This window comes from Peromyscus californicus, unplaced genomic scaffold (genome assembly GCF_007827085.1).
Source record: "Peromyscus californicus insignis strain IS unplaced genomic scaffold, ASM782708v3 Scaffold_8__1_contigs__length_139910024, whole genome shotgun sequence".
Classification (NCBI taxonomy): Eukaryota; Metazoa; Chordata; class Mammalia; order Rodentia; family Cricetidae; genus Peromyscus; species Peromyscus californicus.
Window position 1 is genome coordinate 55082828 of NW_026294606.1, and position 72089 is coordinate 55154916.

Here is a 72089-nt window from a genome sequence, read left to right on the forward strand (position 1 = left end):
CAAATCTTCCCCTCCTCTGTTCACTATCTTGAAGTCTAGACTGTTCAGCTAACAGGCAGATGATCAGATAAGTGTTGGACAATGTGGGACTAGGAGTGTCACGCAACTCAGAGATAATTGAAGTTTAAGGAATTTTATAAGACATGCAGACTATGGTTATTCTGTGATAGTAGCCAGAATATACAAAACAAATGAAACACCAGAGAAGAATCTAAGTGCCAGTGGCACTCAGAGTCTAGAGATTAAAACAATGGTCAATCAGCAGTGAGTAGCTAAGGGGCACCACCAGCTGACCAGCTCAAACCCAACATGTACGTACATGGAAGCCTCTTTTGCTGTGAACCACTATGTTTTGTTGGCTCTAAGTATTCTGTTCTGAAACTGGAGGCCACCCTGCTAGGTCTCTTTTCTCCATGGCACTCCAGCACAGACCCCTCTATTCATTTTAAATTCTTTAGAATTTTCCCATTGCATGTTAAAAACAAACAAACAAACAAACAAAAAATGAAGCTCTGCAAGGTGTCGAAGTTATTCAGGGTTGGGATTCATTCAAATAGCTGGCCCTTTGTCCATTTTGCTGTCCCCTTTGATCTTGTACCTTAGGGCCACTGGAAGCCCATACTATACTTGGTCCTCTCTTCCCACCTCTTCACTCTATGCCTGCATTCCTTCACCTGTTTCTCATGCTACAGTGTTTGTTTCTAGTCAATCTTGAACCACAGGCAGGATGAAGAAGTAAATCAGTGTTACTTAGACTGCAGTGTCAGGATTTTTTTCTAGTTAGGAGTTCCCCGAGGATGCTACATGGTGTGTTCAAAGAATGTACATGTTTCCTTTAAATCAGATATACTTCTGTGTGATTCTGAGATAAGGATTCTGCCTCATTGAAGAGTAGTTCTTTAAAATACATGGGCTTTTTAGCTATCCCTAAGATACTTGATATGTTTATAACCCAGGGCATATTATGACAAGAATGGCATGTACATGACATTTACAAGGAGATGTTTTCAAATTCAATGAAAGGCCTCGACATAATGCTACCTCAGGACTGATGATCACTGCTGTGTTCAGGTGGTCATGAGGAGATTTGCTTTTTCTAACACACTTTTCTGGGTCCCTTGTTACACAGCTCATGAAACTGCCTTTATGCAATCCTGCTCTGGTGGGGCTGCCTTGGGCAGTGGGCATGACAGAAGCTAGATGGTCCTCCAGAAAGGAAACTCCTAAGGCAGATGTCACATCACTTTTCTAAGGAAAACTCAGTGATAAAACAAAGGATTCAGCTCTTGAAAACAGTTTGGATGTTTTAAAGATATGATTTTTCCCAGTGGAAGAAACCAGCCATGGTTACCCACTTGAAACTCCGAGATTCTATAGCAGAGAAACTAGCACACATAAATGTAGTTTCTGTGGATGGTTGGTTAGTATGCATGTACACTAAATATATACTTATGGAAAGAGCCACAGATCATAAACAGTAGACTCATAAATAAGGCTGCTCACTGCAGTTCTGCCCTCAGAAAATACACATGCTGTATTTCAAAAGAATAGTCTCTTTCAGGTAGGCTGGATGGTCCATCTAGTAAGAACACTTAATGCCAAGCCTGATGACCTGAGTTTAATCCCAGGGACCCATGTGATAGAAGAAGAGAACACAAAAACCCGTAAATTGTCTTCTGACCTCCACATGCTCACTGTGGCAAGTACATATTTCCTCCAGCACAAAATAAATAAAACTTAAATAAGAATAGCATTTCTTGCCAGGCAGTGGTGGCACACGCCTTTAATCCCGGCACTCAGGAGGCAGAGCCCGGCAGATTTCAGTGATTTTGAGGCCAACCAGGTCTACAGAGCAAGATCCAGGACAGGCACCAAAATTACACAGGGAAAACTTGTCTTGAAAGAAAAAAAAAAAGAATAACAATTCTTGCAAAACAAGAGGGAAACACTAATATTCTAACAATTACTTTATGTAATTAAAATATACAGATAAAATAGTTTTATAATGGCCCTTTTTACATTTTTAAACTTTCATGGAATATTTTGTTTACACTGTCTATGGTGATTGAGAGTTTTGCTGGGTATAATAGCCTGGGTTGTCAACCATGGTCTCTTAGTGTCTGCATAACATCTGTCCAGGACCATCTGGCTTTCAGAGTCTCCACTGAGAAGTCGGTGTTATTCTGATGGGTCTGCCTTTATATGTCACTTGACCTTTTTCCTTTGCAGCTCTTAATGTTTTCTTTATTCTGTATGTTTAGTGGTTTGATTATTATGTGGCAAGGAGACTTTTTTTTTGGTGTCCAGTCTATTTGGTGTTCTGTAAACTTCTTGTATCTTCATAGTCATTTCTTTCATTATGTTGGGAAAATTTTCTTCTATGATTTTGTTGAATATATTCTCTGTGTCTTTGAGTTGGTATTCTTCTCCTTCTTCTATCCCTATTATTCTTAGGTTTGGTTTTTTCATGGTGTCCCAGATTTCCTGGATGCTTTGTGTTATGACTTTGTTAATGTTAGTGTTTTCTTTGACTGATGAATCTATTTCCTCTATCATATCTTTAACATCAGAGATTCTCTCTTCCATCTCTTGCATCTGTTGGTTATGCTTGCATCTGTAGGTCCTGTTCATTTACTCATATTTTCCATTTCCAGCATTCCCTCAGTTTGTGTCTTCTTTATTGACTCTATTTCAGTTTCCAAGTCTTGAACTGTTTCCTTCACCTATTTGATTGCTTTTTCTTGGTTTTCTTTAGGGGATTTATTGATTTTTTCCATTTTTTTTGTTTGTCTTTTCCTCAATTTCTTTAAAGTTTTTTTTTTTTTCATGTGCTCTTTAAAGATCTCTATCATCTTCTTAAAGTCATTTTTAAGGTCAATTTCTTCTGCTTCTTCTGTGTTGGGATTTTCAGGTTTTGCTAATGTAGAACTCCTAGGTTCTGGTTGTGCCATACTTTTTTTTATGTTGTTGAATGTATTTTTGGACTGGCATCTACCTATCTCTTCCTCCAATTTGTGCAAACCCTGTCTGTGTCTGAGGGAGCCTCTCTTTGGGTCCAATTGGCACTCTTGTTCCAATGGGAATTCTTGTTCCAATCGGAGCTGGTGGAGTCTGTGTCTCAGGGAACAGCTATGATCTTGGAAGATGGGTGGGTTTGGGGGATGGGGTGGGGCTTGTAGGTTACAGGGTCTGGTGGGGGATGGTGGTAGTCAGGCCTGCCTGCAGGTGTCCTGTCTGCTGGCCTGCAACTGAGAGTGTAACGGGTGGGGGTAGGGGGGCATGGGTTGTGCCCCTGGGCCTAAAGCCTAAAGGCTGCGGTGATTGGCTAGGAGAACAAAGACTCACCTCTTGGTCCACTTATTGCTGAAGGAGTCTGTGTCTTAGGATGCAGCTGTGATCTTAGAGGATTACATTTTTAAACTCTCTAAAGAAATTTTTATAATTTGCTAATTCTTGCTTATTAATAATATTTATTATTATTTCTTTTGGCTTTTTAAGACAGAGTCTCATATGGACTAGGAAGGTCTTGAACTCACTATGTAGCTAAGGTTGAGTCCTGATCATTCTGCCTCTACATCTCACAGGCTGGGATGACAGTCATGCATCACCACACTTCATGTGCTACTACATTTTTGGTTATTTTTTAGAGTCACTTATTATTTATGTATGATAATTTTTTTCTGCATATAAGTATGTGCACCACACAAGCCTGCAGAGGTCAGAAGAGGGGGCCAGATCCCCTGTAAGTGAAGTTACAAGTGGTTGTAAGCCATCATGTGGGTGCTGGGATCAGTACCTAGGTCCTCAGAGAGAGTAGCAAGTGCTCTTAACTGCTGAGCCATATCTCCAGCACAGATGTACAAATTCTCAATTCATAAGGCTTCTTTCTACTTCCTCTGTGATATTACTACTGAGTCAAACTTTTCTTAAATTTTGGTTAATAGAAGTCTTCAAAAAAAAATCTGCTTTGCAATAGGAATTTTTCTTTTTAATGACATACCTAGGTTCATTTGAAACAAGCTTCTTGTTTTGCAAATGGGCTTGAGCAGACAACCACATAACCCCTTGCCAAAACAGGGGCCACAGATGCACATGCTGGGCAGCCTGAAGGAAAAGTGGCTCTGTTTGGCAGGTTTGTCAGGCGTGTTAAAGGAACAGTGAGCCCAGATGACAGGTTCTGGTTCAGGAGGCAAATCCAGCCTTGGGGCAGCTGTGACTGAGTCCCAAAGTGTGTTGGAGGAAAGCTTAGCTCCCTTGGGAGCATCACTTTCTCCCTGGGTTTGCCTTCCTGTAGCTGTAAGGCTTTCAGTTTGCCAAACCCTCCACCCCCGACACAACATTTTCATTTATCCTGAAACTAAATCAGTTTGGGGCTAAACATATTTTAAAATGTCAGCCTACCTATTTTGTCGACAGAATGAGAAATGCAAGATTCTCAGAAAATGCCATGTTTGGTTTGGATTTTGTCCTGGAATGTGAAATGGAACAAATGTTAAATCCTCCCGGGGTGCCTGGGAGATTAAATGAGGAAGTGAGTAAAAGAGATTGGTGAGAGTGATCTGATGTATTTCACCACATTTCACGATAGTTATTAACTATCATCACCAACATTATTACAATTGTCAGATTGTATGCTAACATATATAAAATTTAGATCATGTGGAATCAGGAAGAATATGAAAAAAAATGAATGTTTCCCAAAATACCCAGAGTGAGGACCGTGTTGAAATACTCCTATTAGAAAAAGAAAGATAAAAATAGAAAAAAAGTATCAATAATTTCTCAATATTGTGGAACTTCTTGTTCCATGTAACTATCAAGTAAAAAGTCTCCCTGCCCTCTCAGTACCAGCTTTGATGTAAGGTATAGGTCAGGGAAATTGGTTGTTAGATTTTATAGGTTTAACATCATGATTTATATACTTCTTGTGGTGATATTTTATCTGTGTCTCCCAATAAAGTTTATCTGAAGATCAGAGGAAAAAGCCAGCCACTATAGTAAACATAGAAGTCAGGAAATGGTAGCACAAGCCTTTAATCCTATCACTTGGAAGGCAGAGATCTCTCTGGATCTCTGTGAGTTCAAAGCCACATTGGGAACAGAGCCAGGCATGGTGGTACATATCTTTAATCCCAGCACTAACCATAAAGGTCTGGAGGTCTGTACAGACAGACAGGAAATGACAGAGCTGGTCAGGAAGAGGAAGTGATGTAGCTGGGTGGAGAGAGGAAATGAGTTGGCAGAACAGAAAGGTCTATAGGCGTGGGTATACAGGAAGTAGGTCTCTTTGGAAGCTGCAGAGTTGGTGAGGTGAGGTTAGCTGTGGCTTTCCTATTCCTGTAATCTCTCAGGTTTTAACCCCGATAATCTGGCTCTGGGTTTTTTTATTTAATAAGACCTTTTAAGATTTGTGTTACAACTTCTCTGTTCTGTTCTTGTTTGAGACAATCCATGGAAGAGTAATCTCAACATATATCCATGTGTGCACTTGACATTGCTTGAGTTTAATGAAGATGGTACACTACACAAGTCCCTGATATCTGGTTGAACCCATTGAAATAAACTGATCAATTAACCCCCCCCAAAATACCATTTTATATTTATGATGGTGGGCATCACAGTTTGAATGTTAAATGTTCCTGTTGGCTTATATGCCAGAGATCTTTGTCCCTGGCTGGTGGCCTTGTTTTGGGACCTTGTGGAAACTTTGGAGTAAGAGTCATGGCTAGTGGAGATAGATCACTGGGGTGGGCCTCTGAAAGTTAAACCCAACCTGTTTTTCAGACTCAGCTGTCTGGTTTTTGTTTGACAAGATACAAATAAGCAAGCCACAAGCTCCTCCCACCACAGACGGAATCCCTCCAGTCTCTACACCTTCCCCACCAGGAAACTGTGACCCAAAATAAACCCCTCCTCCAGCAAGTTCTGTTGAGTTCTTTGTCACAGTGATGAGAGAAGTCACACATTTGTGGGATTTCTCTCTTCTAGTATCATGAATACAGTGTATTTTATATCTAGTCTCCCTAATATTTCCCAATGAACATTTTAAAAAATGTTTTTCTGGGGTAAGTGTGGAGCTGAATTGGTTTCCATGCCTTGTGACCCCAAGGAACTGCCATTATCAAATGTAACTCTCTTAAGCTTAGCAAAAAAGAAAAAAAAAATGGTAACCTCCTTATAGTTAATATGTGATTTCCCTTACTCAGCAATTCAGCTAGAAGAGAATCTTTTTAACGGGAAAGGAAGGACAACATGAAGCAATTTGGAACTCCATTGGTGTGGCTGAAAAATCCTCCATACAAACAGGTGCTCGCAATGTTTGTTACAATTACACTGTCCTTTGACCAGATGGGCTAGACTCAGGGTTTTGCTGCCACACAGCTCGTAAAATGGCTCATGATCACCACTGGAGAGAAGAAGTTGCCAGCGGAAGGAAGTGACTGGAAGTCAGGAGAACTGTGTAGCTTGTGGACTTTATGAGACATTGAGCAGAGTACTAGATGAAGCAAGCAGGGTTAATCAGAAGGTGGGTTTGTGAAGCATATATTGACTTAGAAATGATTTATTTTCTCATTGTTTTTTCTTAATTGACAAGTGAAAATTATATATATTTATGATGTACAATGTGATGTTTTGATAATATGTGTTTTCCGTAGAAGGGCTAAATCATGACTTCACATAATTATTATTTGTTAACTTTTTAGAGCAATTTTCAATAATAAAGCATATGACTATTACCTTTCTAGAATCATATTTTTCCTCATCTACAAACTTAGAATGACAAATTTTCATTACCTCACCCTACTTCATGAAGATTAAACAAAATCATGTGCCTTATGAACTCCATAAAGTCATCAATCTCTAGTTTCTATTAATTGTGAGTAGAGAAATAAGAGAATCCACTATAACTTTTGTGGCAACTTGATGGCTTCTAAAGGCACGTGACTTGATTAGTCAATCCAGAACCTAGGAGAAGAAGCTACAAATGAGGGGGAAATGCTACACCTAAGACTGAGCTGTGTAAGAATAACTCTGGTTTTATGGATTCCACAGTCCCCATTTCTACACCTTTGGGACTTTGAACATGTGGTGTTTTCCTATTTTTCATTCATGTCTGTATAGAGGAATAAGCTCTTGTCTTTCAGTTGTTATAATTTCAACAGGGAAATTCCAACCATCAGGATATCACAGGAACCTAAAAATGTTTCATTGTTCCCAAGAGAAAAAAATTCAAGAAAGTAGCAGTTCCAGAAAGGTGCTTTTCAGGTGGCATACATAACCTCTTTAAACTTCCTAATACTTAAAACAGTAATAACTCAGGTCATAGAAGTGATCTATACTTACATTTTTTTTTTTTTTTTTTTTGCACAGTACCGAGTAGAATTTTACCATTGTAACCGTAAGGACATAGAGAAACCACATTCAGTCAGGCTCCATCCTAAGCACAATTTTCAAGAACCTTTTCTCTTAGAAATGTCTCTTGTCTGTCATGTCCCAGGGTCTACCAGAATTTATCCCCTTCCCTACATAGGTTACTTTTGTGTCAAATTATGATATGTGGGGAACTTCCACTTCATTCTAGGGATTTTACAGACTGGAGAAACATATACAATGCACCATTCTGCAAATCTCTCAGAGTCTTGCCAGGGAGGGAGCCTGTGATCCATGCAAACACAGCACAGAAGGTTCCTAACTAGGTTGAGGTGATTACAGCCAGAAGTAAACAGAGCTGCAGGAACATCAGCAGCCAGGCTGCCTGCCATCTTCTAGTGGGTTTATGAATAAACTTAACTCTTTGTACCTTGCAGCTGTACACTGGAATCTATGTACAAGGACATCGATTGCTATAAATCCCTGTTCATTTACTGTTTCTTAAATGCAGAAGGGAATTAATTGGATTTTCTGGTGTTTTGACCAAAGTATCTAACACACAACTTAAAGGAACAATGGTTCATGGCTTCAGAGGGTTCAATACATCATGGGAAAAGTAGTAAGACATCTCAATTCACACTATGGCAAGCCAGGAAGCAAAGTAATATAGCAGTAGCCATTGATACTGTACCCTCTAGGACCCACTCCAATGACCTACTTCTCCTAGCCAAGTCCAACTTCCCAAAGTTTCTAGGACCTCCCAAAACAGTGCCACCAGCTAGAGATTCTAGTGGTTAATTTTCTTGTTGCTGTGGCCAAATATCTGATAAAATGCAAGGCGCATATGAGTTACATTTCTGTTGTGGTGATAAAATATCCTGACCAAAGTCACTAAAGAAGACAGGGTTTGCTCTGGTTCACAGTTCAAGGGTACAGTTTATCATGATGGGGAAGTCAGAGCAGTGGAACTTGAGGTAGCTAGTCACATTGCATCTGCAATGAAGAAATAGAGAACAATGGGTAAATTCACACCTGCAAGTGCTTGACCCACATTCTCTAACTTATACAGTCCTGGATCGCCTACCAGGGAATGGATCCAAGCATGATTAAGATGGGTCTTGCCATATGGGTTAACATAATCACAATAACCCTCATCTCATCTCTCAAGTGATTGTAGATCCTGTTAAATCGACAACACCAGCAAACACAAACACAGGTATGTAGGATTTCTTTTGGCATACTGTTTGGTGATACAGTCTATCACTGTGGGGTAGGCATGGCAGTAGGAAAGTTGCTTGCTCACATCTCAGTGGACCAAGAATCAGAGAGGGAAGAATTGTAGTGCTCAGTTGGCTTCTTCCTCTTTATCATATAATATAGCCCAAGCTTCAAGTCATGAGATGATGCTGCCTACTCCTCATTTTACACAGGTGTTCCCTAGTCATTTAAACCTCTCTAGAAATGCTTTTTCATGTTGATTGAAAGATCTGACTCACTTGTACGCTCTGGGGATTTCTTAATCAAATCAAATGTCAGTCAAAATAATATTTCATATGGTCCAAGAGTTCAAACATGAGTCCACAGTAGACATTTCTTACTCGAAATTGTAACAAGATAGAACATTATAGGGTAGAACTAGATGCTATATGCTCCACTTTCATCTGGAAAGGTCTCAGGCCCTGAGCAGACAAGGATAGCACAAGAAATCTGGTGAGTAAAGCCTTGTGGGCACCTAGAATCTGAGATGCAGTTGCAGGTTCAGAAGAGAAGGTTCCAGAAATTGACATGGTCCCCAGTCATTTTGCTCCCACCATGAACCTGCATTTAGCTGTTGTTTGGGTAGTGTATCAGGGAATCTTCTTTGTATGACCTCCAGCATAGAGCCACAGAAAACTTAACTGAGTTCCAAAGGCAGTGTATTGACTGACACAACAGAACCACAGAGGCATTCACCCCTGGGTGCCAAGGACTAGTTGTCTCAGGAACTGGGTTCTTGCCCAACCCTTTCTTAGGTAGATTACTACTCCACTCTCTCTGGCCTATGACTTCAAATGGGTTGCCTGCTGAATGGCTCTATGATGGATCATACATCGTTTATAAGAGATTTTCTACCTCCTGCTTATAAAAAAAAAAAAAGCTCTTTGTTTTTACATGAACCCTTGGGTCTGGTTGAATAAAGCCAATTCAGCTGATTCCTTAGAACATGCAAGGTGCTATGGCTGGCTCAAGCCAACACAGATTCATCTTATTGCATTTTTTCCCACAGAAGTGGAACACCCATTTTCAGCATGTAAGATTGGCTTTAAAATAAATTGTGATTCACAAACAAAATGGTCCAATTTGGGGTCATTTTGAAAAAAAACTCTCTTTCATTAGCCAGCCATAGTATTGGTGTAGCAGAATATTAAAAGTAGCATTTTAAGCTAAATCTTGTTATTAGCCATTGTGACCTATTTTGAATTAGTTTTATAGGTTGACTCTTTAATTGATAAAGACTCAGAACATGCCTTGAAAGGAGAAAGGGAGTGAAGCCATCTCTGAGACAAACAGCTTGCAGTGGGGGCCATCTCTGTGGTTAGCAGATTATCTGCTATGTGATGTGTGTTTGATGAGCTCCCATCCTCTGAGGGATAGTGGAGTTCTGGGGATGAAGTGACTTGTAACTGTCCATAAGTGATGCAGCCAGAGCAAAAACACATTAGATCTCTAATCTATGAGTCAGTGTCTTTCAGCTTTTCAAATGCAAATAATGCTCTTGGGAACACAGAAAGGTGAGATTTCAAAAATGCAAATAGACACATGCCCCAATTTTTCTCCTCCAGGACCACACCGCTGAGGTCGATCTAGGGTGAGTCCTGCTGTGTTTTCCAACTTCCATGTCTCTCTTCCACATTCTGGAGACCAGGCAAGAGACTCAAGACAGGCTCATTAATGGAGAGACAGTTTTCCTTGAAAAATCTTATGCCTGGGGTGTTTTGTATTACACACTGTAATATTTAATTTATTTATAGAAATCCTTCTAGGGCCTAAGTGTAAAATCTTCACAAAGCGTCTCTATATGACAACTGCTTATAGCTTACGTTTTATGCTCCGATTTATGTTGGGAGTTGTTCATAGTTTTTACAAGAAATATGCTACTGGTGTCTTATTCTGGCAACTAAGAAAGTTTAGCCATAAAAACTTGTTTGTGAAAAGGCATCTATTTCACTCAGTTGAAAGGAACATCTTTTTGTTTGAATCAATGTCAGCAGCCAGCCCATAAAAAGCAACAATATATAAAAACTGTCATAGATTTGGCTCCAGGAAGTTAATTAATTTAGTCCATTTGGGAACACATGACAAGGCTTTTTTTCTTCCCAAACCTTCATTGATCCTCTTAAAATAGTGCTGACACAAGAGGAAGTGACTCAAGTTGATAGCAGATAGAGTTGTGGCACAGGTCAAGCCTTCCGAACCAATACAGGCCATCAGCAGCACTAAACTGCTTCAATTCAATGATGCCCGTATGTATTAACAGTAAACAAATCTAGGTATTGCCTTTTGCTGGGAGAATTAACTCTGAGTACAAACTTTTCAAAACACTTCTTTATTCTGTTTGGTATAAGCCACTATCAACCTCAGGTTTCCTTTGCTGAGCTCAGCAAAGACTCACTAGAGAAGTGGCAGCTGACATCTTTGTAAAATAAAGTAATAAATCAGAAAAACACAGGCATTGAGCCTGACACATGACGAGGGTTGTTCAGCAACAGCCAGTGAGCAGGAGTCATCGTTCTGTGGTCTCAGCCTTGCTGAACTGCATGGAATGAGCCTGTGATGAGCTTGCTCTCTTTCCTTGACTCTCACTGCTAGCAATGTCTAAATGTTTAGGTGTTGAATCTGTGTACCCGTTGCTGAGGGACGCCTCGAGCCAGATCCAGTGGGCAGACAAGCATTGCGCTTCATGTACCAGCTAATAAATGCCCCCATTGTATCTCTCCCAACTTCCACATCACTCAGGTAATTTTCTTCTGGAGTAGTTTAATCAAAATCTAAGGCTCCTCAGGAATGATTGACAACCTTTAAAAATATGATTGCATACCATTATAATGCTTGAGTAAATGGACAAAAATGTGTGTATTATGCATTGTCAGCTTTATAGTCACCTCGCCACGTACCTACCCATCACTGAGTTTCCACAATTACAAACCCAAGCCAATTTGTTTCATCAGAAATCCCACATAGCCTCCTATTTGCATCCCACAGTTATTTTGAAGAAGATCTGAGATTCAATATTTCATGTATAGATATTTCAGGCTCTGTGTCTATTGACAGAAGTATTAAAATTATTTGACTGTAAAGATGCATATATTCACCTGGTTTATACATATATGCAAAAATGCATGTGACCCCAGATTGTTTCTTTAAAATCCAGTGTATTTGAAATACTACATTTGGTTGATAAGCATATCTCCTAAATATCTATTTTATTTAAATTTAAAAATTTTGAAAAGTCCATGCATGAGTATTGTATTTTCATTTCCACACCTCCCTCACCCACCTCTAACTTCTCCTATGTCCCCTCCACAACCTCTCAGATTCATGGCCTCTTCTTTAATTACTATTGATTACCTACACATTTACATATGTATATGTAAATATAACCTGTTGAGTCCATTAAGTGTTGCTCTTATGTGTATTCATTTGAGATTGTAGAGTCAATCAGCAACCATTAACTGCCTATAGCTCTTCATCTTGGGATGAAGCCTTGTGAGATTTCCGCGATCCATGTTGGCTTGTCAGTTGGTGTTGTTTTTGTTCAGATCTTGTTTAGGCAGGCGTATCATGGACATTTCCTGGGCACAGTTTCCCGGTCACATATAAAGATTCTCTCAGCAGACATAACAGTCCTCTGACTCTCATACTCCTTCTTCCCCTCTCCTGTGATGGTCCCTGAGCCTTAGGTGCATCACTAGGGTTGGGCACTCTTCTCTGAATTTTGATGAGTTTGGGATTTCTGTTATGGGCTCTGATGAAGAGTGAAAGCTACACATATCTATGGGTATAAGAAAGAATAAATATCTTTAACCTGTGTGTTCTCTCTCACTTTGGATTTTCCCATTTTATCTTGCAATTTGTCAGATTCATGATTGTATGATTTTCCATATCCTTGATAGTGTTATTTGCACACCACTACCATCTTTCATTCTTTCTTGATCCTTTGTGTTCCTATAAGCCGGTAAACAAAGTCACACCCATGCTACAAGAAATATATGACACTGGCTCATATGGCTATTGAACACTGGGTGTATAAATTTTGTAATTAGGGAAATTAAAATTTAATTTTAAGTTTTAAAATGACGCTCTATTCAGTTATTGGAAGAGTCCCAGGTATGGTTAGAATGATTGTGGCATGTGAATCTACCTTCCAAAATAAAAAAGAAAATAACCAAAGTGAGATATACTCTAAAGTAAGTACAAAATTTTAAAAGATAAAATATGAACAACATATAAAATATCATAGCAGTGTTTTCTACACTGACAACTGTGTGAACTTTTATCTGGATACATTGATTGAAATAAAATACAGTTCAGTTGATTTCATTTATTGTATTTACCTATTTTCATTTGTGTGTGTGTGTGTGTGTATATATATGTTCCAGTATGTGTGAATGTGCATGCTTATGTGTGTGTAGAATCCAAAGGTCAATGTGGGTGTCTTTCTTTATTACTTCTCACTTTATTTTATTTTTTGAGACAGGGTCTTACTAAACATGGAGTCACTGATTCAGCTAGACTGACTGGCCAGAAAGTTCCAGGGATTTCCCTGTCTCTACATTCCCAGTACTTAGATTGCAAGTGTGTGTTGCCATGCCCAGTGTTTTATGTGGGTGCTGAGATCTGAACTCAGGTTCTCATGCTTGTGTGGCAAAGCACTTTACTGGTTAAGCCATCTTCCCATGCCTAGCTTTGTGTTTTTAATGTTGACATGAGAAGAGGGAAGATGCCTGCCTGTTTCACACTCTCTTCCACAGAGCAGCACTGATGCAGAGGCTCAGATAGAGTCTGAGTAGGGGTAGAGTTAGCAGAGTTTATGAGATGGCCAGGAACTGCATACCAATTCCAGCTGGAGTCATGGCTGCCCAGGTGTTCACCTATAGCACTTCAGTGACTGACCACGAGCCTCTCTTGTTGTGCACTTGCCCAGTCAGCTGTACACCCAGTGGACCTCACAGCCTTGCTAACTACTATTTCAATCTTAGTGTCCTTAGAGAGTGTCATGTTGCATCATTTATCTTTGGTTCCTTCTTTACCTTCTAAGAGTTAGTCTACAAAGAACTTTTCTTCAACATTTCCCCCCTGGAAACACAGTTTCATATAGGTTAGCAAAGTATAATAATTGATTATTAGACTCTGTGTTTGCTATTTTTCAAGGAATAGTAATTTATGGACTGGAAAATAACTCAGTTATTAAAATGCTTACCTTGAAAGACCTGAGTTAAATGGCCAGAACCCACATTTTAAAAATGCCAGGTATGATGACATGCTTATGATGCCAGTTCTGGGGAGGCATAGACAGATGGGTTCCCAAGGTTCACTGGCCAGCCACACTAGCCTACTTGGTAAGCTACAGACAAAAAAGAGATCCTTTTAAAAATGGTGTAGGGAAGGAGAGGAGTGACATGTGAGGTTTTCCTCTGTCTTCCATACACAGAGGTACACTCATGCATGTGCATCCTCGCACAAACACACACAAATATACACAGACAAAAGAATAATGGTTTTTTTCAAAACACAGCAAAGATGTTTTTCATTCTTTGTTTTTATTCCTGTTTTAGACTCACCATGATTGTGCATTTGTGTACTCTATTGTGTTGCAATCAGTTGCGGTCATTTTTTGATTCTCAGATTGTCTTTGTGTGGCTCACAGGAATCCTGAAAAGTCGGCTTCTAATTCTTTGGTCATAACACTGGCAGTCTAGGAACTGCTCACTTTCTGGAGCCAGAGGCCAGTCCTCTACCACTTCCTGCTCAGAGTCAGAATCAATGCGTCCTAAGGAGAGTTGATGATGGTAACAGGAAGGAGCAACTAGGATTATAGTTTTGGTGCCATGGATGCTTGTAATTTTTGCTGCTTTCTATTTCTCTTTTCTCAGTGGACAGATCTGTGATGGTTATTATTGATTTTCAAAGGGATCTAGAACCATCCATGAGATAAGCATCTGGGCACACCTGTGAGGGACTCTCTAGATTCTGTCAACCCATACGCAGGCCAGTTAAGAACTTCTTGATCGCATTAACTGAAGTGGGAAGAGTCACACCAAGTGTAGGTGGGTGACACTTGCTGGCAGTAGCCCAGATATAAGTAGGTCCAAAGGAAACACTTCTCACTTGCTTGCCTTCCCATCTCACTGACTAGTTCTTCTAGCCTGTTGCTGTCTCTACCTCTGCCACTGCTAAAGGATGTGGTTTTTTTTCAGTGTGTGTACATGTTTGTGAAAGTGTATGCATTCATGTGTGTACAGGTATTTCTGGGGATGAGTGTGAACAGACAGAGGTCAATATCAAGTGTTTCTCTCAGTTGTTTTCTGTCTTATATTTAAAGAGAGGGTGTGTCACTGAAGTTGGGCTCTCTGATTCAGCTAGATTAGCTGGCCAGCAAACTAAAGGAATCCTCCTGTCTCCACCTCTATGGAGCTGGGATTGCTGGTGCTGGGTGTTTGGATTCATGCCTTACATTTAGTCTTACAATGCAAGAACTATACCTACAAAGCCAACTCCCTAGTCTGTGCTTATATCTTGAGTGGCATTTTCTTTATATCAAACCTAAAATGGCATATTAAGTAGGGTTAATTTGAGTTTTACTAGCTTTAAATCATTATCCTTGCACAAATTTGTTTTTTATTAGATATATAAATAGAATGCATTTGTAAGCAGCTTAAAATTTATGTATTTTATAAAATTTTATACATTATATGCATATAATACATCATCTCTATTAATATTAATATTATGTTATCAGTTACTTAAATCAAAACTGTAAGTCCCTGAGAACTTTTACTTTACTTTAAAGGCATCTGTATAAAACTCATTTTTAAAAAATACTGAATTTGAAGTCTAGTAATATAGCTCATGGGAAGAGTACTTGCTTAGTATGCATAAGGACCTGGGTTTAATTCCCAACACCACACACACATGCACAAAAGAAGGACCAGCTAGCAAACTCATTTGTACCTATGGTAAGTCAAAACTGAGAACTACAATTTTAGTTACATCAAATTTTATCAAAGAATAAAGAGCAATTTTAAGCAGAACTTTTAGAAATGTAGTCATTTAATTGTTTGTGTGATAAGCACTAATTGAGGCTGTCATGCATACTGTAACACTTCTCTGACATTGAAAGGTGCCAAGTCAGAAATGAATATGATGTTAGAGTATGGTGGCCTGAACAGATTACCATGGTGCCTCATAGGCTAAAGGACGTATAGGAAGCTCAGTTCCAAAGAAGCATTTAATAGATGAATGTATTGTCAAGTACAATCAAAAATAAATAGTATAGATCAAATATATAGATAAATGACTCATGACCTGGAGAAAAAGAAGATGTGACAAGCCCTCTCCACCTTCTGCATCCAAAATTCCACCAAGAAGGAAGGAGAAAACTGCTTTAGTTATTGAGAAATGGTCATATTTCAAAATGAGAGAGTAAACTGGAATGTACTAAAGTGTGATTTAAATAATAATTACTCGAGTGAAGGAGACTTTCAAATTACCAATAAATATGCAAATGCTAAGTTGATTCTAGATGTCATACACACCAGAAGTTAAGACTTGAAGTCAATGAAGAATTCCCTTGTCTTGATGCCAATTAAGTGGAATTAATCTAATTTTTTTCACTTAGGGGTTAAGAAATTGGGCATTTTTTTCCCCAGTGGGCAGGTGACTTTATGTAGTTAATAGCTTCATCTCAGGAAAGCTACATATCTATTGTTCTCAGCTGGACTTCAGGATATATGGCATTTTTTATTTAAATTACTCAAATACTATAAATTTTAATACATAGTTCCTAAATAGATGTAGTCTCATGATGGAAGGGATTTGCTTTGTTAACTGGGCAAATGTCCAGATAACTTTTTCTATTTGGAGAATTAAGCTCTTATTTGCGTATTAAGATGTGTAGAGGCTCTGCAGCAAAGAAATCCACTTAATTTTACTTAACCAACACATTCTCCAAGTTGTTAGACCGTAGATCTTGGTCGTTATTATTTTAATAGCATTTTTTTAACACTCACACCTTCACAAAGTGTTGGCTTAATATCTGACATGACATCTTAAGAGAAGTAGAGTTAAAGCACCCCGGGATGCATTTCAACATGGAAGTCAAAGCTTGCTCAGCATAAATATTTTCATGAGCTTGCTTGCTCTCTGTTGAAGTATATTAGCTATATAATCTATTAATATATTTTTATGGTAACTGGAAAGTTATCTCACCATAGGAAAAAAAGCTTCATAAAAGAGTTTCCTATTCTTTACATACATATAAAACTATACAGAGACATTTATATTTGATTAGATATAATTATATAAGTATGCATATTTACAATGATATATTTTATTTATATTAATGTATGCATAATTATGTGGGAAAAGAGTATCTTATGTAAGATCTAATTTATATTTTTAATATCTTAACAGTTGTACTTCTTTTTTGCAAGTGTTTGCTATTTTAAGAAAAGCAACTTAATTAGGTATTTAAAATCAAAAGCCCTGCATGGTGGTGTATGCCTGTAATCCCAGGGTAGGTGGGTGACACTTGCTGGGAGATGGAGACAGGAGGATTAATAGTTGAAGACCAAGGTACACTGAGTTTAAAGTCAGCCTGGGTTGTATGAAACTTTAGCTCATGAATCCTTACACAGACGTGTGTGTGCACGCGCATGCGCTCACACACACACACACACACACACACACACACAGAAAACAGAAAAAATTACAAACAGAGCAAGATTAAGCTATTCTAAGATTTTATTGATGGGTATAAATGCTTTTTTTAATTTTATGTGCATTGGTGTTTTGACAGCATATATGTCTGTGTAAGGTTGTTGGATCCACTGAAACTGGGGTTACAGGCAGTTGTGAGCTGCCATGTGGGTGCTGGGAACTGAACTCAGGTCCTCTGGAATAGTAGTCAGTGCTCTTAACCACTGAGCCATGTCTCCAGCCTCTGCATAAATGCTTTTTATACAACATTTTATTTGAATAATTGAATGCATCCTATTTTTGGAAACACGAAAAATTAGAATTTGGATTCTCTATTGACAAAATTGTTCTTTTAAATGCTGTAAGTAAAATTTGAGGATATCATCAGATTTTAAGATGCCTATAGGTCTTTGACCCAGATATTCAAATTCTAAGGTCCCAGCCTTTAAATAAACTTGTACAAATAGGAAGATTCCTTTATGAGTATGTAGGACATCTTTGTAATTGTCTTATTTGTGGTGGTTTGAATGAAAATGGCTCTCATAGACTCATTGGGAGTGGCACTATTAGAAGATTCACTAGGCTCTTCCCTCACCAAGGGTAAACAGTAAAAAGACTTGTGAGGATCTCTTTCGTAATGATCTAGCTGCCAAGAAGACTATGAGGAAGCAAAGACCAGTCAAGCAGTCCAAAAGCAGCAGAAACCACTCAAGATGCATAGAAGAGGTTTAGACCTACTGGCTTATCTGAAAAGGACCCTCCAACCTATTTACCAGTCTTCAACCTGTGCAGTGGGTTGCAGGATTCCAGTTTCTGTGAGCTGTCACTGATGCTATGGTAAGCTTTGTTGCTGCAGCTGTCTTTGGGTCATTTCTGCTCCTGTGCATAATCCCTCACTCATACTATTGTAAATAACCCCAATAAAACTCATTAGTTCATTAAGTTGGGCTTTGATGGTATCCATACTTTTGTCTCTTGTGTGTTCCCTATCTCAAGTGAGAACATGTTTGTATTGCACCACTCCAGGAAAAGTCTGTCACAGAACAGTGTGTCTGTGCATGGGATGTTATATGATCCTTCTCTAACTGGACAAAAAGTAGAAAGAATGACTCATTCATTATTGATGTTCAGTCTACATTCAAGCTACCCAGTATAAAAAGGTTAGGAATGTGTGCGTAGAAAGGGAAAAATGGCAACAAGCCTATAAGAATGACAGAAACTTCCAGGCACTTTCCACACAAGGATTGTTCTTTTCTTTCCACACTTTTTGTTAGAACACAGCTACCCTCACTGGACAGTTCCATTGTGTTCATAGCTATTTTTGCATGAAAGATAAAGTTGAGAAACTGTAAGAGAGCAATGATAGTTCATAAGGTCTAACATATCGATTGGCTGACCCCCACATACTGACCACTATTATAGGATGCTGGCATACCAGGACCTGAACTTCATAAGGGTTGGCTCTCCAAGACATACAGCCATGTTGAACACATTTTTCTGCCTGTCCCCTTTCTTCTGATGCTTATAAATTCAGCCGTCCAATTACATTCTTGTGTTCCAAAATCTAGAGTGTTTTTTAAAATTAGAAAAGCAAGCATGCCTGCAGTATGGACTGCATTATCATTGCTCAATGTGGCCTGATTGCAAGGTATTGAAAGGAATCCCTTTAAAATCAGTTTATAAAAACATACAACTTACAAAATGGTGAGTCTTAGCTTTACTGCTAGTAGAGGTTAGAAATGGAATATTAATGGTTCTGGATGCGTAGAGACATAACTCAGTAGTTAAGAGCATGTACTGCTGCTCTTCCAGAAGACTTGAGTTTAGATCCTAGTACCCATGTTGAGCCCCACAATCACCTATAACTCCAGCTGCAGGAGACTCAGTGCTCTCTTCTGACTTCTTCAGGAATCAACAATCACATACACATACCCACCCAGAGACATATACACATACATAATTGAAAACTAAATATTTTTAAAGTAAAAAATATTGATATTGGAAAATCAGTTCAAATTCCAGAATGGAGTGGTTACAGAAGGGGGTTCACCCATTAATATCAGGTGCTAACTAAATAAACTGCAGAGTCATCCAAGAACATCCTGTCCTAGATGGAGGTGACAAGTCTGAAGTTCCATGGGAACAGATGGAACAAATATGCCAAAGAGTGCAAGTGAGACTGATTCAGCTTTGCTCTCACTTGGCTATTGTAATGCAGCACACCTCTGAGGAGACCCATTTCTCTAATGCGTTCATTTCAGTTTGAACACACATATCTGCATGTACAGGTACACATCTCTTTAAAGTTTTAAAAGAAGAACTGAGTGACTGCATGTGAGCATGAAGAGGAATTTGGGGCTTCAGTAGCAAACAGAAATGGTGAAATATCCCCAACTGGTGAGAGAATCTGTGCAACTCAATACCACCACTGAAACCTTTCTTGAAAAAAAAAAAAAACAGGGAAACAACAACAACAAACAAATAAACAAACAAAAGACTACTTAGGGGTTGGGAAGAAAGTTCAGAAATGAAAAGGAGGCAGTGAGGCCCTGAAGTCTCTGGTATTTATTGGGCTTTGAAGGAAGATCTTCCAGCTCACAAGGAAAATAGCATCATTGTTTTGCTGCTGATGGTGGGGTCCCAAGCTGTGGCTGTTTGAGCAGTGACATCACAACAAGGTCATGGTCCCTGACTCACCCCAGGCAGCCTTGGGAACAGAGGCAAGGCTGAGGGACAAGAAAGGACACTAGAGTTGAGGAAGTATTCTTTCAATAGAGCGTGCTCACTAGCAGAGAGTGTGTGGTGTGCCTGTGGCCCAGTGGCTCACTTCATGACAGCAAGACATCTTGGTTTGAGAGTGTGAATGAGCTTTGTTTGTCTCCCACACTCCTGCCACCGCCATTCAGTTGCCATCTCCTGTCTGCAGGGCAAGGGCCAGTCTAAGGTCAATGAGAGGAAATGAGTTTATAACTGAAGTGCACAAAGTGGCCATGCTTTCCCTGCACCTGCTGTAAAACTTGCCCTCCCCAAGGGGCACTTTTCCCATGGCAATCACGCTGGGGTCAAGGACTGTGTTCACAGGGGATATGGTGAGTGGTTGCCACAGGAGAACTTTTGTAGTCAGATGGAGGGAACTTGGCTAATTGTTTAGCATCTTCCTCAGCTGAATTCTCATTGATAAATTCAGTGATTTTTGTTACCAGAGTTGTTCTAGTCAGAGCCTAGTCCCTAGCAGGCCTGAATTCTTAACAGGACAAGGCAATAGTGAAAAGCAGAAAAGGGGAACTTGTTCAATGTGGCCACACAAAGAAGTTGAACAAAGAAGTCTAGTGACCTCCCACCCCTACCTCAAGTCCATCTTCAGGGACCTGACATCAGATTTACATTCACAGGGCAAGAGTATTCATCCTGAGCAGTCCGGATCAAGCTGTGGTTCTGGCTTTCATCCTTGTCTTTGCTACAGTCTCTTCTGTAAGGTCTGATAAATTGTCAAAGTTGTGTGAACTCTTTTTCTGGGAGACAAGCTCCCCTCTGGCTTGCATCAAGTTTCATGAGATTCCCAAGGAAATTCCAATTCCATGGGGTCTATTGTTCCAGTGGTATGATAGCCAAAGGGAGGGACACAAGTGTCTCCTTAGAGTCCCTTCCTTCCTGCCCAAAGAGGTTATGGAGATATATTCTGCTCTTTCCTGTTCCCCAAACATGACTAAGGAGGGAGTGTGGTTGTAGTCAAACCCAAGGGGCTGTGATTGATTATTGCATGCTCCAAGTCTCAAATAAAGAGTAAAATTTCATTGTCACCAGGTAGAGAGCAATGATCTTTCCTGGAAAGAGAAATTTTATAAATTACTGTCCATTTGGCCACACATTAGTGCTGTTGCCCTAACTCAATACATGCAAATTCATTCATGGCTATGAGAATCTGAAGTGATTATATAATCGCACGTAACCATCCACATTGTGATTAGAGAGTAGAACTAAGGATGTTCTAAAGAACATGGTTTTTGTGTTGTTGTTTTGTATTTTTTCCTTGCATATGGAAAGTCAAGTGTCCCTACCTGATCAGGCAGTATTTTCTGCTTGTGCCATCTTAAAACTTCCATAAATTTCCTTCCAACTGTTTAAAAGCACTTCTGTTTCATCTTTCCTAAAACTTCCCTGTTTGAACTTCAAAGACAACCTCATGATTCAATGTGCAGGGATTTGGCTAATGGATCCACCTTGTGTCAGCAATGTCTTTCATGAATTTATAAACTTTGATCAGTTCTTTCACCCTAGCATTGATCTTCTTCCAAACAAAAAGAGGCCTAAGTTTTCACCTAGGTCTTGCATGGATGGTGTTCCACACACTTGACCATGACACTTGCCCCCTCATCCCATCAATACTGTAGTTATTCTTCCATCTATATGATCAAGAGTACAAATAACACAAAGGTTGTTCTATGTGCAGACTTAATGTGCTGTGTGGTAGAGTAAGAATATTTGTGTGTTTATGTGTACGTGTATCTGTGTAGGTTTATACATATGCAGATGCACATGAATGTATGTGTGCATGTGCACATGGATGCACATGGATGTGTAGACCAGAAGTTAATCTTGGGTGTCATTCCTCAGGAGCTGTTCACATTATTTATTGAGACTGCTTGGAGCATCCAAAGTAAGCTAGGTTAGCTGGCCAGTGAGCTCCAAGAATCTACCTCCCTAGCACTAGGATTAAAGTGTGTGCCATCACACCTGGCTTTTTAAACTGAGTACTGGTCTGATCTTCTGCCTTTCTCTGGTACTCAGTTCTTTATCCATCCCAAAGAACAAACTCAAAGATCTCTTAGATGACCAGGAACAGTCCCATTACAATACCACTGTTTGTTTTCTAACATAAGATCCACAAATACCAAAACAGAAGGGTTAATACAATCAACCAATTAGTCATATAACTAATCAATCTTGAGTATGAGTAAAGTTTGTCTTTAGGTAAAAAATATTTCATCTAGCTCCTCTTTACAAGTTCTATTCAATTACTGATATATTGTATAACTATTATCCTAAGACTGTCTAACTCATTAATGGAAAATATGATGAGAAATAGTCATAAGAAATTTTCTTTAGGAATCCTTCATTTTATTGAAGATAGAAAAGCTAAATCTTTAGAATTACAATTTGAAATAGATTCTCAAACTCATCATCACACTCATCAGAAAGAAGCTTATAGTTTTATACCTATTTTTACTTTGTGAGTTTGAATATTTCCTTGCTTAACCTGACAGACACCCATAGCTTTTTCATCTCTGCTATTTTGACTTTTTCTATTCCTGCAATGCTAACAGCAGACACTTGTAAATCCTCTTCAAAATGTGACATTAAGCTTACTTCTAAATCTTGTTCAGAGCATATGCCATGCACATAATTGAATATCAAATTAAGAAGATAGAAAAAATAAACATAAGGTTTAGTATTATTAAATGTGTGATAATCATTTCATAGTAAAATTATACAGTGGAGTATCTGTGGGATAGGTTCATTCACCTTATGCAAATTTAAATTTATAACGACCAGAACAGAGAGAAGACACAATTTACAATGGTTATTTTTAATCGTCAACTTGACACAACCTAGCCTTATCCAGGAAGAGAGTCTCAGTGAGGAACTCTCAAAATCAGTTTAGCCCATGGACCTGAGTGGGAGATTGTCTTGTCTTCCTTAGCTGACATAGGAAGGCCTACCCAATCCAGGCGGCACTATGCCCTGGGCTTCGATTCCTGGGCTGGATTAAAAAGAAGAGAAATCTAGCTGAACAATAAACTTGAATGCATTTATTTCTCTTTGTGCTTAACTATGGATACGATATGATGAACTATTTTATGATCCTGATGCCCTGGCTTTCCTGCTGTGATAGAGATCTGGAGCTGTGAGCTAAAACAAACTGTTTCCCCTAAGTTGCTCTTTTGTTTGTTTGTTTTTTTGGGGGTGGCCCTGGGTATTTTGGTATAACCACAGAACAGAAACTAGAACACATTCATACAAACTAACTTCTGATCAATTGTCTTCACTCTTCCGTCTAGCTAGCCAGCTTCCGTCCCCTGTGAAGTATTTTTCATTCATATGCAATGCTTTATCCACTTCAGTTTAGATGTGCCACATAGTGAGATAATTTCACTCTAATTATCATGTTCAGTGTCTAAATCCATGTGTTGTCATATTATAGCATTATCCTCCAAGTGCCAGAATTTGTTTTACCAGATACCAGATCTGTGAGGGAATATAGTCTGCCCAAGTTTTCAAGGACAAAATGTCACATCAGAATTGTTAGCAGACTGGCCATGAATTAGTCCCCATAAGTTACTTTTCTATACAACTAGTACACACCCTACTGTCTTAAGTGCTAGCCTTATACAGTAACCCTGTACAGAAAGGAGACAGCTGCAATTCTAGACAAGCCATGAGTTTATAAACTGGGGCTTCATGTGAGGAAATGTGCTTCACAAACAATGGGAACCTCCTGTATGTGCTACTCTTAATATTTCTGCTGACTGTATCTACCAAATGCTACGGTTGGCATGATTTGTCTACAGAACACATTGTTTTTTAAACAATGGCAGATTTACGCTCTTATTTGCTTAACCCTTAACAAATATTACAAAACAATGATATTTCTATCTATTTTTTTTACAACAGATATCCTAAGTCATTGTTTACAATATTTTGTTAGTTGTAGGTGCCTGGGACAGTTTTCACCTGTCACTGGCTTCAGAGAAAGACTTAAATTGGGAGCTAGAAAGATTGATTGGTGATTAAGAGAACTTGTTTTCTTGCAGGGAACCAGGATTGGGTTTCTAGTACCTATGCTGGGTGGGTCACAACTGCCTGTATCTTTAGTTCCAGCGATACATCACTCTTCTGGCCTTAGTAGGCACCTGTACAGCATTCACATGGGGCATATAAGCATATTCAAGTATACACACACATACCCAGAAAATAAGCTACCTTCATTGAAGAGATGGTAGGTATCCTACAGAGTCTAAAACCAAACTGAATAGCCAAATATCCCCAAATATAAACCTCACAACCAAAACCTGAACACTTTTCAAATTCTTATTTCCATCTTACCCTAACCTTTGATGTATACAGCTCATTGTGTCTCAAGAAAGTCTTCTTTAACTGGTGAGATGTTTGGGTACTGATAGCTCATGCTAACATTACTATGTGGTACCAACTATTGGTGCCACATTGTTCCTATTGCTATGTATGCTCTTTATTTCTAGAAGTGTTACTGTTGGTGTTACTGTCCTGGTGTTACTCTTCCAGTGTGATATTTGCTATTATTATTCAGTTATTCTCAATATTACTTGAGTGCTTCATCTTTTGGTGAATCAGGATCAGAATTATAAGTTCAAAAACATTTGGGTAGAGACTCAGTAGTCAAATGTCGAATCAAATGCCCTATTTTGAAAAAGTCAACTGTGGCTTATAAATAGGCAAGTTAAGGCAATGCTAGATGCTTTGGAGTAATGTCAGTAGAACAAGAGAGATGCACAGTCAAGAGGCAATGTCGATAGACACACAGAGTAAGGGAAATGGAAATGGGGAAGATAGGGAGGTAGATGGATAAGTAGACAAATTATATCTAAAAAGATGATACATATAAATTGTAAGTAATTAGCAAGTAGAAAATAGATACCTACCTTAAATAAGAATAGTAAAATAATATGAAATAAAACTGCCCTGTGCTGAAAATAAGTGACTGTTTATTCCTAAATAAGATGTCTATATCATCCTTTTCACAGCTCAGGAAACACTGAGGAAGTAGCATAGAAACATCATAATAGCTGAGTAAGGGGTGGGTATTGGGGAACAGTGCCTTCCAGGCATGGCCTGGCCATAGTACTCTTGTACTCTCAGCAGATGTGATCACCTCTGTAAAGTCTACACTTAATTCTGGCACAGAAGCAGAGGGAGACTCATGGCTCTCTTCTCCTTGATGAGGATCCATAGTTACTTAAAGGAAGGCGAGTCATGTACCTGTGGCTACACCACTGAAGGTGTAGTTTCTTGTGTTCCTGTACATAAATCCACACACAGGATCCGGTAAGCAACCTTAATTAAATGCATTGGCTGTTTCATCAAATGACAATTAATAATAGTAATTTGAGAAAAATCCCTATAGCCAGGTGAGTCAAGAAGAGATAAGTTATAGTGAAGAATCAATATGATAGAAAGAGCAAGGCCTTTCCTCTATATATGTACTAAAAAGAAGTGGAATTAAAATAAAAAGAGTGATTAGCCTTCTGGAAGATTTCACAAGATTTAGATAGAAGAGGAAATATGATTGCCAATTTCAAGATCGTTTTCTTTGAGATGTTCAGTTATCCAAATATCAAGACAAACAAAAACTTTGGCTCCTTTAGCTCCATGATAGAGTGTATTAAACACTACTATCAGTTCCCAAAGAGAGGATGTTATGATCTAGGCTATAGTTCAAAGGCTTGTCTATTAATATCAATCATGAGGGCTTCTGAGTTTCATTGTTCATATTTTCAGCTGCCTGCTTGTTGAACTTTCACACGGACCTAAGTTTTGAGTATTTGGAACAGACACATCTGAGGCATTAGCAGGTAACAGAAATACAGAGATTCTCTACAAAATCAGAGAACATAGGGAGGGTATGCTTCACTTAACCTCACCAAGTTCTTTTTGTGTTTTTACTTTAAATTCTGGACTGTTAAAGCTAGTCATAAAACACATCGCATAGATATATTTAGATCACAGGACTTTGTTTGATAATCTTCCACTGGGCAAAGGGATTAGAGTTTGAGAAAATTTTCATGCTTTTCTGGGGGCAAGAGCATATTCTGGCAAAAAACAAGCATCAGTCTCTCTGGCAGATGATGGTAAAGCACTCTTATGGAGAACAGTGACTGGAAATTCCGTCAGCAGCTCTCGTTTCAAAGAATATCAAGAATCAAGCAAGCAGTGGGAGTCTGTGCATATATACATGTGTGCATGTATGTCAGTTGTGTGCTGAAATATCAAGCAAGAGAGCTAGTCAAGGAAGCTGCCACCACCTCATAAGAACCCACACATACACATACATGCACTCATCTACATAACTGGTATTCATGCACACAAAACAGCATCTGTACCATTGATCCTTGAGATGGCTGAGCTTAGGAGCCTACTGTTTTGGTGCCTCTAACTCTTTCTGTCACAGTTCACGCTGGATCTAGTTTCACTTTCAATAGCATAGCAACCAATGCATTAGGCTCAGTTAGCACTCAAACAGTGGCTGAGAAGAAATGAGCTGAGTGGTTAATATGAAATATATACCAGATTCCAAAGACCCACTGTAACATACCTCATCATCAATTGGTTTTATCTGCAGGCCGATTTGATGTTATAATATTTACACATAAGGTTAAGTAAAATATTAAGATAAAGATGTTTTTCTGAGTTTTGTTTACTTGCTGCTCTTTTGATATGTTTTAATCCATTTTCTTTTTTAAATTTTTTTGATAATTTCATACATGCGTACAATTAAGTATGATATATCCATCCCAATCTCCATGATCCAAGAGCCCTAGGTCCTTCCAATATATCATCCTCTCAAGTTCACATTCTCTACTTCTTCTGATTAAAAACAAATAACTCAGGAAGTCTGACTAGTGCTGCCTATATAATAATAGACATGGGACGATCCACTGGAGTGTGAGCATAGTGAAAGATACCAGTGGAACTCAGAAAAACCATGGATATACACCTTAAGAATTTATGCGCCACTAAATTGGAAAACTTAAAAGAAACATAAAAAATTCACTTTGCTATTTCTGTAGCAAAGTGCCTGAAGCTGGATAAATTATTAATAAAATGTATTTATTTAGCATATGGTTCTAGAAGTCTTAGAACATATCACTGGTATCTGTTCTACTCATGTGGATGGTCTTGATGCACAATACTTCATGCATCGTGAGAAGGCAGAAAGTCAAGCAGGTGTAAGCAGAGAGGATTATACAAGTGAAGAGAGCTAGTCCAGGAAGCAACCTTTAACGTCTAAGAACCCACCCTTGCAAAGATTATCTGTATCCCTAGTAGGCTAGGCAGTGGCCACCCTCACATCTCACAATACCTCTTGAAGGGCCCATCAGCTCTTACCACCTTTGCCCTGGGGATGAAGTACTAATGTGAGTTTTGGTGGGCACAAACCACAGTACACAATCACCAGAAATATCAAAATTCCATATGTAGCTCACATTATAGTCATTATTTTAAAGTTTTTTTCTGTTTTTATTTTTCAATAATTTTATACACATATAATAAATTGCAGTAGTTTTCATATTGTATCTGTAGTTGGCAGAGATTGTAAGAGAAGTTGAAATTTTTTTTCTAGATCTTTTGTGATCTTTCTACCTGAAGCTATTTCCCTGTCTTTGAACCTCAGCATCCATTCATTTCTCTTTTATGTACTACAGCTTTTTACCTTGCACCTTAAACCCATCATCTTCCAAGTACCCACTGTGAGTCGATTCTGAAGCTCAGAGCAGATGATGGATATCTGGTTTATAAATTGATCCTCACACATCATTTCATACATACATTCCTCCTTCAGAATCAGGCAAAAAGATGTCCAGCACGTTTCTCCAGATTGCAGATTTTCAGCAGGAACTGAATGGTAGTGAGCTCACTGAACAGTTAACTAGATAAATAGTGAATATCCTCCTCTGCCTATTGTGAAGAATGACTTCTTAGAGCTTTTCTCTGCTCATGGAAAAATTCCAAAATTCCTTAGTTTAGTCATCAAAGCCCTCACAATTGGGTCTCTGTTAAGCATCCTTATCTCCAGCTAACACCCTAGGAACCCTAGGCCTTGCTTAGTCATTCCCAGGTTGACTGAGCAGGGTTGTTTAACCTGCTTCTCTTGTTCCCCTCTCTTCAATTCACTGAAATCCTGGCTAATCCTTAAAGACCATGCCAATCTCTTTTCTTTCATCTGACATTCATCACAGCTCTGGGTTATGTGGTTCCCAACTAGATTCTTTTGATTAGACAGGAATATGAGTAGGACAGAAGACCTTACTTTCAGTAGGGAGAGTATCACAAAGAATCTTCTAGAAAAACGTGTCCATCTCTTTCACAATTTAATCCAGAAAAGCCCAGTAGAAACACGGCATGGGCCTCTGCTGTGGATTGATTGTGAAATGTCTCCCCACAAGCTCTTGCATTTGAACAATTGTCCTGAGTTAGTGGTGTTTTGGGAAGGTGTGGAACCTTGGAGACTAAGACTTGACTGACAGAAGTAAATTGCTAGATCTATGCCTTAAAGGTGTCATGTCTCTAGTTCCATCTTTAGCTCTTTGCTTTATGATTTTCTAGGATGTGGGAAGATTCACTGTGTGTGCCTGACACTGTAGAACTGATCCGGCAAGCTGTACCTGCCTGTATGGATTAGATTTCTGGAACCATGAGCCAAAATAATCCCGGTTCCCTTAAGCTGCTTCTGTCAGACATTTGGTCATAGCAAAGAGAAAAGTAATAAAATCAAACACATAGGAAATCTTATACACATTAGTATATGTTGACTGGCTTGTCTTATTATTATACCACAGATTTCATATTATTTCAATTAGCTCAAAACATGCTTTAGGCTCTAAACTCTAACACTGTCCTTTTCTCTCTGTTCATTGCAAAAAAAAGGCTTGTCCAGATATATTTTGGCTCCACATGTTTCCTGTAGCAATTTTTTCTTTTTTCCTTGCAGAGGTAGTGCTGGTGAAATAAAACATAAAATGGTCACATTCCTTTGTTCTTGAACTGTGGAAAGTTCTGACTCTGCCAATGTCTGCCAACAGATACTCAATTTGATTGTGAATGTGATTGAGGCATTGTGTGTGTACAAGTGTCTATCTGTTGTCACCATGCTCCAGGGAGAAGATGAGGTCCCCTCATACACATTAATGTCTTTCTGTAGTGTAGATCTGCAAAAGCTATTGCATCATGGGGAAGGGGTGTTGCAACACTACGCTTACAGAAGTTCTCAACAGGGTGTCAAATGAACTGATATTACTCTCAGGGTCCTAGGTTGAGGTATTGATTCTTCATTTGATCCCTTTACCGAATGGACAACTATATTGAAATTTTAATAATTTTAGTGTTGAAAAAATAAGTTCCTCCATTTAGGATGGTGTAAAGTGGGCACAGAATCTCATATATATGAGGTTAGCCTTTAACTTACTAAGGAACCAAAGATTACCTTGCATTTCGGCTGCTCTTGCTTTTACCTTCTGAGATTAAATGTTGCGTGCCACCAATGCCTTGTTTAGGTACTGCTGTAGATTGAACCCAGGCCTTTGTACATGATGGTCAAGAATTCTACTATCTGAACTCCTGTTCTAGTTTTATTCTATTTTTGTGACAAACACAATGGCCAAGTGCAGCTTAGAAGAGCACAGGGTTTACTTAAGTCTGTAGATGACAGTTCATCACTGAGGGAAGAAAGTCAGAGTGGGAACTCAAGCAGGATCTTGAAGCAGAAACTGCAGAGACATGCTGCTTGTGGGCTTCATCACTGAATCTTGCTTAGCTAAATTACTTATATAGGCTAGGCTCACCTGTCCAGGAACTCCTCTTACCCACTGTGCACTGGACCCTCCCACATCAATTAATGATCAGGACAACCTCAACAAACATGTCACAGGCCAATCTGCTCCACACGCCTAAATTGAGATTCTCTTTTCAGGTGATTCTAGGCCGTGTCAAGTTGATGGAGTTAACCAGGACACCTATCATATGTTTGTTTGATCATGTCTGTGATGCCCTGTGCCCTTTTCCTGCTTATGCATTCTTATTTTCTCCCACTAAATGGTAAATTCCACAGACTTTCAGCCTTCTTTTCTGTTTTTATACCTCATAACATCTAGTGGAATCTTCCATATCTGATAAGCCCAAGAACAGAGTAGAATCAAGAAAATAATCCCCATCATTGAACCTAATCTTTGTCATTTTATCAACACAGGAATTCAGATTTGTAGATTTTTTTGCCAAGCCTGAGGTAACTCAGAAAGATCATAGCAAAAGGTTATGTCAAGAACTCAGCTTTCCTCATTCCAGAACAGAGGCTGCTTTTATTAAGTACATTCCATCAACAATGTTTACACTTACTTGGTTTATGGAAAAAAATATCAGTAGCTGCTGATCATGTTTGCCTTGTGATCATTCCAAACTAATATATATCGTAATATTGTGATATGCAATATTAACAATATAAGGTCACATTGTGAAATACAAAGTGAGATCTTCATCTTTCCAGGGAGAGCCATAAACTAAACAGTGCTGTGTTATCTTTTGTTAGAATGCAGCACCACAGCACCATATGTGAATGTGTTTTCTTTCCCTCAAGGGTCTCTGGGCAGAAGATAACATTCAGTCATGTGATTCTGCAGAATGTCATGGAGGCATAATGACCCACACAGAGCAGTGACTACAGGGAAACAATCCATAGCACACAGACTTCCCCAGATGCATTCAGGGAAGAAGCTGAGGAAAGAACAGATATGAAGAGCTGCCTAAGACATGGATGGGAGCAGGCAGTGGGGTCAAATAGCCGTCCATACTCATATGAGTTCACTATCTAACCTCCTCCCTGAATGTAAGAAGCAGGTTTACAAGCAGATCTTAAGATGGACCTGCACATTCTGTGTTCATGTTCCTTTTGGAATCTATGTGCAAATGTTTGCTGGGATTCTAAGTACCACGGTGATGTTTCTCCTGATTGATATATTGACATGTGTCAAGGGTTAAGCACCATTTGACTTACACCTACTTACTCCAAAAAGTGCAGCATCCATCTATTTGTTAGCCTTGGACAAAGCTAGAATTATTTAGATTAATATAAATGAGATTTTGTGGACGTTTTGTTTGTTTAAAAAACAGAGTTTATCAAAATAAAAATCATTGCAGTATTTATACCATGGCTGGCCACACCCTAGGATGCCATGGTAGGGAGAAATAACTTAAGGCTGAGTAGATATCAATAATGCTGGCATCCTTGTACTCTGCATCTCCACAGAGCTCCCTATGAACTGCTTGATTTTAGAAAAATAATATTGACCTTATACTTCTGTGGCACCCAAGGTAGGCTCATCAATTATCATTGCAAATGACAATCTATCAAAGTTTTAGGGGAAATGCCAAAACATTCTAGATGCTCAAATAGTCACTGAAGTGCCTTTATACACTTTTCCTTTTCTGATCTCATCCTTTTTGCAAATAATGTTGACATCCCTTTTAATTGCCTCTGAATTCATTTGTTCTGTGTATGTCAAATCCGGCTAAGTCTACTTTTTTCCTCTCAATATTTGAAAGTATATATTAATGTACTGTCTCACGTCCCCATTTTTTTCTTACAAAAAAATCAAAGGAAATAAAAATGTAATGATATAAAAACTGTCTTTGCTTAAAAGTCATTCCATGGAACACCTTAATTAGGACCCGTGCAGCTACACTACCTTGCTTATTATGTCTCTTGAGTTTATGACAACTGAAAAAAAACATTTATAGCAACATGAAAATCAGCTCTGAGTTGTCTTAGATGAATCTGACAGATTAGAAAGCTACTCTGAAAACTGTAATGGGAACTTCTAAGAGACAGGGACTGGAAATATTCTCATCGCTGGTGGTTCCTGTTGCAGAGGTAATTAGGGTTCATCAGATACTGAGTTACTAGCATAGTGATTTATTAATTTCCAACTCTTCCAAACTTATATTATTTGTCCTTCTTTCCACCCACTCACCCTTAGCAGAAAATACTTCCTCTTCTACAGAACCCTACTGTGAAAAATACACACCTTTCCATTGGTTTGACTGTAATCAAGGTTGTAGCATTGAAATCTCACATTTTAAATAAGAGAAGATTTTTTTCTTCTCTCTTTTTTCTTTAAAGAATCAGAATAAAAGCTCAATTCTGGTCCTCTTTTTTAAGTTGTGGGAAACATATGCTCTTTTTTCTCAGATGGACAGCATTTAAAAGAAGAAAGACCCATGCACAGCTGCTGTGGAGTCCTTTATTCCCGATGATAACACATCTATCTTGGACAAGCGGCAGGCTTACTTTGTAAATGTTTGCTGCAAAGTCTTACATGTGGCTTAGAAAAGAAGACTCAGAACATGAAGGGAGATCTAGGTGAAGGATACTACAAAACGTGGAGTGAAGCACTTGAAAGGAAATTCATGATTTATCATCATTGGTGTGTAGGTCACACGGTGCTGTGCATGTAAAATATTTCATAAATAATGAAACCTCTATATAAAACTGGAACAGATAATTCTTAGAAGGATTTAGCTACATTAAAAAATAAGAGGGCAATATTTAGATCAAAAGACCTGTTACAGTGCTCATGACTCATAGTGACCACATCCAAGAGTCAAGAGTGAGTTCCAGTTCCTTTGCACAATGTCTGGATCTGCCAAGGAACTGGAAATGAACTTCATTCTGTAGGATAGGTAGTGTCTGGGACCTTCAGATTTGTTAATGCAGAAGCTGACATATACTGTCCAGTTTCCTGAGGTTATGGGCAAGAGCAGGAGTATTCATGTTCATGCCATCACAACAGCTGTGAGTCCATGTATGAAGCAGTCCTGATGTGTCCAGACAAGAGTTTCCCTGTAGTCATCCACTGCCTCTCTCTCTTATTTTTTTTCCTTTACCTTTTCCATAATGGTCCCTGAGTCTTGCAGGGAAGGGATATAGTTTAAATATTCTCTTGTTCTCTAGACCTTGGTTAGTTGTGGGTCTCTGTATTAATCACCATCTACTGTAAATAGAAGGATCTTTGGTGAAGGTTGAGAGATGATACACTGATCTATAAGTGTAATGATAAGTTATTAGTAATTTTTTTAATACTGTGCCCACTTAGTAGGATAGCAGGAGATTCTAACCTCAGCCTATAACACATACAGCCATAGGTTCTTGGCCTGATAATAAAATCCAAGCAAGACTAAAGACCAGCATTGAGATGGGATTTGAAGATGCAATTCTACTGAACATGTGAGTGAAGATATTTGGCAATTGTTAGCAACTGGGAAAGAAAGAAAACGTTTTCTTTGAGACTATAGCCCTTAATAAATTGGCTGTGCTCCAGGGGAAGACCATGTAAGAATATTGGTGCTATATATATCGGTCTTACTGGGTCTAAAGAAATAAAGATTAAAACAGAACACAAAGGTAGTCAGGTTAAGAAGCAGGATGGTTCTGGGAAGAGTCAAGGAACAGAAAAATGTATACGATCAAAATATGATGTAAGAAACTCTCAAAGAACTAATAACAACTAAAAATAATTAGAAATTAAGAGTAAAGCATGATGAAAGCCTTGAGCTATAGCAGAAGTACATCGGGGCCATATTTCCAGATGGCTGGAAAACATTATAACTATCTGAGGAGGAGACATTGCTGGTACAGGACATGATGGGGCTCCAGGATGGAAATGAAGCAAAAGAATGCTACAGCTGTGGATAAGGGTAAGCAAATTAACAGAAATTAAAGTGAGGAAAAGAAACATCTGGGTAACATGAAAAACTAGCCAAGTGAAGAAGGGACAAGATTGGCTGGTGAGTAGGGAGAGGCACTAAACAGCAAAAAGAAGAGCACACAACAAAAGAGAATTAAGTGGAAATTTTAGAAAATATGAGTGGAAATTTTAAAAGTTAAAGGTGTAATAATTTACTTTAAAAGCACACATATGTGAAAGAACAGTTGACTAGACACAATTGAGGATGTTACTTACAATACCGGTCAGAAATAACTGCATGAAAATATGAAGGAAAATGTCATTGATCATTGTATAAGTGTCTCTGTATTGTGGCAGTGTTGACAATAGCCAGGAAACAGAACCAGCCAAGGTTTCCAGCAACAGATGAATGGATAAAGGAAATGTGGTAAATGTATATAAGAGAATTTTACTCAGCCATCAAGAAAAGTAAAGTCATGACATCTGAAAGAAGTGAATGGAACTGGAAATTACTCAGTGAAATGACCCAGGTTCAGAGAGAACAATTATGTACATTCTCTCTCATATAAGGAATCTAGAGAAATGGAGTGATATATGGAGAGAGAGAGAGAGAGAGAGAGAGAGAGAGAGAGAGAGAGAGAGAGAGAGAGAACACAAATATGTCAAACATGAAACTAGAAAGGGGAAAAAAGAAGTTGAAGGATTCTTAAGTGGACGTGAGAGAGTTACATGAGATATGAAAGTGTAAGAGGAGGAGGAAGTGTAAAGAGGAGGAAGGGGTCCAGCAAGAAGTTGGGAAGGGGACACAAGGAAAATCAGAGGGGAAAGAAGATAAAGAAGCACAATGACACGTGTATGGAGATGTCATAATGAAATTGACTGATTTGTTTACTGACTTAAAAGATTAATTATAAAGGCTGTTAAAGATCAATTGAAAAACTTGAAAATGATGCTAACTGAGCAAATGGAGGAAGAGATAACATTGATAAATTTTGTCAATAAATTGATAATTGGTCATAAATTTCCAGAATTGAAGCCCATGACCTTCCAATAGAGCTAAACATTTATAAAACCAAAACACTGGCTTGGTGAGAACTCTCATCAGGTATAGAAGCTTGCCACTAAGTCTGATGACCTGAGTTTAATCCCTAAGACCTACAAGGTGAAAGGAGAGAACCAACTCTTGCAAGTTGTCATTTGTGTCTTTTAGGCACTGTACCTACCTTCACAAATGAATAAATTAAAAAAATTAATATCATTTCTATTTATCTTTTTATTTTTCAAAAAACAAAAACAAAACAAAAAAAACCAAAACATAAAATCCACAATATGTTCATCATTGTGAAATAACAGAGTTTCAATGGGAAATTATAGTTTAGAAAATGTTTAGAGAGGAAAACATAAAAACCTACCAACAAAATCTACCATACAACAAAATACAACAGAAAATATGGAAATCTGTAATGGAACAAAATATTTTCCAATCTCCAATGGGTGAGACAGTTTGTTATTCACTCTCTCTCACAGAAAAAATAATAAATTATACATGGCAATATTGAAAATACATATAAGAAAATAAAACGTAAGAAATAATATTGTCTCACTAAGTCATAAAGGAGAACTGTTAACCCTTGATTCCCCATCAGAATAACAAATAATGTGTTTAATAATGACCATTTGTGCTAAACACACAAGCATACACACTGTAACTAAAGAGAGAGTTCAGTCGTTAAGAGCATGTGCTGCTCTTCCAGAGGACCTGAGTTTGGTTCCAAGGATGCATGTCAGGTGGCTTACAACTGCCTATAATAATTCCAGATCCAGGAAGATATAATATCTCCACCCTCTTCAGGCACCTCCACTCACATGCACACCCACAAAAAACCATATATACATAATTCAAAATAAAAATAAATCCTTAAATAAAACACATTCTAATAAGACATGAGACAAGAGTAACCAAGACAAGAGCAGGTAGATGTTTTAGTCCTTGTTCTGTTGCTGTGAAAAGACAGCATGACCAGGGCAACTCTTATAAAAGAAAGCATTTAACTGGGGGTTTGCTTAAAGTTTCAGAGGTTAGTCCATTATTATCATGGTGCAGAACATGGCTGTGTGCAGGCAGACATGGTGTTGGAGAAGTAGCTGAGAGTTCTACATCCTGATCTGTAGGCAGAGAGAGAGAGAGAGAGAGAGAGAGAGAGAGAGAGAGAGAGAGAGAGAGAGAGAGAGAGAGAGAGATTGAGAGATTCTGGACTCTTGAAACCTCAAAATTCACCCCCAGTGGCACACTTCCTCCAAAAAGTCCACACTTCCTAATCCTTCTAATCCTTTCAAAAAGTTCCACTCCCTGGTTAGTAAACACTCAAATACATGAGCCTATGGGGGCCATTCTTATTTAAACCACCACAATAGAAAGGGAGGTTTAAGAAGAAGGCCAACCAGATGATGGTATTTATGAGGAGAGAAAAAAAATTAACTTTAAACATTTCCAGGAAAAATAAAGGAAGAGCATTTAAATTTTAATTGTATTTTCTAAAGTAATAGAACCAATAGCAAAAGAAAGAGAACTAACTTAGTTAACTCAACATAAATTAGAATTGGGCTGAATTTTTTATTTTAAAAAACAAAAGAGTGGGAAGTAAAAAAAAAATTGTACAAGATGGAATACAGTTAATCTGAAGTACAAGAAAAGTTGAGTCCAGTAAAACATAGTATTTGTTTGTATGGCAAAAGGGAAATTTCTCTAAAATACCCGTTTTCTAGTCCCTGTAATTTACAGATAAAAGTAAGCTAAGGACTCTGAGATAGGAAATTTTCCTGGATTGCCCATGGCAAACCAAGGTCAGAAGAGTTCTAAACGTCTGGGAACTTTCCATAACTCTTTCCAGAGAAAGAGACTAGGTTGCAAGTAGCAGATGATGCAGTGCTGTGAGTTTTGACAATGGAGGGAAGAGTCATGACCCTGGAAAGCAAGGACTTTCTGAGATCTTGAATGGATTAGAAAGTAAACCTCTATTGGAATTTTCAGAACACTATTCAATCTGATGATGCCTTGATTGTAGCCCACTGAGCCCCTCAATGGGCTCCTGTCCTGAAAAGTGAGACAATATGTTTCGTTTGTCTTAAACCACAACATTGGTGATAATGCATTGAGACAGAAAATGAATGCAGTCTGCCAGATTGTGTTCCTTCCTTCCTAATCAAGCTAAGTTCCCAGAACCTGGACAGCTGAGAGAAATGTGGGCACACATAGAGATATAATCCCATAACCTCATGATCACTACTCTGGACATCTCAGTATGTGTGTTCAGTTTATGGAATCAAAATTATCTTGTTCACACACTTCTCTGTCTTTCTTCTTAGTATGCATGGGTATTTTCCCACATGAATAGATATTATCCTACTGTAGTGGTGGTGAAATATGCTAATATACAAACACAGTATAATCATTTAACATTATTTCAAAAATTTTGTGTATGCATGCTCTGCTCACATTTTATGTCAAATGTATAAGTGATGTAATTGTCAAAATATATGATCTTGAGTGGATTTCTTTGATTGCTTTCATCTATAGGGTTTAAGAAAAAATGGAGGAAATTCTTGTTCAAAAATATTGAATTTATTACTTAGGAATATAATGTTTTAGTGCAATACATGATTATTCTGTTTTCTCTTATTTTAGCTATAGCTTTATCTAGGATCAAGGCATAGACGAAGGAAAAGAGAAAGTGTGGCATTTTTGTTTTTTCCTCTCTCCCCAGACTTCTTTTTTTTTTTTTTTTTTTTTTTTTTTTTCAAGTTTGGAAGACTGATTGTGATTGTGACTGAAGGAGATCATGCCCAAGTTCAAGAAGACCCACCCCCCACCAACCTGCTACTCTACCTGCTGCCAGAAAGACTCATATGCTAAATTCACTGATTGCCTCAATCTGGACTGCTAGAGAAGGAATCCAGACCTCCATGGAAACAATAAATAAAAAGAAGCAAATAAGCAGCCACATTATGAAATCAGTGTCCTTTTTACTCAAACAATAATTTACCATTTGCATATAAATAAAAATCATCTAAGTATCACAGGCAGGTGAATCTGTCTCTTATAAAGAAGTCTTTTGGTTAATGACTTTATTTCTTTAGACCCTGCTCTGGGCTCAGTGAGATGGTTTAATGATTAAGAATGCTTACTGCTCTTAATGATGACCCAAATTGAGTTCCCATAATACCTGTTCTACAACTTTTAACTGTCTATAGCTCTAGACCTAGAGAATCTGACATCCTCTTTGTTATATCCAAAGCGCTGCCCCTCCCCGCAAAAAAATAATGGCTTTGCTGGATAAACTACCTTAAAGTTATCTTTCTGTTTACCAGAAAAGCAGATCTTCTAAGGGAAATTTCTTTTTACCAGGAACCACTTTAATGTTCCCCAAAGGTCAACTACACAGTCCTAGATCAATCTGCACAGTCTGTGAACCCACTCTACTGTCATACTGTTCTGGGGACCTAACCAGAGATGACCACTCAGACATAGTTTATAGCCAGTTGAAAGTCTTTATCACAGCTGGCTGGGACTATACTCAGGTATTCAGGAACCCAAGTGTAGCACAAGTTTAGAGAGCACAGGGATTTTGAAGGCAAACACCATATCTGGCATTTCCCTTGGTAGCTCCAAGGGGGACTTTGTGCAAGCAACCAGTGTAACAACCTAAGATAAGCCATTGGCTAGAGGGGGTTCCTGTCTAAGCAGGCAGTTTTACAGAAGCCAAGGTAAGTTAGCTGTGATATATTCACCTCAGCTTCCTAGAACAGAATTGAGTAATTTTCCATAGAACTTCTCATCAAGGAGACCAAATTTTAGTCAAGCCTAAAATAGCCTCAGTAAAAATTCAAGATGGAGGAACCACAGCATGGTCTTGCCCTGTCACAATATAAAATCTGCTTGTTTTTCTGCCATTTTGCTCTTTTCTCTGCCCTGCCCCTGGGAGATAGCCTTGGCAGTTTGGTCCCTGATGTGGGATGGTCTTTCTGTATGTTGTGAAAATGTGTTGCTCCCATTGGTTAATAAATAAGGCTGCATTGGCCTATGGCAGGGCAGGATAGAGCCAGGCAGAAAATCTAAGGAAAGATACAGGGAGAAGGAAGGTGGATTCAGGGCAGACACAAGTCTGCCACCCAAGGAGCAACATGTTAACAGACTGGTAATGCCACAGCCATTTGGCAATACATAGATTAATATAAATGGGTTAATTTAGATGAAGAATTTAGTAAAAATCCTGAACTATAGATCCAACAGTTTATAATTAATATATAAGCCTCTGAGTAATTATAAAATAATTATTTTATAAGCAACTGTGGGACTGAGGGTGGGAGAGATTTGTCCAGACAGTGAGCCCAGATGGAACCAAGAAACTTCCCCCAACTGTAGACGAATTTCTAAATGGTCTTATTAAATAAAAAACATGGAGCCAAATATAGGAGTGAAAGCCTTAGAGAGATCAGGGAAATAGGGAAAGCCACCAGCCAACTTTACCTCACCTCTGCAGCTTCCAAATGTGAGTTACTTCCTGTCTACCCACATCCATATGCCTTGCTATTCTGCCATCTGATTTGCTCTCTCCATTCAACTGTATCACTTCCTCTTTCTACACAGCTCTGTCACTTTCTGTCTGTCTATACAGACCTCCAGACCTCCATGGTTAACTAGTGTTGGAATTTAAGGTGTGTGCCACCACACCTGACTCTGTTTCCAGTGTGGCCTTGAACACACAGAGATCCTGCCTGTGAAGTGATAGGATTAAGGGCGTGTACTACCGTTGTCCCACTTCTTAGTTTACTGAAAATGGCTTGCTATTTCCTCTGATCTCCAGGCAAGCTTTATTTATTAAAGCACAAATAAAATATTGCCACATTTCAGCATAAATGAAATATCACCACACCCAACAGATCCCCAATAAGCCTTTCCTTAGATCCCTAATAAACCGTTCTTTCTACCCATGAAGTGGTCTAGTTCAGTGTTTTCACTGCACTCTTGCTGACACTCTCCAGAGCTCTGTGGGCAGTGGCACTCATGTGTGCACACCCATTCACACAATCTCATAAGGAAAATAATCATAATAATAAATCTTAAAAAAAACACACTGCATGAGTGAGTGTAGAGATCACATGTTCAGGATAAAGTTGAGGATACCTGTTTGTAACCAAGAGGCAGCCAGAGGTCAGAGTGAAATAAGTGGAGGACTAACTCTTGTACTAAGAATTTGGCTAGCTGGGTGGTGGTAGAGGCACATGCCTTTAATCCCAGTACTAGGGAGACAGAGGCAGGCAGTTCTACAGACCAGTTCCAGGCCAGCTAGGGCTACACAGAGAAACTCTGTCTTGAAAAGCCACACACACACACACACACAAAAAAAAAAAAAAAAAAAAAGAAAAGAAAAAAAAGTCTGAGAGAGAATTTGGCTGCTCTGAGTAAAACTAACAAGCTGTCCAGATTTTAGTATCTGTAAACAGATCGTTTTAGTAATTTCTTTCTCTCTGATGAAATCTTTTAGTTTTAAGAAATGTGAAAATTTGCTTGTCTAAAGAAATATTGACAATACTTTGTTGAAGAATCATCTACAGCGATTATAATTTTGACCAAGACATGATGACTTTAGGGGGCATTTGTTAAGTGCAACTTGCAAAGACATTTTTTTTTTAACAAAACATTATTCCATTCCTCTCTTAATATGAAAATTATTAAATTTATATTCCATTTCCCATCCTTATTTAATCTTACCTCAAACCTCACAGAGATTAACTCTGAAAAATCTTAAATATGATAGAGATCTATATAATCTATCTTTATCAATTAAAATATTTGATTATGTGTGTATTTATTTGGGGTAGGGGTTCAAAGGACGACTTGCAGGATCTGGTTGTCTCCCTCCAGCTTGTGAGTCCTGGGGATCAAAGCCAGGCCATGAGGCTTGGCAGTAAGTACCTTCAACTGCTTAAACATCCTGCAAGCCTCATGGAAAAGTTTATTGTCTCTGCCAAATCAGTAAAATGAGATTGGAACTATACCAACATTCAGACACAATTGTTATCTTCCCTATTCATGTTGGTGCTGTGTTTTATGAAGTGCAGCCCATTTTAAAGTTTTTTAATTCCTTAAAAACTGAGGTCCTCATGGTCAAGTAAGAAGTCATTGAAAAAAAATGTTCTCTGCTTTCTGAGAATATAGAAATTGGTAAAACAACCCTGAGGACACCAAATTCTGCTTTCTCCTCCAGTGTTAGCTTTATTCTCTAGTGGTTAAGGAGGGAGGTGGGGAGTAGGGAAGACTTCAGAAGCTACATTTTTTTCCAATATCAGCAAAACCCCAATAGCTTAAAAGTCAACTATTTAACCAGCTGGTCAAATGTTTGCTTTGACAGAGTAGCAGTCAACGACTTGGTAATTTAGTGCGTGCAGTGCTTCTGTTAAGTAATATTTCTACTATAAAATAAACAATTTGCCTCTGGTTATTCATCTCTAGGTATAACTCTGATACTTCCTTTGTAGAATTTTCTGGAAGGGATGGGTAAACAGTCTCAAGCCCTTAATGGTTCTTCTTATAACTTTCTATTTCAAATCAGAATCACAGAAAGTGAAGACCTTCTGGAACTCTGCATTGTCTGATGAATGAATCCATGCCAGGCACAGTCAGCTACTGATGCTTATTGGAAATGGGCTTGAATGTGAACTAACCACATGGCTCAGACTTGCCCTGCACTTGCAATGCCTGCCCCACTGTTCACCTCCTTATGCAATCAGAGAGCATAAAGACTTAAATGAAGCCCAGAGCTCTGCCCTAGCTTCTCAGGAGGCTCAGAAGATTCCCACCCCCAGCAGATGCTGAGGTCATCTACCTTCTTAGACTCTGCTTGGAGGACAGAGTCTTACTCCTCCTTAGAGAGCAACACTTTAGATGGAAAGCATCTTTAACTTGTTAACTAGAGATAATAGAGATATAAATACTTTGGTAGTTAATCCTCATTGCCAACTTAACAAGATTCTAGACTCACTTGGGACAGAAACCTTTGGACATGCCTATGGCACTGTTCCATGGGCTGGAGTCTTGGACTCGATGAAAAGGAGAAAGTGAGCTGAGCATGGGCATTCATCTCTCTATGCTTGTCAATGAGAAAGAAGTTGCATCTGCAAATACTGACTGATTAGAACAGCAGTGATGTGGAGGGGTTGGAAAGTTGCAGTTCCAAAGGCCAATTACTTTATCTTAGGCTAGCATTGCCCCTTCTTAGTCATTCATTGTTAGCCTGTATCAGAACTAACATTCTGTGACTAATAGATTAAAAAGTAAAGCCTTTTAAAATCTATTAACTGAGATCACTAGCTCCCACTAACCCTAGAGCTAAGAATGTCATCAGAGGGCATCTGAGGCTTTTGCCATCTTGTTGTAACTGCCTCTCTGATGTTTCCACCAATGTATTTGAAAAGTGCCTTTATTTATGACTTTCTTTGTTCTGTTACTATAAAAAAAATGAAAGCATTTTCACATTGAAACATAGAATTTGGGATAGCCTAAATCTGTGTTCCTGTTCATGGTTACTCTATAGTAAACCATTTCTTATTCCATTTGAAGTGAGAGCTATGGTTGTTTTTTATGTTAGTATTCTTCACTATAGAGACAATGTGACCAGTTGCCTCTCTTTCCTGCTGTGATGCCTTACCCAACATGACAGACTATATCCACGTTTAGACCATGAATTAAGACAAACCCTTGCTTTCTTAGGTTGGCTTTGTGGGGTGTTTTGTCACAGCACTAAGAAAGGTGGCTAATACAAAGGCTAAGACAGAATATCTTAAAGATATGAATCTACACAAATAAGTACATTCAAATAATTCTGTATGAAGTATGACTTTTGGAACAAGGCTGTTCAGCTGTAAAAAGAAATGGAGAATAACAGCAACACACTGTAAACTGAATGTTCCAGCAGAGATTCTAATTTTGTTTCCTTGGAGTTGCCTAGTACCCTTCTCTGCAGAATCTGGGCTTGGGGACCCTGGTGATACTGTTGTTTCTAGGGATTTAGCACAACCGGGATCTAATTTTCTGTCTCTGGGAGGCTATTAAAATCTTTATTCAACAAGAAAGAAATCAGTAGAATCCTCCAAACCCCCAGGATACTTATATATATGGTGATGCCTTCCCCCACCTTTTTTTCTACTTGGATTTATTTTTTTATATCTGGTACAGAATGAAAATGATTTCTGAAGCTGTCCCAGGACTGCTCATGATGTAGTATTTTTATTAGAGGACACATTCCCCCTGTTGGTTTCCCTGACTTTTCAGTTCTGCTGTAGATGATGGATACAGGGTGACAGTGGACTGGACCACGGAGATAAAGTTCAGGAATCAAGATTCTTAGAGTCGGAAATGGATCTCGTAGGACTCCCTGGAAGCCATTCCTACAGCTATCCTAGAATACTTTTAGAATGTCTGTGTCTTGTCTTCTACGAACACCATCATGATTGACATGAATATGGGAGCCAAGGAGTCCTAGATGTGAATGTTGACCCCAGAACATGTTAACCACCTGACTGTTACAGTCCTCAGTTTCCTCATCTAGAAAGTAGGGATGGTAAGATCTGTTGTAAACAGATTTGTAATTTTTTTGTGTTTATTATTTAATGTGTGCATGTGTTTGTGTGGGGACGGCAGGAGGCGAGGGTATTGGGGTATGCCAAGGTGCTTATGTAGAGGTCAGAGGTCAGAGACAGTTCACAGGAATTGGTTCTCTCTTTCCATTATGTGACTGCCAGGGTTCCAAGTTGGCACAGTCACCAAGCTTGGTGGCAACTGATGGCACCTTGCTGGCCCCTGAGGACACAGATCTTAAATGTTTGTGTAAAATGTTACACCTCGCAGGAAGCATTCAATAAAGGCATTGCTTTGCCATTACTGTCTAAACTATTATTTATTTTGTTTTCTGTTTTTGATTTATATTGCTTCCTTAACATTTTCATGTATTTCTCTCATTTAGTCCACACATTCTCAGTGAGAAAGGCAAGGCCAATGGGATAGTCACCATGTGAAAAAGTTAGTATCTAGTACTTTGAGAGTTAACATTAAAACAGTTCATTTAAAGTGAGATTGCTGAGTGAACCCATACACTCAAACAGCCTACAACAAAAGTAAAGACCAGGCCAAGCAAAGTGATTTAAAAAGATGTATACTTAGCTAATTATTATGATTTAAATGTCCAACTTTTTGATTAATTATCAAAAAAACAAAATTAAGTAATATAATGTTGAATTATTTTAAAAGAGAAAATTAAAGTACTACTGAATTTTTAAGGTTAATTTGGTAATTTCAATCAAGGATATTAATACCAAGCACAGTTACACTTTTCAAAGTAATGGTATTATAATAATTCCAGATAAATCTTTAGATGAAATTATTGGAGTTAAGCATAAAATGTAGGCACAAAAATGTCTCTAGGCCTGGGAATGAACTGGCAAGTCATTTGCCTGGCATGTATAAGGCCCTCTACTTAATTACCAGAACTAGCAAAAAAAATATGATAATGTTTCCTGAAGAACTGCATAGATACTGAGAAATAGAAATATCTCATTTGCCTCAAATAAAATAACTCAATAATTTAAGATATTTTTGTCGTTCAGGGTTCTATCATATTATTAAAATAAAATATTCATATTCATATTCAATAAAATATGTAGGGTAACATTACATAGTCATGCCTCAATTTTATTTAAGTACATTGTGCTGTGACATTAACTGTCAATTTGTCACAGCCCAGCATCATCCAGGAAGAAAGTCTCAATTGTATCAGGGTGACCTTTGAGCATATCTACAGAAAATTGTTTTAATTAAGTTCATTGATAGGGATTATCAGCCCAGTCTGGGCAGCACCATTCCCCAGGCAGGGGGACACATATAAAAGTGGAAAAACTGAATGGAGTGCAGGGGAGCAAGCAAGTTATTATGGATGCTTGCATTTTCCTGCTCCTGACTGTGGGTATGTTGCTGCTGCTGCTGTTGCCTGGGACTCCTGCCACTCTGACCCCTGCTGGGATGGACAGTAACCAGGAACTGCAAGCTGAAATGAGTCCTTTCTCCCCTAAATCACATTTTGTCAGTGTGTTTTACCACAGTCATAAAAATGAAACTAGAACATGTGTGTACCCACAAATACACAAGAATCTCCAAAATGTTAACAGTACTTTCCTTTTTCTTTATGATTATCAATAATTTCAAGTTTGTTACAATGGATATATATATATGCTTGATTTTAGGATAAGAAAACAAGTCCCAAGAGAAGAAAAGAAGAGGAAGAAAGATTAAATAACCACCAGAAGGTCACATCTCTAGATAGGCAACCTAGGAGACATAATTTGCCCATGACTTGGCCTCTGCTTTTCCTCTATATTAGTAGCAATATCAGCCCCACCTTCAATCGTCTTGACCTATGGAAATTAGTCAATGTCACAGGCGACCTCACTGCAGATCCGAGATGTTTTCATAACTTCTGATAGTACATGTTCACGCCTAAATCTTTATGAACTGGTAATCTAATAATTTTGTTTAAAACAACCACGACTTGTTAAGTGTTTGCATTAAATAGTTTACACTTGATGTTGACACCCTAAAACCATTCATTATTTGCCAGGTTTTCCTGTCTTTTCCAAATCAAATCATCATTCCAACTCACTTCAAGATGTTTTAGCTGTTTAGAATTCTATTATATAACTAAAATGCAACATAGTCCAAAGAATACCTGGGAAGACTCCTAGCACGTGCTTGTATGTATGGTTAAATCAAAGGTTCACAAAAAGGGCTCAGTCAGTTCTAGGCCAGCCTGAACTGGAGGGAATTATGGGAATCCACTGAAGTGGAGCATCCAATGAAGCACAGACATCTATCTCTAGGAAATGTCAAATGAAGGGCTGGGGGAGTAACTCAGTAGCCGAGCACTTACCTAGCATGCATGGGGCCCTATGTTCAAGCCTTAGCACGAGTAAAAAAAAAAAAAAAAAAAAAAAAAAAATCTATCTTAGGTTTATTATTGCCATGGTAAAAATACCATGACCAAAAGAAAGTTGGGGATGAAAAGGTTTATTTGGCTTACACTTCCGTATCATAATCCATAATTAAAGGAAGTCAGGGTAGGAATTCAAACAGGGCAGGAACCTGGAGGCAGGAGCTGATGCAGAGGCCATGGAGGGGGTGCTGCTTACTAAATTGCTCCTTATGGCTTGTTCATCTTCCTTTCTTATTAAATACAGGCCCACCAGCCCAGGTATGGCACCACCCACAATGGACTGGGCCTTGTCCCATCAATCACTAACTAAGAAAAAATTAAGAAAATGGCCTACTGCATAAATTCCTATCTCATGGAGGCATTTTCTCAACTGAGGTTCCTTCTCTCAGATGACCAGAGCTTGTGTCAAGTCGACATAAAACTTGTGAGCACCATGTCAAGTAAGTGCTTGGACACTCGGACATCTACCGCTATTGAAATAGTGGGGAAGACTGCAGAAACTTCCCAGCTCCTGCTTTGCCATGTCTTGATGGTAGAAATAACACTGTGAGTTACATTTCTTTTTTTGTCCTTCTCAGGCTCATAACATAGACTTTTAGAGTCCTTGTAGACAGGGGAGTTTCTAGAAGGTCAGGTTAGCCAAATGTGAGCAGAGGTACACCTGCTGCTTGCTGCTTGCAGAAATCAAAGGATCCTATGCTCTTTTTTCAACTGCACTTTCCCCTCAGAATCGACCATGGAGTCTGGTGTGGAGATCGGAGACCACAAGAAGCATCAGGGTGGTGATTCGCATCTCCGAGAGTCCTGGCCAGCAACCCATACGGCCAACACATATTCTTTGAGCAAGAAATAAATGTCAGCTTAAGGTCTTGTGATGAACTTCATGCTGAAACATAACCTGGCTTAACTTGAAAAGCACACACTCTAAAAAGTATTTTCCTGTCTGAAAAGCCTGTTATTGCATGTGTAAAACATAACTGAACCACACAGGCTCTTACAAAATGTGTTTTGCAAAGTCCTCAGAGAGATGGAATGGAACACTAGTAGTCAGGGGAGGCCAGAGCCAGAAGGGGAGCAGCCAATCCCTCCCCATCCCACCCCTTCCATTAACTCTACCTTGCTTGTATCTATTTTGAAAATCAGGCTTCCAAATAAGATCTCACTTTAACAATGATTTTTTTCCCCTGGAGGCAAAATCTTAGAACAATTGGATTAAATGATTCCAGCTGTGGAATTCTAGCTTATTTATTGTCTCACATATAACTGCCGAGTAAATTTGCTGCCTGCAAATTACTGTCACGTAAGGCTCTGCCGAGGGACTCAGATAAGTTGGGGCACCCCCTGTTTTGCATTGCAAAAGCTGACCCTTGGCATCTGAAACACCTTTATTTACAAACTATGATCTATTGAAATAACTGAGTGATTAAAATCTGAGTTGGGAAAGATGAGATGAGAATTAACTTAATGCTGGAGATCTGTTTGATTGTTTAGTTCTTTGTGTCTTCTTGGCCAGGAGGAGTCTGACATTACTTGAGCTTCTCTAGCAAAGAGCCGGCTATCTGCCAATCTTAGATGTAGGCTGGCAAGCAGAATCAGTGTGTGCAGTGTGGTCCTCTTACAACATTGCTGCTGACTTGATATTCTTCTGTGAAATCCATCTGGGATGTTTGCAAAAGAAATGTGCTCTTTACTGAGTTAGTAATGAAAAGGCAGATTGACACCATTATGGTGATAGGGTTTATTAGCCAGTGAGGTGATGTTTTCCTTGCAGAGTCTCAGCTATCTGAAGGTTAAATACTCAAGTGCATATTGGCTGACTGTATGGCGATAGCCTGTAATTCTTTCCTATTAGGCAATTTAAGCATTCTGCTCTCACTCCAGCCAATGCTTAAGAAAACCCTAAAGGATGCCAGCTATCGACTCTAATCAGACATCAGAGCTTAACCTAATAAAAAATTGCTTTTGGGCCATGAATAATTAAATGAGCATATTTAGAAGTCAAAACACTGTATTTTCCATGGGAAATAATATTACTATAGTGATAGAAATATAAAATTATGAATTCCACAGCTGCACTAACATGCATGTCCTAGATGTAAACAAATGGAGGGGGAATTAATTTTAAATTTCCTTAAAATTTCCGGTGCCTGGTGAATTCAAAATAAATCCAAACCTTCTTTCATAGATAGGAAATTTTTAATGTTATTTTCCATTGGTATGAGTAGGTGATTACATTGTTTTCTTTTTATAATTCACTCAAAAAATGGGATAAAAATGAGTAGGAGGTAGCTATTACAACTAACAATATAACCGGGCATTGAATTTGATAAGAGAGAGAAAGAGAGATGGGACCTACTAGGTAATTTCATTTAGGGTAAGTGCTCCAAAAAATCCTCACTCACAAAGACACTTAGAGCATAAAAACGGTTAAGCATTGGAACCCTAGGAGGCTGCAGCCCTCGGGGGACACATGATAGTGCAATATACAAATAACTCTTGTTCAGCAGGGAAGATTTTCCCAGCAACATCCCACCTGGAAGATGTTCTCTCCCCTCCCAAAGGCTGCATTAAAATTCCTTCCTTGGAATACTCAGCTAACAATAGTGAGAAAAGTAGGCATTTTGAGGCTCGTATACCTTTTTTAAGCTCAAATGTTTTATTGGGTAACTGGGTATAGAAGTAGAACACACTGCAAGGGCAGTCATGAATTTATTTATGGGTTAATTGTGCACAGAATCCTAGGCAGAAAGGTGGGGCAACAGAGCCAAGAAAACTCAGGGAAAAAAATAATATCCTGTCTAAGTCTCAGTAAAACTTTCAACATGGTCATGACTCTATACTTCTAGGCCAACCAGAGCTGTGAGGATTGTCCCATCAATTACTTCTTTATAAACACCAGCAACCTACCATAGATGGAGATTTGGTTTCAAGAGTTCCTAGCCCGAGACATTACCAACCCCCACTTACCTTCTATGATGTAGTCAACAACTAAAAATGCACAAACAAAAGACAAGAATCCCTTAGGATCTTCTTGTGCTGATGCAAAAGAAGATCTGAGTCTGAATAACATATAAAGAGCAGAAGTGTATTTCCTTTGGCTTTAGAGCTTGGAGGTCCAAGCTTATGCTATGGTATTTGGTGCCTGAAGTAGAGTGCTTGCTCTAGTGAGTACACAGGGATTGCTTTGACTTTAGAAGAGGAAGAAGGAACAAAACTCCTTCAGTCAAGCCCTTTATGAACTGCATTGGTAAGGGTTGAGCCCTTAAGACTCAGTCACCTCTCAAAGGATGCCACATCAATACCATTGCATGGGAATGCGTGTCAGCATAACTTTCAGTGCAGATAAAAACATACAAACCATTGCAGAGAAATCTGTAAACAGCCATAGTGCTGAAGACTAGCCCTGTGAAAACAGCAAAGAAGAGCCAGAAAGGAAAGAGAAATACATTGGTAGAAGAAGAGAATGAGCCAATAAAATTAAGATATGAACATTTCCCATGGCCACTTTTGAGCATGGTGTCCACTATCTCTCTAGTGAGAAACATGCACAGTTATCATGTTTGAATCTGTATGTGCACCTGTAAATTTTTTAAAAGTATGGTATCCATATTAAAGGAAAAGATTCATAATTATACAAACAACACTTCAAAAATGAATCTGTGATTTAATGAGAAAGAATCAAATAATCATATTTTCAATAAGGCATAAAAACAAAAAACAAAACTCCACCCCTCCACCCCCAAACAACATGTATCATGGTCAAATGTAATTGCTTACAATTATTTGCTCTGCCTGATTTTAATATATATATATATATATATATATATATATATATACACACACACACTTATTCATGTGTTATTTTTTCTTACCAAAATGCTTACTGATCTTGTATATTCAATACCATGTTTTTTATAGGGAGATTTGAAGACTCTATCTGATTCCAAGACCCAAGAAGTTAAGGTAATCAACACAAATGTTCATCCACATAAAGACAAAAATTAGATTACTGTAACATAGTACAAATTTGAGAACAGACTCCTATAAAGGTTGCATGATATTTCAGTGTGGAGGGGAAACATTTCCAAAAAGGCATGACAAAGAAGGGATGAATACAATTACACAGAGAGATGAGCCTCAGGTGCTACCCCATACCTTAGAGAGAAGCATAGGTACCTTCAGGGTAATATTGCAAGACAGTTCTGACCATGCTGAGAAAGCCACAAATGACAATGTCAGTGCAAAGAGAAACAACAACAGCAATGGATGAACTCTGTTCACTGTCTTTAGTCATCAGGGACACATATAACAAAGGTACAGTGAGTTACAACCTTGATAAAGTAAAAGGAAGTTAACATGGAAGAGAATGAGGGAACAGCCCTAGTCAACTGCAAGTGGACAAGGCAGTTCCAACACTGGGGAACTTGTAGCTTCTTATCTGGTTAAATACATACCCAGCCTGTGACCCTACAGGATAGTTTCTCAGAAAAAAAATCTACAAAAAACAAAACAAAACAAAAACAGAGCACTGTGATTTTTCAGGGACAATTTTTGTATAATCTGTAATCACACAATAGAACACTGATCAGAAGTAAAAAGCAGTGAACTCTGGCTGGAGAGATGGCTTAGTGGTTAAGAGCATTTCCTGCCCTCTCAGGGAACTGGAGTTCAGTTCCCAACACTTATGCCCATCAGCTTGTCTATATATATATAACTCTAGCAGCAGGGTATTTGATGACTTCTAGCCTGTGAGGATACCTGCACACATGACATCCACTCACATAGACACGTAAGTACATATAAATAATTTTTTAATGAATGAGTTACTGATACAACAGTGTGAAAGAATCACTAAAGCACGGTCATGTGATCTCATTTACATGAACCTTGTGAAGAGACTTATGGACTACAGACATTGAGATTTCCTTGAAGGGCAAGATGGATGGGTCTTTAAAAGTGTCCTTCAATTGGAGCAGAAGCTGTAAGTATATACAGTAATCATCAAATACATGGAATTTGGGAATAGCATACTTAAAGACTGCACATTATTGTGTGTAATTCTTACCTCAATTGAAATAGATCCTGTGGAACTAGCAAGATGGCTCAGTGGATATGCGTTTGGACATCCAGAACTCACACACATCTGGACACGGTAGCACACATCTGCCCTGCACCCTTATAGAAAGATGGGAGTCAGAGACTAGGGAATGTACAGCCCAGTGTACAGAGCAGTGAACCATGTGGAAGGTAGAGACTGACCCCCAAGTGTGTCCTCTGACCTCCATACATATGATATGGAATATATGCCTACACTCACACTCAAGCGAGTACACACACATACACACACACACACACACACACACACACACACACACGAAAAGTTTTAAAATTACATTCATTAATTCTTTCCATATCAAACAAGCATATTAACTTTGTTTTTTAAAATACTATTTTTCCCTATGCTGGGCATTGAACCTAGGGCCTCACACATTCTAGGAAGACACTCTACCATCAAGCTACATCACCATGCATTCAAACATTTTTTAAAGTACCCACTAAAATTAGTAATTTAAAATTTGTTTAGAATCAATGACTGTTATCATTCTTTCTAAAAACAATACTGTGGCTTTTCACCTCACACTCAGTTTGATCCAATCAGACCCTATGTGTTTTCTGATTGGAGAGATGTGACTTGTGAAAATTTACATTGCTTCATAGATCAACAATCTCCTTAAAAATCAGAAAACCAGCAAAGGGAAACTGAATGAACTCAATTTCTTTACGTTTTCTTTCATCTGTCTAATATTCTGGAGCTAACCTCACTTTGGCATTGGAAGATCAGCTCAGTTGTATGTTGCTGTTGTATTTAGAGAAATGGGATGGTGCTCTAAGGTAAAGTCAGGGGCATTACAACAAAATTAATTAATTAATTATTAATCATTAATTAAAATTAGCAGCCCATGTAACAGCTTTCAGGAGATGTGACTGCAGACCTGCTGTGAACATTATTTCTTAAATATAAAGGTTTGTTTAATTTCACATGATTGAGGTGATGAAAGACACAGGAGGCCAAGGGAAGATTAATAAAAGAGAGAATAAGATAGAAAATGCAAAGTCAGGGCAGCTGCTTGCCAATTCGGATGGAATGACAGTAATAATTTGGATGAGCTAGAGGCTAAAGATAAAAGCACAATAAATTCCCAGGAAACCAGATTACTGAGAGAGCCATTCAAAATTAAAAAGCTATAGAAATCACAGGTTTAGAACCAAGGGTATTTGTTTTTTAATTAAATTTCTAAATTTAATTTTCATTTTACATAAAGCCCCATAAAACAAAAATGTAAGAACATTCTAGAGAGAGAAATATGTAAACACACACAACTATCCATCACCTCCACCCATGTGGATGCTGTCATCAGAACTTCCATTCTCCCAAGCATTAGCTTTTCCATTCAGCTTAGTATTTTTGTTACTGTGACAACATGCTGTGTAACAATAACTACACCTTGGCTCTTTCCCCTCCTCTTTTTTTTTCTGAAGGCATTGTGCTAAGGATTGCTTGAAATCCTGTACTGATCATGACCTGGCTCTGAATTACACGAATCTATCTTTTACACTTAAGAAATTCTGTTTAAGCCGGGCGGTGGTGGCGCACGCCTTTAATCCCAGCACTTGGGAGGCAGAGCCAGGCGGATCTCTGTGAGTTCGAGGCCAGCCTGGGCTACCAAGTGAGTCCCAGGAAAGGCTCAAAGCTACACAGAGAAACCCTGTCTCGAAAAACCAAAAAAAAAAAAAAAAAAGAAAAGAAATTCTGTTTAAAGCCATCACAAGTTAACATTAGCAAAGACAGAGCCATGTTGTGATGATTATGTTGGTGAGGGACTCTTACTCTGAAAGCTTTGCTGATGGATAGATGACAAGGAATTGGTTCCTAGAGAGGTAAACAGCACATTTCCTTTGTGGGGCACCTGGGCCTGAAGTGGGGAGACACCACATAGAGCCAGTAGATCACTATTTGTTACAAGTTAATTTTTTTTTAAATTTTGTGACCTGTGTGGAGAATGATTATACCAGTTGAATAAAATGAGAGCATTATCTATTCTTATATCTCAATATCTTAATCTTGAATCTGAGACTCGATCTAGTAGATAAGTGGTGGGCAGGTAAGCAATCCTGAAAAACAAATAAAGGCATTCTGGGCTTGGTGTTATGATTGTCGGTAAGCACAGACTAGCTAGATGACTGGTCCTGTACTTCTCTCAGAGCAGGCCAGTGGTTACAAAACCAAGAGGGTTAACCCCAAACATCTCACATGTCCTATAACACACACAAACTGATGAGAAACAGGGAAGAAAATGTTGAGATAACAGAATTGCTACCCACAGTGTCCCACGAAATTTCCAACAAAAATAAAATGAAAGCCTGGGGAATGGTTCAGTCTATAAAGTGCTTTTCATGCACAGGAAACTAAGTTCTACTTCTAGAACTCACATAAGAAGGTCTAGATGTGGTGCCACACATGTGTAAGTCCAACACTGGGGATGCAGCCAGCCTCCAAACAGTGAGTTCCAGGCCAGTGACAGATCATCTCTCAGAATACAAAGTGGATGGCATCCTAAGGAACATTGTAGGTTGACTTCTCCTCTTCAAATGCACACATGTGTACCCACTTACATACACAGACATGTGTGTGCACACACACATACGAAATGGAAACATCATTTTTTTGTACTTTTCTTAGGCTCTATGGTATGGCTATTATACACAATAATTGCTGTGCCTTCTCTTGGGCTCTTTTCCCTCTGTTTATTTTTCTTATCCAACTCCAATGAGTTTTATCTTATTATATTTTATTTTATTATTAGAAATATAAAACAATTAAAAAGAGAATGGAAACATTTCAAAGTTTCTTTTGGTAAAATGAGCTTCTGGGGATTATTATTCACAGTAGCAGCAAAATGAATTTAGTATTTATTTAACCTGTTTAGAAAATATAGAATAGCTTTCAAATTTGAATACTCTTAAAATTGCAATTTATAAAACATAATATGTTTTTTCTAAACTTCCTCTCTATGGTAATGAATCAAAATATCACCCAATTTGTGTTGAAAGACTGCTAACTAGCTATGTAAGTGTTTCAAGCTCTGTGGATAGAAATAATAAACGTTAAGGTGTAGTTAGTATACAGGGTTTCCTGTTTTGAATTTATTGCTATAGTATAATAACTACACTTGCTGTCTTGATAAAATATATTCTTTCATTCGAATAGTTTCATATTTCCATATATTTCTTTTCAGTACAAAGGGATCTATAAGAGAGAAAAGACACTTAGGGCCAGTCATCACTGTATCAGGATGGTGACAGTCAATGCCCTCCAAAAAAACCACACACATTTGTGTGTGTGTGAATGTGTGTGTGTGTGTGTGTGCATGTGCTTGTGTGTGTGTGTTCATGTATGCTAGTGCAGGTACACAGGTGCCATAGTTCCTTTGTAGAGGTCAGAGATCAACACTGAGTGTCAGTCCTTGTCTCGCCTCTTTGAGATGGGGTATGTTGTCATTTGCTGGTGCATGAGTCAGGCTAGGGAACTAGCAATCTTCTGGGGATTTTTCTGCCTGCCTCCCATCATGTTGTAAGAGTTCTGGGATTACAAATGTGTGCTACTGCCTTTGCATTACCCAAGTTCTGGGATTACAAGTGTGTGCTACTGCCTCTGCATTACCTAAATTCTGGGATTACAACTGTGTGTTACTGCCTCTGCATTACCAGAGTTCAGGGATTGCAAATGTGTGCTACTGCCTCTACATTACCCAAGTTCTGGGATTACAAGTGTGTGCTACTGCCTCTGCATTACCTAAATTCTGGGATTATAAGTGTGTGCTACTGCCTCTGTATTACCAGAGTTCTGTGACTCAGAACTCAGGTCCTCAAGCTTTCATGGTATTTTACCCATTGAGCCATCTGTCTAACCTGACCTTCATTTCTTAAAGTAAAAAACAAAGCTGGAGGTCACTGAATGCCCTGCTGCATCATAAGGAGAGCTATCTCGCTTCTCTACCAGCTGAAGCCTCACCTAAACCTGTGCTTTACTGAAGCCTCCAAACTTTGAGAATTGAAGAGATTTCTGATCACACGGTTTGTTCTCCAAGACAATAAGAGTGATACAAGAAAAAGCATGAAGTGATGAGAAAGCATCTCCTTCAGGGATGCCAAGACTTGTCAGATGATACAAACTTCAGGAGTGACTTTACCCGTATATTGGGGCTAGGATTTTTCTTCCAAGAGGCTATGTTCTTAGGAACTAGTACTTCATTTATTGTTCTTTTTGAATTCTAGACTTCAAGATACTCATCTTTCACTGCCTTCTCCTGAGCTCAGCAATGATAGATAGTATATACTGGATATAGCCTGACTTTCCATTTCTTGCTGGACCCTCTCTTGTTGCAGTGGTTTGCTTATGTCAGTGGTTCTCAACTTTCCTAATGCTGTGACTCTTTAATACATTTCCTCATGTTGTGGTGACCCCCAACCATAAAATGATTTTGTTGCTACTTCATAACTATAATTTTGTTACTGTTATGAATCATAATGTTAGTATCTGATATGAAGTATATCTGATATGTAACCCCCAAAGGGGTGGAGACCCACAGGTTGAGAACCACTGTGCTAAGTGCCCAGTCTGAAACAGGTTATCAGAGAAGGCTGAAAGCATCCTGAGGGCATCTGTGAATCTGTCTTAATCATTCTGAGTGAAAGTCTCAAGCCAACCTTAGCCCATTTCTCCAGGGCCACATGTGAGTTCTTTCTGTGGATGATTTTTCTCTTACAAACAATTTGGATTGCCTGAGTGGCATAACAGAAAGAGTGTCACTTCTTTCAAGTTGTGGATGTCGACTCTGCCCTCCATACTCCAAGGTCTCCACACTGACAAACTATATGGAATATTAAAGCTAATGACACTAGCACTCATCTTGTTGGTGGACTTTAACCATGCCTCTCTAGTATCTTTAGGAAATTCTCTTTCAAAAAATGTAGCAAGAAAGATTAATCTTGAAAACAAACTATAATAGGTGCGATGTCTTCATTCTTTCCTCTTTAGACCATCCTTCAAATCTTGCAGAACAATTCTGCAGTGTTGTTGAAGATCAATTCATTGCAGCCCTACTCATCTTACCACAGACAGCATTTCTCCATGCCACAGTAATGAGCATTGTCCTAATATCCATTCCAATTCTAGTCCAGCTTTTTCATCAGCCAAGAAAAAATATTAACTCCACACAACATCTGAGAAATGTCAAGTGGCTCCCAAGCATAGCAAGTGAAGTATCTGGAGGGAAAACTCAAGGACAAGAGAAATGTCTACTTTTCCCTGTAATTATATTAAATTAATTATTTACAGTTCCAATTTCAAGATGGAAGAAAGCATCCCTGGCCCCAAATATAATATTGTTTAAAGTTTCTGTACTAATATACAATATTATGGTAAATAACTAATTTTAACTTTAATATAGTAGGTGGAGGAAAGCACAGAAAACAGATAAAATGCTCTGGGTGAATTATTAGGTCCAAAGCTGGTTTCATTCTATTGACTAATACTGAACAGTGTGAAATGTTTTAAAACAAAATGAGCCTGGGGAGTAGGGTGAGATGATCTCTGTAAGAATCATCTAATTTCCTTCTGCACTATTTCTTTGATTATCCCTGTGACAAAACAGCCAACAGATACAACTCACAGGAGAAAAGATTCATTGTTGGCTTGTTATTGGGGAGGCTGCTGTCCATGAAGATACAGGAGGGACAGCAGAGTTCATGGGAGTCAATGTTTTTCACATCTTGGTGGACTAGTGCAACACACCCACACACACAAAGTCACTCACACACACTAAGGAGGAGGCAGCAACTCATTTAGTCTAGCTAGGCTCCACCTCTTGAAGCTTACACAACTTCACACAACAAAACCACACATGGGTACCATGAGTTTGAATACACGTGCTGGAGAAGGATATGCCACATTCAAACTGTAACAAACATTAAACAATTTTAAGAGGGTATATGAGGAAATGACAGAATATATGTTGTGCGTACAAGATATATGAACCATTTTAACCTCTGCAGTGAGTGGCTGTTAATAGGAAATAGTAAATCATGACCAAAATAATTAGGATAGATTACTACTGCAACATGGATCATTACTGAATTGACCAAATCATAATTCAGGTCAGGTCACACAGCCTGAAGGATAACAGCCATGAATAAGAGGAACCAAATATCATTATGTTGTGCTATAAGTGAGTATTCATTCTACCATAGTATTCTAAATGTCTTCTAAATGTACATTTTCTGAAAAAGTTGACCTTGGAAGTACTAGAGGAAAGAGGTTGGACAAGACCATTATCTTCAAGAAAACCCAGACAAACAGCCACCAAATATTTAGATTCCATAATTTCACATGCATATAATTCACCCAGATGAGTGGTGGTTTCTAGCTTCAGGCTTGAAAATTAAAACACTGCCAAGTGAATATTAATATTAAATAATACTAATTAATTAATATTGACTTGGATTTTGTATCAACATAGCAATATCTTCATAGCAACCTGACTACCCAAGCCATATCTCTGCAGTGTGACTATTGGGCTAGATGACTCTGTTAACCAATGTCTTAAATTCTCTCTGTCAGCACTACCCAGGGATAGCACTGAAAAACTGATCTGTCCTTATTCGCACTTAATATCCTTGACAGTATGCTATGGATCACTGACCTGAAAAAATAAGATTAGTATTTTAGATGGTAGCTCCTTCCACTTGCTAAGAAAGCTTCCCTTGAGGGAGAGAGGAATGCCCATTCTGTTCCTCCCTGTCCAGAGCCCAAGTGAGTACAGCACTTCACAAAGCCAAGTGCTTGAAGGGATTATTGAATTTATGTAGCAAAGCCTCCAGCAACTGAGCTGGGGATATAGAATAGACAGATATTACTTATTCTTCATAATTACAAGGAAACTAATTAAATGAGAGAGATAGAGGCATTTGAAAGTAGATGGTGGCCATGAAAAATAAGTTCCTGAAATGTTTTAAGTAAAATATTCTTTTAACATTTATACTATTTCGTGCAAGTTTTCTCCTTGACTCTCACATAACTATCTGAAAACAACATCAACTTGTTTATCTGTGTGTACTGCTGTCACAGGTATGTGCACAAGTGTGTGTAGGTGTGTGTGTGTGTATGTGTGTATGTGTGTGTGTGTTAGTGAGGGGTAGAAAGAAAAAGTAAGAGACGTGGGAAAGTCATGCTTTACGTAGGACTGGAAGAATTAAAAGTGTCTATAGTGTAAGCCAGAAGTGATCAAGTAAAAAGAAACCGAATTTCATGGATAGAAGGGTCAGGGAAGGCTCTGTGAAACCTGATGGAAGCTTCACCCAATATTGCTATTGGGTGGCCAAGTGCATGGTCCTCAGGTGCTGGCATGTTGGCAACAGTTTCTCAGAACTATAACCAAAGAAACACAATTCCATGGGAGTCTTGGTTTTTATTTGTAAATTGGGAGGAACAGTTTAAAGGTAACATCACTGAATGTAGGTGTGATTAAGGAACAGGAAGGAAAGATCCTGTCCTGCTTGGCTGGTGACAATGTTGCTGGCAAGGTCTACATGTAATGAATATACCCATGTGTGTCAAAGTCTTAACCATGACCATGTATGATAATTCATGAATTCTATCCCTAGGAAAGTTGTGATTTACTAAAAAAAAAAATTATGGACATGGGTATTTTGCACAAAATAATTTATAAAAACAAAACAAGGATGGAATGAAAATGCTTAATAAGGAAAGTAAAATAGTTATTGCACAATATTCTGTGTTCTACCTTTCATCTGCTGTCTTTTCTTCCCTTTTATGTTCCTCTATTCCTTTACCCTGGCCGTATGTAGGCATGGATTTCAGTGCATGAATATGTACTAATACTCATAAAGTGTATCTTGTTGTAGAATATATTAAACACATGCAGAAGTCAAAAAGCACTGGCAGGTTGTAGAAAAATATTCACTGTCAAATGAGACAACACAGTCATGTTCCAGAGTAATCTATCTTTTGCACAATATGGCTCATTTCAGATGATGACAGATAGACTTTCCTTTTCTTTGCCTTTTTTCTTGCATTTTCTAAAATTTCAGCGATTAAAATGTATTATTTTCCAACTAGCTGGAAATCAAAAAGCAAACTGGGCATGGTGGTGTATGCTTATAATCCCAGTACTTGGGAAGTAGAGTAAGGAGGATCAGGTGTTCAAGGTCATCTTCAGCTACATAATAAGGATGCATCTGTGGTGGTTTGAATAAGAATAGCCCCAAAAGGCTCATATATTTGAGGGATTAGGCACCAGGGAGTGGAACTGTTTGAAAGGATTAGGAGATGTGGCCTTTTGGGAGTAGGTGTGGCTTTTTTGGAGGAAGTGTGTTTCTGGGGCATATTCTCTCTCTCTCTCTCTCTCTCTCTCTCTCTCTCTCTCTCTCTCTCTCTCTCTCTCTCTCTCTTCCTCTCCCTCCCTACCAGTAGATCAGGATGCAGCTCTCAATTGCTTCTCCAGCATCATGCTAGCAACTATGCTCCCTGCTATCATGATAATGAACTAAGTCTCTGAAATTGTAAGCAAGCCCCTAGTTGAATGCTTGAGTTGCCTTGGTTATGGTGTCTCCTCACAGCAATAGCACAGTGACTTGTATGGTGTCCAACCTAGGCTACAGGAGACCTTATCCCAAAAAGCAAATCAAATATATAAACAATTTAAAAATAGAAATTAAAAAATTTCAAATCAAACTTAGTCACAAAGAATGATTCAAAAGAATATTGCTGTTGTTGATTGTATGTTAGGTGCTTTTTCAAAAGCTCGGTAGCTGTTTCTTATCATGTTTACAGGCCCATTTTTAATTCCGAATGGGTGAAAGATTGAAATAATACTGAAGTTTCTGTCATCCAGTATAAGTCTAACCCAACTGTAGACCATCATTTGATCAATAATATTTAAGAAGAACAGTGTAATATCTTCAAAAATATTAATATATATATAAAGGTTAATTGTTTAATGGATAGTATTATTAGATATTCTAGATCAAATAGAGAAGGGTTTGATTTTATTACCAGACTGTATAAAAGAAAAAAAAGGATTATTTAAATATAAAACTGATAGGATTCTGCCACTCCTCCAGCTATATGACCACACATGTGAAGTTCAGTAGCTAAGTAAGGGATCTTACGTCTTACATCTTCAGTGTGCTATGTGATTATGCAGCATGGTCATACAATCTGTGCATGTGTGCTGTAGTTCCATAAGCCCACCTGCACATGGGCAGGGAATCCTTAAAAAGCCCGTCACAGACTTCTCCTCTCTCTTCTGCTCTCTCCTCCTTCCCCACTCTCTCTCTCCCTGCACATTTGTAGATGAATTTCTAAATGATCTTATTAAATAAAAAACACAGAGCCAAATACAGGAGTGAAAGCCTTAGATCAGGGAAATAATGAGAGCCACCAGCCAATCTTACCTCACCAACTCTGCAGCTTCCAAATGCCACAACTTCATGTTTACCCAGGCTTTTATTGCCTTGTTGTTCTGCCCTCTCATTAGCTCTCTTAGCCCAACTACCTTACTTCCTCTTTCTACACAGCTCTGCCGCTTTCTGTCTGCGCAGACCTCCAGGTTTCTGTGGTTGGTACTGCGATTAAAGACGTGTGTCACTATGCTTGGATCTAGTTCCCTAGTGTGGCCTTGAACACACAGAGACCCTGCCTGCTACATGATAGAATTAAGGCCATGTGCTACCACTGCCTGATTTTTTACTTAAAATGGCTTGCTATTTCTTCTGATCTCCAGGCAAACTTTATTTATTAGCATGCAAAAAAATATCACCACACTTGTGTCTTTCACAGACCTGGTCACTCTCTTCTATCCCCTCCCCTCCTCCTAATAAAGCTCTTATACTGGGTTTTGTCATGCCTCATGACCTTTCTCTCACAGTAACAAGTGCTACATTTAAAACCAACATTGGTGCCATGACTTGTCACCAATTCCAGAAGAATGAGGTCTCACCCCAGAAGCTTTTCTCTTCCTAGTTCCCTCTTCTAATTAACTACTCAGCTAGTTGTGACAGAATCACCATAGAGCTGAAGTCCAAGGACCATCAAGTATACACCCAGGTGGTAAGGAACAGTAACAGTCCAAAGGCATTTACACCCCCAGACCCAAAAATGTCTGGGCTCTGCAAAAAACAGACTTTAATGTAACAATCTATTACTGTTAAATGCTCTCAGCAATTGATCACCTGTGTCTCCTGGATGCTAAACTAATAAAGGAAACAGTTGCCTTAAAACAATCTATCTCTGATAAGGCTTATCTCAGGTAAAAATTAAAAGCATGTTCCAAATCTCTCTCTCTCTCTCTCTCTCTCTCTCTCTCTCTCTCTCTCTCTCTCACTCTCATCAATATAGTAGAGACTAAAACATTACAATAATATGGTCACCAGCTCAAGATTTTAAATTTCACATGGCTGCTTCTTAATCTGTTTAAAAGTTTTCCCGAGCTCTAGAGAATCCACCTGGATAGGTCTGAGCTCCGGAACCATCTTGAATCCATCTGGACAGGTTGGGTCTGCTTTAGATAGGTGCAACCCCAAACTTTCCTGGTCTTGGAACACCCTCTCTCACCCTGGGGACCCCCCAAAAATAAAATAAATAATAAAAGCCATAATAATAATAATAATAATTCTTTTTTCTAAGCTTTTCTCTATCTCACTAACACTCTCTCAGACTCAAGCAGCCAGAGTCCCAAGCCAAGAAAGATGGACAATTCTGAGGCAGCAGATGACAGTCCACCATCCCAGGATGCCTGTCTGCCTCAGAAGTCCCCTCCCCTACCACCCCCCAAGAGTCAACTGATGCCCACCAAGTCAGCTGGAAGCAGATTTTTGGGAGAAACGATGCCCCTATTCCTGTTTACCTGCTTTTTTTTTTTTATAATAAGCAAAAAGCCTGAAATGTTAAGAGTCTGCCACTCCTCCAGTTATATGACCACATATACACAGTTCAGTAGCTAAACAAGGGGTCTTATGTCTTACATCATCAGTGTGCTGCATGATTATTCAATCTGTGCATGAGTAGCATAGCTCTATAAGCCCACCTGTGCATGTGTAGGGGAATCCTTAAAAAGCCAGTCACAGACTCCTCCTCTCCTTCTCTCTCCTCCACTCCCACTAGCTCTCTCCCTGCATGTGTCTTTCACAGACCTGGTCACTCTCTTCTATTCCCCTTGTTCCTCCTACTAAAGCTCTGATACTGGGTTTTGTCATGCCTCATGACAGCGCCGCATTTAAAACCAACAAAAACAATCTTTTTTTGTAATCAAAAGAATCTCTGTTTTATTCCTGTTTGTTTTCACCCACACTTAGAATGCATAGTTACCTACAGGGAGTTTGAAAAGAAGATAAAGGAAAGAATAAAATGAAAAAATAAAAATTCAGCTGTCTTGGCATTAAAAACATATATTAGAGGTAAGCACCACAGGCCAATGCCTCTTCTTACACCTAAGCATTCCCTTTAGCAACCGACCAAAGTTTAAATAAAATTATTTAAAGGCAGTTTATCTCCATTCAGTCTGTCTTCTTTGCAACGTTTTTTTTTTTTTTTTTTTCCCTTCTGGAATTTCATTAAGTCCCATGAACAGCTGCACCAAGTTGTTATGGCAACAGGAATTTTTAAAGTAAATTAATTTTGCTACAAGGTGTTATTAAGACCAGGTAAGGGTGGCCTTGAATAACAATGGTGGCTCTTCTCTGCTCAGCTAGAGCAGAGCAGGCAGCTGCTATTGAGTTGCAGGGGCTGCAGAGAAGAAAAACGCCCTTGATTTACGATCACCCCGAACGATTCTTAGAGGAAACATTCTCATAAATTGTGTTGGTTTTATTGCAAATTTGTGTATCTCGCTTTTAATCCTCCATAAAATTATAGATTGAAGGAGTCGTAAGGCTCACAGAGCCATTAGCTTGTGAGAGCCACGTACACACACAAGGGGAGTTATAGTTTAAAGACCTTTCTTTGAGAATGACAGTGTACTCTGAGGGAACTTTGACCTAAACTTTGACCTTTCAGCTGGGGAGAAAAGACTTAAATTCTTGGATATAAATTAACACTAGAACAGGGTTATCTGGAGAATGAACAATAGAGCAGGAAACTTCTAAATGAAGGGAGGGGGGAAGGGAGACTTCTAGATTTTTGACTTTACACATCCTTTCAAACACTTTTTGATTCTGCATTTTCTAGACTTGCTTTTCTCACAGTTGGAGAATAAGAGGGCTGATGTTTTCATGTTGGTTTGTTTTGTTTACCTTATTATTATTGTTATCGTTGTTGCTGTGTGTAGGGGTTTGTGTGTACATCTGTAGGACGATAAGATACGAATAGATAGCCGTTCAGCCTGGTGGGCCAATGAGTTTATTGGATAATTAGTACTGATTGTCAACTTCATAGGATTTGCACTTACCTAGAAAACCCCTGGGCATGTCTGTGAAAGAGTTTCTAGACTAGATTATTTGAGGTTGAGAGACCCACCCTACCTATGGGCAACACCATTCTACTGTCTGGCATCCCGGATTGAATAAAAACCTTGAAAGGAAGCCTGGCACCAGCATTCATCTCTCTCTGCTTCAGGACCAACACTGCAATGTGACTGGTTGCATTATGCTGCAGCCACCTTGTCTTGTCCACCAAGATGGGCTGCATCATTAAACTCTGAGACAATAGGAAGCCATCTTTTCTTGAGTTGTTTTTGTTCCAGCAGCCAGGAAAGTAACTCATACATTGGAGTTACTTAGAAGAGCGTAGGTGACTTAAGGGAGACCGCATTACTGAAAGGCCCAGCAGGTGTGATGACTTAGAAAAGCTGCAGGTAGCTCCACTAGACAGTCTCTTCCTTCTCAGCACTTGTTCACTACACATATGAACTTGAGGAGGAAGACTGTGAATCATCTAACTTTCTTGTCTTCTTGAGCCTTGTGATCATCCTTCCTCTCTTCAGGAAGAAGTGTTTCAATTTAGAGGAAGTAGTTACATACCTCCTCAAACACTTAGGAAAAAATACCTGTTTTTTTTTTTTTGTCTGCACAAGATGGCTAAGTAGAGATGCTGGCACTGCCAGGTATAATGATGCTTTGTCCACCAGGTGACAGAAGCAAGTGAGCCATCTCAGAGGTCTCCAAAGAGGAAGCCTTAAGCTCAGGATGCTGAAGGCAGCTTTGAAAGTGATGGAGCAGAAGTGGTCTGAGCTAAAGCTTGCTACATGGCTGGAAAATAGATCAGAAACAAGCTTGGTAAGTGAGCTACAGAGGAAGATCAAGTATGAATCTCCATGGAGAAGCAAATACAGGGATACAAACAAAGTACTGTATTCAGTCTAGACAACATGGAGAATTAGAACATGGCAGTATTTACTGGCCACTTGTGATGGATAGGGCACTTGTCTGAAGAAAGGGCTATCAGTATGAAATTCCCATTCTTCAGAGAGGTTAGTTGAAAAGGTAATTTAACTTTATAATGTGATGGACAGCACACTCACTAAATACCATGAGAAGTCTTAGGTGAAGGTGTTCTAAGAATATTACAGGGAAGCACTGTCCGTTGCACACTCTTGTGTTAATGTGGCTTTGGAGTGAAGCTATAGGGATCCCAGCTCCCAGCCCTTTACTGAATTGTATTTCTGCATCCCTGGTGAGCAAAAAAGACATTACATTCATTTCAGATGTTAACTAGATGAGGATGTACTATGCACCTAGGACACAGTGTGCACTAGTTACTTCTCTTGCTGTGACCAAATAACTAACAAGAAGCAACATATAGAAAGGAGGGCTCAGTTTGGCTCATTGTTTCAGAGTATAGTCCTTCATGGTAGGGAAGGGATGAAAGCAGGAACATGAAGCAATTGGTCCCATTGCATCTGTAGTTAGAAACTAGAAAGAGATGAATGTGGGTACTCAGGTTACTTATTCATTCATTCCTTTTCCTTCCATCTAGGATCGTAATCCATGGGATAGTGCCATCATCTATACTCAGGTCTTCCCTTCTCAAGTAAGCCTTTCTGAAAACACCCTCATATACATGCCCAGAGGTGTCTCTCTTAGGTCATTCCAATCCCAGTCAAGTTGACACTGAAGATTGCCTATCATACAGAGTAATGGGACATATAAAGGAGTTTAACCTCAAGGGTTGCTAAGCCTGAAACACAATATATAAAAAGGCCCCATAGAGAGCTCAGTTGAAAAGAGATTCATAAATATATACCCAAGGTTAGCACAGACTAGGCTGCCTGTGAGAGTGTGAGCATTCTTGTGGGAGGAGCTGGGTCTTAAAATGAGGGAGCTCCTTTGAAAAAGAAGGGGAATGGCTAGTCACAGAGGCCAGAAGGTGAGATCAGGCTCAGTGTTCAGCATCTCTTAGGTTGTCAGAAGTGGGGACCTCATGTAAAAGAGAGGAGGCTATCCCAACGGGTAGAACCACACATCACAGATAACTTCTACGGCCATAAGAGATTCAATCACATTTTTCAGAAGGCATAAAAAAACTAATAGAGGTAAAGAAGAGAAAGGTGGGATGAGGTTAATATTACTCAGTCTCTACTAGGATGGAATTGGTTTCCTATGTGCTGAAGATTTAGTCTTGTCAGTAATGTGGAACATTTATGACGTTTTGCAGGTGAGGAACCTGTAATTAGATGAATAGCAGAAATCCCAACAGGAAATCTCTGCCTTCCTCCTCTATATGCCTGTACAGATATTTCGAAGCACACTGTGTTTTATTGACAGAATATATGTAAATAGATGTGTAAGCTGTGAAGCCTGATATAGTACCTGGCACATGGTAGATGCTCAATAAATCAGAATATATTAAAAGCAAAAATAAATGATAGAAAGTTTTTGAACCAGAATGGGGCAAGATCAGTTACCTCCAAACAAAAAAGTTAATATAGTCTAAATTATCTGGATAAATCAGAGAGCTTATTACTGAGGGTCAGAGATAGAGAAACACGGAAGTGTTAGCATTGCCAAGGTAAGGGGGGCTGGAGCTCGATAGGGAGAAAGGAACCAGCTTTCTATCCTGTTTTCTTTAGGAAACAACAAACCTTACTGCCATTGCCATATTGACCTGCTTCCTTTAAGTCACCTCTTGGGCTCTATGGTTCATAATGAGGATGGTAAAATGCCTTTTCCTTATTACTATAATTGGAACAAGACAAAATTGTCTACATAATAAAAATAATAGCACTGTGGCCAAGTTATATTTTTTATAAATTATAGACCCAACGGAGGTAAATGTACTCACAAGTTCCTTCTTAACAAGGTCACCAATATAATTTGAATGTTTTTCCGCAGTGGTTGCTCTCACACCTAAAGAGGGAAAGGGCTCCTGCTATGTAGGGCAAGCAAACAGGAATGCTAATGGGTCTAACAGATTGGTTCAAAATAGAAGCACAAACCTCCAGTTCATGAGGACAGGACAGTTATGAAACCAAAGCTCAAGAGATGGGCTGTGTTCAGGAATTCAACACTGCGACACTGTTTGAATGTTTGACATAGTTCTTGACCCAAGCTGGGCAAAATTTGTGACTATAAATAGAGCAACCAGGGAAAAGGTTACAAGAGACCACGTAACTCTCTAAGCAGGAAATTTGCTTCTGAAAGGATCCATAAAGAATATATTGAAAGCATACTTCATATCATGAGTTTCATGAGAAGATGATATTCTGCAGCAATATCATATTGTGTATGAGTTCTCTGCATATAGAGAGCTAAAATACTGAATCCACAGTAATAATGTGGCATTAACTAATTAAGGCAATAGCTTTTAATCTGATGAGAAGAATTAATTGTGGCTTGTTATTTTGTTTGATAAAATGAAGACATGGGAAACTTTAATAAATGGTTCATCTTAAATCCTTTTGTTGCTCTTTTCCAGTTTATGAGTACTGGGGAAATTCCTAACAGGAGCTCACCGTAGGGGCCAAAGGCAGGAATGGGGTGTATCTGACGAATGGGAAGACAGGTTTGGCACAAAGAAGGCTTCCAAGTAGAGATCATGGCACGGTATGAAAGATCACAGAGTCAATTGTCATAGGAAGGCAGGATGGAATGGAAACACTGCCATGCTTCCTGCCTCACACACCACATATGTAGCTCTGCTCATCCAACTCATGCTATGGGACACAGTAAGGAGACATTCAGAAGATATGAGTTTCTTGATAGTGGATTTCCCAGCCTCCAGGTCTGTAAGATGCAAATATCTGATCACCATTGAAGAAACAAACCAGAACTGCACCAAACTCCTACAAAAGCAAAGTTGTATGAGTGCATTGTCCCAAAAAAGACAGCACAAGGTCTGGCTGCTCAGCTTCACAAAATCCTGCAAAACTCCAGTTTGAGAGGAGATCCCATAGGAAAAGCATTGAGGGACCAATTCTCAAACCAGCTCCCTAGCCATTAAACGAGTCACAGAAGAATGAAAGCTTGTAAACCTTGCATGTGAGAAGTTAAAATTTCTTGAAGTTAAACTTGGTATTTCTCTGTGTGGTACAGTATTACTTGGTACTTGGCTTATCTATAAGTTTCTATTAAATGTTTTAAACTCACTGGTGAAAGGAAGTTACATTGAAAACCCCTGGTTTATAATACTAATAGCATGATCTCAACTCTAGGGAGACAGAGAAAGTTCATGGTCAGCCTTGGCTACATAGTAAAACTTGATCTCAAAAGGAAAAAAGAAGGAAGGAAGGGAGGGAGGGAGGAAGGGAAGAATGGAAGAAAAAGAGAAAAGAAGGAGAAAGAAAGAAAGGAAGAAAGGAAGGAAGGAAGGAAGGAAGGAAGGAAGAAAGAAAAGAAAGAAAGAAAGAAAGAAAGAAAGAAAGAAAGAAAGAAAGAAAGAAAGAAAAGAGAAAAAGAGGACCTTAGTTTGTTTCCCAGCACCCATGTCTGACCTTCTGTAACCCCAGCTCTAGGGGAATCTGATGGCTTCATCTGTGTTCCTTGGTCACAGCACTCACATGCATGTACCCTTCCCCCCATTATACATGTAATTAAAAAATAAATTAAAAGTCTAGATTATAAGTTTGTGAAAAGAGAATTAAAAGGACAAATAGAGGTCATCATTTAATTACCTAAGGGTAGGTTAAAGACATGAATTAATCTAAAATACTGGCTTATCTAAGTAGACTTGGCAGCTTGAATTGTGTTGTTAAGAAAAAGGAGTACAGAAATCTGTGCTTGTGAAATGCTAGATTAATAAAGTGGAGCTATAAAAACCACATCCAGTTACGTTATGTAATTTCTGCTGAGCAATCTAAATTAGTCAGTATTTCAGGACTTTTCCAATTTTCTTAGAACTGAAATTTATACTTTATTTCCCAGAAAAGTTACTCTGACTTTTACACCATGCACTTTGCTCGCAGAGGCTTTTAAAAAAGTAATGACTCCAAGGCTCCCGTGTTCCCTGATTTTAGTGGCATGGAGGAAGAGGCTCAATGAACATAGAGAAATTTGCTAACAATTTATTTTTATTTAACATCCAACAAGGGAGAGATTTGTTTCCTCTGCAGATTTTAAGAGATTTAAATAGGGCCGTTTATGTTCAGCTCAATTAAGCTACTGATCATTCTATTTTCTTAGCAGTAAAGTTTCTGCAGCCCATTATTTCTGTAGAACAATGAAACAGCCCAGGAGGTCCAAGCCATCACCCCTCGGTGTGTAAAACCCATGTGTAGATTAACATGCATCCATAGTTCCGCCTCCAGCTGACCTTTGTAAGCAGGCCTGGGGTGGGGGCAGGCTTGCTCCTTGTTAGAACAAAGGAGGGAGTTTCGCCTGCTGTCAATGAGAGCATTTATTTCAAATAAAACGTATCCAGGAACTGAACAATTGCAACATCTATGACATTTAGGAACAAGCACAGTGACACTTCTCAAAAGCATCCCCAGAGAATTTTCCTGCAGCCATTCGACAGTAATGGCTGTTCCTCACTCCTGGAGAAGATTGAGTTGTGTTCACAGGGAGATAGCAGCACAGGTGCTTGGCAACGTGGGATGGGTATTCATATTGGCATAAAAAAGAGCCTTCAGTTAATCCCCACCTGAGTACAACAAGTTAGTATGTGCTCTGATGTCAGGCCCTAGAGAGAAAAGACTAAACAACATACCACATCTTCTGGAGACCTATTGCTGGTTCGTGTTTCTGTCGTTTAGTAAGAATGCAATTATGACAAAACCCAAACTACCTTCTAACTCAAAAAGATGTGAAATAGTATGCATTGAGTACATGATGTATATTTGTGTTATAGTAAGTATATGACACATATACACATACATGTATGTAGATATATATGTATTCTATTTGAAAACATGGAAGTAACTAAAGTCACACACTCAGTCACCAGGTTTCACAAATAAATATACAAATCACTGCATTTGTGACTTCTGCATCTCGATGACCAAAATATCTGAGAAAAGAAACCAGGCATTAGTGGCACATGCCTTTAATCCCAGCACTTGGGAAGCAGGGCAGGTAGATCTCTATGAGTTCAAGGCCACCCTGGTCTACAGAGCAAATTCCAGGATAACCAAGGCTACAAGAGAAACCCTGCCTCAAAAAATAAATAAATAAAATAAAATAAAATAAGAAACTTAAGAGAGGATTGAGGATCATTGTTTTGGGGTTGGGATTAGTCTGTGGTTGGTGACTCCATGTGTTTGGGCAGAACACTACAGCACCAACACACGTACGTGTGTTTCCCCCACACACAAGTAGCCAGCACAAAAACTTAAGTTAATTTACATGTCTGATAAATCATGGGTAATTGTTAGTAATTGCTCTAAGTTAGAGACATACTTTTTTTTTTGAAGTTCTGTCTGTTTGCCTGGCATTTCTGTCTGTCTAGGAGTTACCTGTTTAGTGTCACCTAATGGCAAATCCACAAGAACATGGAGAAATTCTGACAGATGGGACTTCTGTTCCCCACAGGACCCTTGCTGACTCCAAACTAGTATGGATCACAAGCTGAGAGGCTAAAGAGAGGCTGAAAACATTTCTGGAATTCAAGTGCAGAAAATGAATGCTAGGGTCCACCACAGAAGAAGGACTTTAATCACAGCTCCTTTAGTGAAGGTCCAGGAATGTGGGTTGTGATGAGGTGTGTGACTTGCTCAGAAGACAGAAGATGCTGCCTGTGCTTGACTTGGTCTTTGTACATCACGGCCTTCTTGGCATCAATTAATTTCACACGTTTTTATCAGACCAGTGTTTAAAATTCAAGCTCACCCTTGTTCACACTAGTCATGAGCTAAAGGCACTTTGCAGCCTCTCCACTCTATCTAGATAAGAGCTCAAACTCTTCAGAACATTCCAGGTCTCCTTCAGCTCTTTTCCGTTCCTCTCCATCACACTCTGAGTAATTTTGGGCTCCACTTCCTACTTTCATTTCCTCTGCCTGCCTCTAGGTTCCTGTGTTGACTCTGTTCTCCACAGCTTTGTCCCACCTACTCTGCAATCCCTAATCCCAGAGTTCAGCCTTCTTTCTCTCTTTGTCCTCCCACAGAAACAGGCTACCTCTCAGTCTGGAGCTCCAGGTGAGAGGACACAAGGCTCCATAAAGCCTTAAGCAGCCTGATCCCCAGAAAAAACACACCTCCTCGTGAATTCTCTATAGTTGGATCACACCTAGAATATGGGCCTGGGGATCACTGTCATAGAAATCTACTTAAAATCTATATTAGCATGGGTTTTGATTTTTAAACACTCTCTCTCTCTCTCTCTCTCTCTCTCTCTCTCTCTCTCTCTCTCTCTCTCTCTCCCTCTCCTATATTCTTGGTAATAACTAATTCTTCACCCATTCACCCATTCTGTGGTCCACAAGCTACTGATATGATCAGATTTTACTTTTCATTTCAGCACCAGTTATCTAGATAAAAGAATACACCCTTTTTTTTAAAATTTAGCACAATGATAACATATTTGCTTTTTCTCAACCTATCTTTAGTTTGACAGCAAGAGATAATATTGTATGTCTATAAGAAAAGAGGTCAAACTTGCTTTTTTCCGTTGTAGTATGAGACAGAACCTAAGACCATGCACATTCTTGACAAGAGCTCCATCACTGAGCTATCACACCAACTTTTTGGTTTTTTTTTTTTAAACTTATTTAGAGACATCCTCACTAAGTTGCTCAGGTTGGTCTTGGAACTCACTATGCACCACAAATAACCTCAAACTTGCAGTCTGTCAGTCTCAGTCTCCCAGTGGCTGGGGATACAGGGCTGAGCCACCAGGTCTGGCTCATGGTTATTAACTCCACAGTATTTCCCATAAGTTATTTAACTACTGACCTAGGTATACATGTTTAAGTTATTTCCAGCCTTTGCTGTCACTGGTAGTCACCGCATAACAAACTACTATGGATCTCTTCACATGCATGTATAAAGTGGAGAAATGTTAAAAGTAAGCTTGCATGCAAAAAACATTTGTAACCTTTATGACACTACTAAATTACGTTTGTTACACTGTATCTTTCCATACTTAATCCCTGAGTGTGGAGAGGGGATTATATCTGACAAAACAATATTTATTAAACTATGCTTTTTAACAATGTTGCCCCACACAATATCTCCACAAGGTTTTAATATGCAGTTCTATTTTTATAAGAGAGCTTGAGTTTGTTTTCACTTGTTTAAGATCAATTTGTCGTCCATCATCAGATTATGGGATCTTAAAATTCGCCTTTTGTTTATTGAGTTGTTGACATTTTCTTACTGATTTGTAGGGACTCTTTATATATTAATGAGAGGAACCCCATAGAATGGAACCTTCATGGTTTATTTCTCCTAGGTTTTCATTTGTGTTTTGATTATTGTAGTTATGATTAATTTTTTTCATTTTGTGCAGCACAGATCAATAATCATTACTTGTAGCCTTAGGTATTAGGCTATATTAGACAATTCTTCCTCACTCAAGGATTAATTTTAAAGTATTGTGACAGGAGAGTAAAGAGACATCAAGATTACCATATGAAAGAAGTTAGGGCCATCAAGACAGCCCAGAAGATAAAGGCTTCTGCTGCCAAGGCTAAAGACTTGAGTTTAGTCTCCCAGACCAACAGGGTAAAAGGAGAAAACCAACTCCCTCAAGTTGTTCTCTGACTGCCACACACATGCGACAC